General features: G+C 37.8%; 1 long non-coding RNA gene across 1 annotated transcript; it reads right to left on the minus strand.

Annotated features, from left to right (window-relative positions):
• Window positions 1-25,241: 25,241 nt before the first annotated feature.
• Window positions 25,242-33,462, minus strand: LOC124984858 (uncharacterized). The gene is made up of 2 exons (XR_007108756.1): window positions 32,912-33,462; window positions 25,242-29,336 (listed from the first exon to the last, which is right to left on the minus strand). It is a non-coding gene; the product is annotated as an uncharacterized LOC124984858 (long non-coding RNA).
• Window positions 33,463-72,089: the final 38,627 nt, after the last annotated feature.

Here is a 72,089-nt window from a genome sequence, read left to right on the forward strand (position 1 = left end):
CTGTAAATAACCTATTCATATTCTTTATTCATTTTCTTTTATATTGTTCATTTATTCTTCTTGATTTGTAAAAATATATACATATTGAAATTACTATATGTTTATCATGTGTTTATATTTTTTCTACTTTGTTATCTGAGGAGTCGGGTTATTTTTTTTACTTTGTTTACAGTATTATTATATTATAGTATTAAGTTTTTATTTTTAATGTAGCCCAACTCATTATTAGCCTGTACTTTATAAGTTCTGGATTTTGTATGAGGCCCCAAGGGCTTAGCTAATCCAAAATTATTTTCATAAACCACTGCTGTTTTCTTTTAGCACTTTCATGAGTTAATTCTTTAAATATAAATGTTTGAATTATTTAGAGTTTATTTTGGTATAAGACATGGTAAGGTTCTAGCTATATGTTCTTCCAAAATGTTCAGCTATCCAAATATAATGTATTAATAATCCAGTTTCATCTCATTGATTTCAAATACTATCCTGCATGTCAAATCCAAAACATATACAGGTTTATTTCTGCACTCTAATCTGTTTCTTTGATTTTTCTATTTCTGCTTCAGTTATCAACTGATTTAATTACTGTAACTTTCTTATGTTAATCTGTGAGGGTTAGTCTTTCCTTATAACTCTTCTTTAGTTTTATTTTCAAACTGGATAAGTTGCATGCAGTGTCTCTTTCCAAGAGTGGAAAGCTGGGTTTTCTTTGAAGAAGGGCTATGCTTTAGGTCTGTGAAAAGCCTCTTGTGTGGGTCCTCTGGGTTATGCAATACCCACACACAGCTCTGGGGAAGACCTCAATGCAAACCCAGATGCAATCTGTTCCATTTGAGCCCAAGAGTTCTGTTCAGAAATGTAAATTAGGCAGAACTTTTAGTAGATCTATGCTTCTGCACTTTATATAACCAATGGAAAAATGTTTCTTCCCTAGGGCACACTCATAATGTCTTATTCATTTGCATGAATGCATGTGGCAGTGTGTTCCTGTGTTAGAGTTTGTGTACAGGAGAAGGGGTGGAGAAGCCAGCAGAGTAGCCTGTGTGGAATCCTAATGCTTTCCTCAGCCTACACTGCAATAAAAAAAAAAAAAAAAAAAAAAAAATGAAGAACAAAAGAGAAAGAAAGAAAAGGAAAGAAAATAAACAGGTCTGCAGCCAGGAGTTGACTTCACTACACACAGTGTTTGATCTCACAAAGGAGCTTTGATAGTTACCCAACCTGGAATCCTTCTTGCATCCTCTTTGCTGTGTGCTTCTTTACTAAAACCTCCAAGTCTTCATAAAGCCATGGGCCATGTAATAGGCAATTACAGGGTGTTTTAAGGGACTTGACTATGCCTACCTTGGGGAAAGTGGTCAAGATGCATGAAGCTGCAGGGTTAGAAGTCTGGTCAGAGAAGATAGCCATGACCACAATTTCCCATTTTAGTAGCGTGAGAGCACTTATTGAAGGTTCCTAGAAATACTTAGGCAATTAAACCTGGCATACACTGGAATTTCTACACACAAGCAAATTTGGGTGTTAAGGAGAACTATGTATGGCCTCATATTTGCTGAAGAAATGTTCTTTCTGTAATGAATGCTTCACTTCCTATAAACTCTACCTTTGCTGCTTAAAATGAAGTATGCTTTCACTTGTTAAACTATTTCAGTTTTCCAAATAAGCCAGCTACTCTCTGGGCCTCACCTAAAGGACACAATTTTCACATGGTCCAGTAAACCCATCAAAGGCAGAAAGATTCCATATCTCAACAACAATTAAAATTCAAATTATTCCAGGTCGTTTCTTTAACTCTCCTCTCATTAAACTGAGGTTCCCAAGATCAATCTTGGGTTTGATCCATCAACCCCAAAATTGCAACCTTTGCTTTTGAGCAGGAAAAGCTCTCTATTAATGGATTATCCTGGCATTTCCTCAAAGAAATGGTCTGTGGGAAAGAAAATTGCTCCTTTGGGTATTGCTAAATTAAAATAATTAAAGAATTAAGACTCAGGCGAACCCCACTTCTTAACCTATCAGTGATATGTCCTCTACCTAGGTGGATAGAACTTACCTCTTACTCCTCTCTCACTGCCTGTGTAATACCTCCTGGGTCCTCTTCAGCAGAGGCCTCAATTCACATTCCTTTTAACTCAAACCAGACAAAGTTGGGAATTTGTGGCAACTTGTAACTCCCTATAGGCAACTTTGTGATATGGTTTTCACTTACCGTCCCTCAGTCTTTAAGCAGCTACGACACACCATTATTCAACTTGTGTACCATTATCCTGATGAGTTCATTCATCTACTTAGTATCCATCCAGCATGTGTTACTATAATCACAACCCTTTAACATAGATAACACAGACACCATTGATGATATGTCTTTATTTTTACAATATTTTTATTTTAAAAATAGCTTCCAAATGCATTATCTCATATAATTCTAAGTCAAAGAACTATCCATGATTTAAAAGAAATTTCAGATTCTTGGGAAACAATATGTCCTATGCTAATGTACAAAAACAATAAACTTCGTAATTACTGTAATGTTTTACACAATAAGAAAACTAATATGAAGTCAGCTCTAGCTGAAAAGAACTCTTGGATTAGATGACAGAACTTTTTTATTAACCTTGGGAATGAATATGAATGAATTTTAAGAAATTTTTAATACAACCACAGTTTGGAAATTTTGAGAAAAAAAACACTACTCATTGCTGCTCAATTCACCATAGCCAGATTGCGCAACCAACCTAGATGCCCTTCAGTTGATGAATGGATAAAGAAACTGTGGCATATATATACAATGGAATATTACTCCGCCATGAAGAATGATAAAATTATGGCATTTGCAGGCAAATGGATGAAATTGGAGAATATCATGCTAAGTGAGATAAGCCAATCTCAAAAAACTAAAGGACAAATGATCTCGCTGATAAGCGGATGAGGACATATAATGGGGGGGTGGGAGGGGTTATTTTTTTTTATAATGTATCAGGTAACCATTGCACTATCACTAGACAGAGTATTCCAAATTTTTAACATTTGTGCAAATAGTCTTTCCATATTGGCAGTGTTGTTTCTTTAGTGTAGTTACCTACAGTAAACCTATTTTAATAACTCATCTTCTTTTTGAGTTTGGGCTTTTTTGCCGATATTATGTTAAATCCTTACAAAATTAAGATGATTAATCTTAATGAAGGTTTTTGCTGCAATTTTCTCTTGTTTAAAACTATACACATTCTTGAATTACTAGTCCTCCACAATTATTTTTCTGACTACTTTCTTCCTCTTTAAAGTAAACAACCCATTTTTTTTTCTGTCAAATTTGGTGTACCGAAGTGGGCCCATTAGCATCAATAAAGTTCTAGTGTTTTTAAGAACTAAACATTAAAAAATGAATTAGTAATGAGCAATACTAAGTGTTTTCTCTGGGTTGAATTAAACAGAAAAATCTCTTGGGCCTCTAGAATACTCCTGTGTGTTGGGAAGATAGATTTAGTAACACATTTTCCAGAGTAATACAATGGATTTGCTTTGCTCCAATTTATTGTCCTTTTTCCTCTCCAAACCTGCTGGTATGAAAACAAGAATGTTCGTTGTTCCCCACCTACATAATGCCACCTTGCTACTGCTTTACATAATCAGTCCTGTTGAAATCACCTTTCATGTCTCCCACATTGTTTTAAATCTGTGGAGGTCCCATTGTTGGATCATTCACAGTGCTTGCTGGCATCCAATTCAAGGTGGACTTTATAAGAGAAAGTAAACCAAGGACTTCTGTTACTTGCAAGTTTCACACCCAGAAATATTTACTCCGGACTCCCAAAAATGATTCCCAAGCACGTTTTCTTTTCAGTGAATTTCAGTGCAGATTATTCAAACAGTGAAGAGATGTACAATTATTGTACAAACAAAAACCACATGATCACATTCCAATAACCAAAAAATTAAATGGTTCTACAAGATAAGTGCATTTTGAAAAGTGTGCATATAAATTTCAGGATGCTCAATAGAACTAGGAGCAGTTTAGAATATTGATTAGCTATTGAAACTATACAAAGAGGACTGGATAAGAAATCATAAAGAAAAATGTGAAGGTCTTTTTATGTTTAATGTTGTTAAAGAAATACATATCCACTAAAAAATTCAAAATTCACAAAAAAGCACAAAGGAAGAAAACAAAATAAAATCTATCAGTAATCCTTAAACCCTTTATGTAGAGAGAAACACAATATTAATGCTATGCATATTTTTAGTCATTTTCTGTTACAGTTTGGTTGTGGTTTTGGCTTTTACAAAATGAGAATCATGCTCTGTACATTTCACTCCTTGCTACTTTTCAGTAAATAAGATAGTATGAATAATTTCCTATGACATTACAGTCATAAAACAGGATTTTTGTCATATTCTACATAGGAATATACCACAAATTAATGAATTATTTTTATTAATAATTTGAATTTCTGCTGCTAGTAACTATAATTGTGACTTCACATAAATTTTTTTAGGAGTCATTTCTCAAAAAATTCCTGATTTTCCTGGCCAAAAAGTATGAGAAATTTTAAAGATTTTTAATGTTGCCCCATAAGAATATTTCAGGTTTTTAATTTGTGAAAAGTACATTAAGTTTCCATTTACTTTTTGCACATTTATTGAAGTGTTGTTGATAAATAACAATTGTACACATTAAGGTACACAGCTAGTTTTCTTGATATGCGTGTATACACTGTGAAATAGTTACCACAGTCAAGCTAACTAGCATATCTCTTCCTCAGCGTGTGTGTGTGTGTGTGTGTGTTAATTTCACCTATACCATACATCACACATCACTGTCCTAATTCATTTTTTGTTGCCAAAACAGACTGGGAAACCCTTTTTCCTAAAGCAAAAGGGTTTATTTTTGATTCACCCCTCTGGTGCAAGTTTGCTGGGCCACATCTGGCGATGGCCTTCTTGTTGGCAGAGTCCCAAAGGGATGCAGTGTATCACATGGCAAAAGAAAGGGAGTCGGTGTATGACTCTTCTGGGCTCGCTCCCTCTTCTTACTAAGCCATCACCAGTATTTATCATGGCGGTCCCATCCTGATGAACTTAACTAATCCTAATTACCTCTCAAAGGCTCTAGCTGTAAATTCCATGGTTGATTTCAGTTTCCACCTTGTTTATGCTTCACAACGGAGGCAAAATTTTATCATGAGTTTCAGAGGAGACAATTCAAACTATAGCAATTATTATTATCTATTGCCACCGTGCTGCAGAGTAAGTCTTGGGAACTTACTCATAACAGAAAATTTGTACCTTTGGACTAACATCTCCCCTTCTCCCCAACTCTGAATTCCTGGTTATCACAACTCTGCTCAGTTTCTAATAGCTCAGCTTTTTAGATTCTATGCTTGCTTTACTTCACTTAGCACACATGTCAACCACACTGTCACAAGTGACAGCATCTCCTTCTTTATAAGGTTGAATAACATTCTATTACACACACACACACACACACACACACACTCACACACACTCATTACCCATTCATTTCTCTTTTTTGTTTGTCTCTTTTCCCCTTGAAAATGTAAATCCTGTGATAAATTTTGTTCACTGCTGTATCTGAATCACTTAACACAGTGCCTGGTATGCACTAGATGTTTAAAAAATATTTGTTGCAGGAATCAATCACCTTCTCTTCTTTTTGCTCAAGATTATTTTGTCTATTCAGGTCTTTTGTGGTTCCACACAAATAAAGGATTTTTTTTTTTTTTTTGCTATTTGTCTTTAGAATTTTTATAAGTATTACATTGAATATGTAGATCACTTTGGATAATAGGGCCTGTTTAATTCTTCCAGTGTTTGAACATGGGACAATGTAGCATATATTTATGCCTTCTTCAAGTTCCCTCATCAATACATTATAGTTCAATGTTCAAATCTTTTATCTTCTTGGTTAAATCTATTCATACATGTTTAAAATTATCTTGCAAACAGGATTTTCTTTCTTTTACAGACTGCATTTTGATTCATTGTACACAAATGGGGTACATCATTTTGTTTCTATGGTTGTACACAATGAAGATTCATACCATTCATGTAATCATACATGTACATAGGGTAATGAAGGATTGTTTTCTTGATTTCTTTTTTGGATAAAATTACTGGTGTACAGAAATGCAACTGGTTTTTGTATGTTGGTTTTGTATCTTCCAATTTTACTGAGTTTATTAACTTTAGTGGTTTTGGGAGTCTAAAAGTTTTGGGGGCTGTCCATATAAATGATCATGTTGCCTGCAAACAAAGACAATTGATACCTCTCTTTCTGATTTGGGTGCATTCTCTTTCTTTCTCTTGCCTATTCGTTCTGACTAGGACTTCCAGTACTATGTTGAATAAAGGTGATGACAGTGGGCATCCTTGTTTTTGTTCTTTATAGAGGGAAAGTTTTCAACTTCTCCTACTGGGTATGGTGCTAGCTCTGTGTTTGTCGAATATGGCTTTATTGTGTTAAGATAATTTCTTCAATACCTAACTTGGTGATGGTTTTTATCATGAAGAAATATTAAATTTTGGCAATTTTTTTCTGTGCATTAATATGATAATATGATTTTTGTTCTTTATTCTGTTAATGTGTGTATCACATTCATTTATTTGTATATGTAGAAATGTCCTTACATCCCTGGGATAAATCCCATTTGATTGTGATATATGATCCTTTTCATGTCATTGAATTCAGTCTGTTGGTATTTTTTTTTTTTTTTGAGGATTTTTGCATGTCTTTTACCAGGGTTGGTGGCCTATCATTTTTCTTTTCTTGTAGTGTCTTTGCCTAACTTTAGTGTGTAGGTAATGCTGAACTCTTAAAATGAGTTTGAAAGTATTCTCTCTTCAATTTTTTGGAGGAACTTGATAAGTGGTGGTATTGTTTCTTTAAATGTTTGGTAGAATTCAGCAATGAAGATATTAGGTCCTTGGATTTGCTTTGATGGGAGGTTTTTTATTACTGATTCAAGCTCATTACTTGCTATTGTTCTGTTGAGATTTCCTATTCATTGTGGGTCTTGGTAGACTGTATGTGCCTGGGAATTCACCCATTTGTTCCAGGTTATCCAATTTGTTGGCTTATAATTGTTCATTGTAGTCTCTTGTGATCTTTTCTATTTCTGTGGTTTCACTTTGTAATGTTCCCTTTACATCTCTGATTTTGTCTTCCCTCTAATTTTCTAACTAAAGATTTGCCAATTTTATTTCTTTTCAAAAACCAACTATGTTTGTTCTATTTTGTTACACATGACAGCAGAATGCATTTTGATTCATTGTACACAAATGGAGCACAACTTTTCACTTCTCTGGTTGAACACGATGTAGAGTCACACCATTCGTGTAATCATATATATACACAGGGTAATGATGTTTGTCTCCTTCCACTGTCTTCCCCTCTCCTGCCCCCTGCTGTCCCTTCATTTCCCTCTATACAATCCAAAGTTCTTCCATTCTTCCCTTATTCCCCTCCTCCCTGTTATGTATCAGCATACACTTATCAGAGAAAACATTTGGCCATTAGTTTTTTGGGATTGACCTATCTTACTTAGCATGATATTCTTCAACTCTATCCATTTTCCTGCAAATGCCAGAATTTTGCTCTTCTTTATGGCTGAGTGATATTCCATTGTGTATATATACCATGGTTTCTTTATCCATTCATCTATTGAAGGGCATCTAGGTTGGTTCCAAAAAAAAAAAAAAAAAAAAAAAAAGAACCTACTCCTAATATCAAACTTAATGGTAAAAATCTAAATGTTTGCCACCTAAGAACAGGAGCAAGACAAGAATATCTGCTTTTGCCACTTCTATTTACCATTGTACTGAAGATTCCAGCCAGTGTAATAAGCAAGAATATGAAATAAAAGCCATCTTACCTGCAAAGATATAAAATTGCCTTCATTCACAGATGACATATCTCTAAGAATCTGATAGAATCTACAAAAGAAGCTATTAGAACTAATAAGTGAATCTACTAGCAATGCTGCAGTATGCAAGATAGATATACAAAAATATAGTTCTAAATATACTAGCAATGGGGAATCAGAATTAGAACTTTAAAATACCATTTACAATAGCAAAACAAATGAACTATTTTAAGGATAGATCTGACAAAAGTTATGGAAGGCTTACAATTTGAAAACCAGAAACACTATGAAAAAAAATAAGAAACAAATACGAAAAGATATACAAGACTCAATATTGTTAAAATGTGAATGAGTTTTCAGTGTCCTGTACAAGACTTTCTGTGAGTCATGTTTTTATTTCTCTTGGGTAAATGCCTTCATGCTAAATATCTGCATTATATGGTAGGTGAGTGATTCTTTTTATAAGATATCATCAGAACTTTTCCCAAGTGACTATCCTGCTTTTTATTCTCACCAGTGAAGTATGAAAGTTCCAGTCTGGGGTGAAGTGGAGGTAGAAATTGACTAAACACAATCATGGGCAACTTTTTGGAGTGCCAGAATTGTTTTATATCTTCACATGAATGTATTTGTCAAAACTCAGCAAATGTGCCTTAAAACTTGTGCACTTGAGTGTATGTAAACTTTATATCACAAGAAAAGTATATAAATATTGGATATTAGCTAATGATATGCATATTGAAATACCTAGTATGAATTGTACTGATGTTTGCAATTACTTTGTGATGTTAAAAAAAAGGAATAAAAATAAGATAGATTGGTGGGTAAATAAAAAACTATGTTCTGTTGTTCTTTTTACTATTTTTTAGTCTCTCTTTCTGCTCTGATCTATTATTTCTTTCCTTCTGCTGACTTTGGGATTGGTTTGTTCTTTTTCTAGTCCTTTGAGGTATAAAGTTGCTTATTTGTGATCTTTCTTCTGTTTGAATGGAGGTATCTATCTCTGTAAACTTCCCTCTTAGCACCGGTTTTGCTATATTGCATCCATTTTGGTATGTTGTATCATTTTTATTTGCCTTCAGGTATTTTCTGATTTCCCTTTTGAGTTCTTCTTTGACTCATTGGCTATTCAAGAGTGCATTTTTTAGTTTTCACATATTTGTGAATTTTCTAACTTTCCTCTCATTATTGACTTTTAGTTTTACATTACTGTGGTTGTGTTACTGACTGCACGGTGTTACACAGCTGCTGGGGGTCCTAGGTTTTTGTCTCTCCAGCAGGAGGATTCAGTAGAAACACTCAGACTTAAATATGCAGTTTAAGAAGCAGAGGTTTGTTGTTTATTAGCAAAGCAAGAGTACAGATTACAAAGTACACTCAAAGGAAGTAGAGTAGTCTGTGCTGAAAGGTGATGAGCACCTCTATCTGCATCTGACTATTCTAATGCCAGTGAGGATGTAAATTAGGTCCCTCCTTTTCCTGCTAGGGCATTTGATTGACATCTACATGTTAGGTAACTCTAAGCCCAAGTACCAGCACTTACCCATAACCATGTAAGCAGAGCCTGTAAGAGGGGACAAAACCATGATGTAAATGATATTATAATGAACCCCAGGTCATTTGGGGACACAATTTTTCAAGTACTGCATATGCCTAACATTTTTAATATAAGAGAAAGATGGTTTGTTCCTCTATTTTCCTCCTAATGGACAGTCAGTCCTACCAGTTAGGACCACAGGGACCTAAGGAATATACTTGCAGAAGCACAAGGGGTCATTCAGCACCCCTCTCATTTCTTCCTGTCCCTTCTAGCACTTAGAAAAGATACTTGATGCTTTAATCTTCTTAACTGTCTTAAGATATGCTAGGAACCAGATGGGATGACCTCGTTTGGTTCCAATGGGAGTACACTTCTGAGTCTACTGCAGCTCCATTAGCTCAGGTCAGTGATGCTGAAGATGGTCGGAACCTCAGTGGCTAAGGCTGCAAGTGTTTGCAGCAAGGTAGAGAGAGCTATTAAAGTTTTCCTGTCTGATTTTCTCCCACCAGGAAATTCTTAGCAGAAGGAATACCTCTTGGGTCCGACCTGGCTCACAGGTGTGCCTGTGGGAACAGCCCACCAGTGTCTGATACACATTGCTGTGAATTCTTTGGAGTGGCCATACAGCCCGATGCTTGTGGATGGACAGGGGTTGAGGTTTGGGGCAGCAGTGACAACGCTGCACAGAGACAGGTGCTCCCACAGCATGGATAACAACTTGGCATCCAGATAAGTCCCTGCTCGGCCGGGTTGGTGCACGAGTTGTTCCTTCTCTGGGGTGGGGGAATGAAGCAGTATTGCCCTCTAATAGGATCTATAGTAGCTGTTACTGTGGGTTACCTCAGTGACAAAAAAAGCTGATGACCTCTGCGGAACAGGCTGCTGGGGTCCATGTGGCTGCCTGGAAGGATTACTAAAGGAAACTCTGCTGAGAGTCTGCAGCTTCCTTTGGGCTACTGAGGTCTTCAGAGCAAAAGTGGTCAAAGTCCACAGAGCAGGCTGCTGGGGATGGCTATGGCATCTTCTGTGTGACTGATAGAAACAGTCCCTGTCCTTCTTTATTCCTGTCTCCAGAAGTCTCAGCTATGTCAGTCTCTCCAGGGAGTCTTTTTATGCAGTTATTCTTTTTATGCTTCACCATGTTGCTGCAGTTTGTTTTTGGGTTTTTTTTTAATAATTTATTTTTAAAGACTGCATTTTGATTCATTGTACACAAATGGGGTATATCTTTTCATTTCTATGATTGTACACAATGTAGATTCATACCATTCGTGTAATCATACATGTACAAAGTAATGATGTCTCATCCCACCATTTTTCATACTCCCCTCTCTATTTCCCTCTACATAATCTAAAGTTTTTAATTAAGAAAATTTCCCTACTTTCTTGGAGATTAGACACTGTTTGGAGGAGTTGGCCAAGCTAACCCAACTGGAGTTATATGCTAGGATTTTATACAGGCATACCTTGGCGATTACTGTAGGATCATTTCCTGACTACCACCATAAAGCAAATATTGCAGTAAAGGGAGTTGAATGAACATTTTGGTTTCCCAGTTCATATACAAATTGGATTCATACTGTACTGTAGTCTATTAAGTGGCAATAACACTATGTCTTTAAAAAAAACAATGTATATGCCTTCCTTAAAAATATTTGATTATGGGCTGAGGATATAGTTCAGTTGGTAGGGTGCTTGCCTTGCATGCACAAGGCCCTGGGTTCAATTCCCAGCACCACACACACACACAAATAAATTTGATTACTAAAACTGGTAAGGATCATCTGAGCCTTCTGTCAGTCTTAGTCTTTGTGTTGAAGAAGGGTCTTGCCTTGATATTTATGGCTGCTGACTGAAAGGATGGTGGTTGGTGAAGGTCAAGGTAGTCATGGCAATTTCTTAAAGTAGGACAATAATGAAGTCTAACACACCAATGGACCCTTCCTTTCATGAGAGTTCTCTTTTGCATGGCATGCTGCTGGCTAGCATTTTACCCACAGTAGAACTTTTTTAAATTTGGCATCAATACTTTCAAACCCTGTGGCTGCTCTGTCAGCGAAGTTTTTGTAATATTCTAAATCTTTCATTGTCATTTTAACAATGCTCACAGCATCTTCACCAGGAGGAGATTCTATCCCAAGGAACCATTTTCTTTGCTCATCCATAAAAAGAAACTCGTTATTCATTAGTTTTAGCATGAGTTTGCAACAATTCAGTCACATCTTCAAGTTCCATTTCAAATTCTAATTACCTTGTTATTTCTACTACTTTTGCAGTTACTGCCTCCACTGAGTCTTGAACCTCTCAAAGTCATCCATGAGGATTAAAACCAACTCCTTCCAAATTCCTGTTATTTTTGATAATTTGGCCTCCTCCCATGAATCGAAAATGTCCTTAATAATAAATAGCTAAAATAGTGTATACTTTCCAAAAAGATTTCAATTTACTTTGCTGAGATCCATCAGAAGAATCACTGTCTATGACAGTTATAGTCTTACAAAATATATTTCTTAAACAATAAGGCTTAAAAGTTGAAATTACCCTTTGATCTATGGGCTGCAGAAGGACACTGTTAGCAGGTATCAAAATAATGTTCATCTCACTCTATATCACCATCAAAGCTCATTGTCTATGAGCTATTTTGAAAGGGATTTTTTTCTAAAAAAAAGGTCTTAACAGTGGGCATAAACTAGTAAGCCTTGGTGTAAACAGATATGCTGCCATCCAGGTTTAGTTACATCAAAGAGCCCTGGAAGACTGAAGATTCAAGATGGTGGATTAGAGGAAGGCTGTACTTCCAGTGGCTCCATGACTAGGGATTCAAACAGTGGTAATACTGTTTCTCAGTAAGGTGGGTGAAAGAAGGAATTCTCTGAAACTCAGTATCAGATAGTCAGAGTCTCCTGGAGACTCAGAAATTTGGGTGCATTGAACAAAGAACAAGAGAGTAGGCTGGAGCCAAGCCAGTTGCAGCAGCAATATCAGTGCTGGTCTACTGAAGAGGAGGATTATATGAACATGGGGAGAAACACAACAAACTTGGCACAGAAAAATCTGTAGAGCAGAGAAGTAGCTTGAGCTCAGCTGATCCAGAGGCTACACAACAAACTAGTGTTTGAAAAGTACTCTATGCTTCTCAAGTGACAAGAGGAGAACTGGGGTGGGGAGCCATTGTGAGGAGGCCACATTACTGCTTGCTGCTGCATGAGCTCAGAAGATGACTGCAAACATTGCCATACTCCCTTGGAAAGTGCCTGTGATATGGCCTAGGATGTACCCAGCAGAATGGAAGTGAAACGTGCACAGAGAAGATTGTACCCAGGGGGATTCAATCAGAAATAAAGAGGGGAGTGCAACTCACTTCCCCTCTGAGACCGCCAGGTCATGGCTCACATGACCAGTTGAAGAGGATCAGGAAATCGAAAAGGAAGGTGTGAGTACTCTCAGGGATTGAGGCTGGGAAGACCACATTTGCAGGCAGTGGAATATAAGAGATCTGTGTAGGACTGGATCCCCTGTCCTGCGAGTGGAATTCTTGGGAGGCTCTTGAGATCCAGACTCCCAGCAGAGATCAGCATCTGTCAGGATTAGGGCTGTGTTTATTTAATCTCTCCAGAGCAGATACCACCCAGAAAAGTCCCTAAAACCTAATTAAACCTAAGCCTCTGCCACCAGAACTCCCTTCATAGAACTCTGCAGCAGCTCCACCCTGACAGTGCATTGATCTGATCTGTTTGAAAAAATTTCCAACCCATATTACCTTCTATCTGTCCTACCAGGAGAATATGAGGGTGAGAGACAATGGAATAGCTAATTAGCGGAGCAGACAGAACACACATGACATGAAGTTTGCATGGTTTTTGCCCCCTCCTACCAAATTATAATAATAGCATCAAAGATCACTGGTCACAGATCATCATAAGTTATATAATGATGAAAAATTTGACGTATTGTGAGAATTCCCCAAATTTTCCCCAAATGTAACACCAAGACATGAGTGAGCACATGCTGTTGGGAAAAAATGGCACCAATATACTTAACACAGGGTTGCCCTGAAACTTCCATTGATTAAAAAATAATAATGCAGTATATGAAGTGCAAAAAGTGAAGCACAATAAAATTAGGCCAGTATGCAGACAATAGGGAAAATACTCTTTCTCCTTGATAGAGAGCTATGATTATACTCTTTTAGAGCTCTCAGAGGCCATCTCCTCTGCCATTTGAAGGTACCAGAAAAAGGAGGCCAAGACATACCATAGAAGCTTAGAAAAAAAAAAGGCAGAGCTCACAAAGAGTCACATGATTAAGCTTCTTTATATTCCTAGACTCATCCCTGTGCTCCCAGCTATGAGGCAGTTATAGCTTACCTTCTCTTTTTGTCTTTAACTGTCTAACTCAAACTCTGGTCACACACTAGTAAGTACCTTACTTTCTTTCATTCTGTTTTAGAATCTTATATCTAGCAGGGGAGAGGCAAAACGCAAGAAAGCAGAGGCTAAGTTTATGTCTATGTTGGTATTGTTCTTCCCTCTAGTAATACTTTATGTAGAAGTTTATTAAGCTCATAGTTCTGGAGCTAGGAAGTTCAAGAGTATGATGCCAGCAACTGGCAAGGGCCCTTGTGCAGCATCACCCAATAATGAAAGTCAGAATGGCTAGAGAGCACATGCAAGATGGAACTCACTTAACTCACTCCTTGATAACAGCATTAATATAGTCATGAGGCTCAATCCTCATAATCTAGTTACCTCTTAAACGTTCCACCTTTTAACATAATGGTGGAACTGGATAGTGAGCCCATGGAGAGCGTTCATGAAAAGAATCATACTTCCTGATCAAGTGGAATTTATCCCTGGGATGCAAGGATGGTTCAATGTACACAATTCTATAAATGTTACATACTACAAAAAATGATTGTCTTATTAGATGCAGAAAGAGCAACTTGACAAATTCTAACATCCTTTTACTATTAAAAATACATTCAAAATTAGAAAGAGAAGAAACTTCAACACAATAAAGATTATATGTAATAAGTTCATAGCTAATCATGGTTTAAAAAGTGGAATCTTTTCTTCTAAGATCTGGAACAAGACAAGTATACCCACTATTGCCATTTCTATTCAACATAGTACCAGAAGTCCTTGCCAGGACAATAAGGCAAGAGAAAGAAATAAAAGACATCAAAATTAGAAATCAAGAAGTTAAACTGTTATTTGCTGATAATATGGTCTTATATATATAAAGATCTCTCTCACATACACACACACACTATTAGATATGATAAATGAATTCAATAAAGTTGCAGGAGTTGCAGGATACAAACTCAACACCCAACAATAAATGTAATGTATTTCTCTACACTAACAATGAACTTTAAAAAAAATAACAGAAATCCAGTGAACTGTCCTCTTTACAAAATCTACCAAAAGTACTTAGGAATAAATTTTACTAAAGAGGTAAAAGAACTACATACTGAAAACTACAAAACACTAATGACTGGGAGAAGATAATTGTAAAACATGAATCTGATAAAGGATCTGTATCTAAAAATGAGAAAAGATCTGAACAGATACCTCACCAAAGAGTATATACAAATTCCAAATAAGCATATGAAAAGATCTCAACATCATATGTGATCAAAAGAATTACAAATTAAAATAAGGAGCTACCACAATCCACTGATTAGAATAGCTCCAATCCCAAACACTGACAATAACAGTATGTTTTGCAAATATTGTCTCCCAATCTGTGGCTTGTCTTTTTATTCTTTCAACAATGTCTGTTAAGAGAAAAAAAAATTAAAGGGGAAAAAATCTAGTATATTTGAACATAAAAACTCAATATTTATTCAGGTTGAACAACTAATTAGACAACATAAAAGAGAGAATTAATGGCTTGAAATAAAAGTGACACACTCCGCAGAATGCATTACAAAGAAATTTTTTTTTAAATAAATAAGAATCAAGAAGGACAATGTGAGAATCAAAATGTTCATATTGTGTTTTTTGGGGGGTTGGTTTATATTTTTTAATTTGTTCTAATTAGTTATACATGACAGTAGAATGCATTGTGACACATCATATGTAACTTCTCATTCTTTTCATTATACATGAGGTAGAATTATACAGGTCATGTAATCATATATGCACATAGGGTAATAATGTCTGATTCATTCTACTATCATTTCTACCTCTACACCCTGTTCCCTTGTTTCACTCCCCTTTGTCTAATCCAAGTACCTCCATTCTTCCCTGGCCCTCCCCCTCCACTTATTGAGAATTAGCATCCGCATATCAGAGAAAATACTCAGCCTTTGGTTCTTTGAAACTGGCTTATTTCCCTTAGAATAATATTCTTCAGTTGCATCCACTTACCAGCAAATATCATAATTTCAGTCTTTTTTAAGACTAAAATTCCATTGTGTGTATTTCTCTATACTAACACAATTTCTTTATCCATTTATCTGTTGAAGGGCACCTAGGTTGGCTCCATAGCTTAACTATTATGAATTGAGCTGTTATAAATATTGATGTGGCCGCATCACTGAAATATACTGAATTTAATTCCTTTGGGTATAAACCGAGGAGTGGATAGCTGGATCAAATGGTGGTTCCATTCCAAGTTTTCTGAGGAATCTCCATACTGCTTCCCAGAGTGGTTGCACCACTTTACAGTTCCACCAGTAATGTATGAGTGAACTTTTCCCCAACATCCATGCCAATATTTATTGTTGCTTGTGTTCATAATAATTGTCATTCTAACTGAAGTGAGATAGAATCTCAGGGTAGTTTTCATTTTTTCATATATCTGTTAATGGATTGTTTTTCTTCTGTCAAGTGTCTGTTCAATTCCTTTGCCCATTTATTGATGGGGTTATTTGTTTTTTGGTGTTAAGTTTTTTTGAGTTCTTTATATATCCTGGAGATTAATGCTGTATCTGAGGTGTGTGTGGTAAAGATTTTTCTCCCGTTCTGTAGGCTCTCTTCACATTACTGATGGTTTCCACTGCTGTGAAGAAGCTTTTTAGTTTGATTTCATCCCATTTATTGATTCTTGATTTTACTTCTTGTGATTTAGAGCTCTTGTTAAGAATGTCAGTTTCTAAGCCAAAAAGGTACAGATTTGGGCCTACTTTTTCTTCTATTATGCTCAGGGTCTCTGTTCTAGTGTCTAAGTCTTTGATCCACTTTTTTTATTAATATATTTTTTTAGTTGTAGATGGACACAATATATTTATTTATTTATTTATTTTTATGTGGTGCTGAGGATCCAATCCAGTGTCTCACACATGCAAGGCAAGAACTCTACTATTGAGCTATAACCCCAGTCCCCAGATCCACTTTGAGTTCAGTTTTGTACAGGGTGAGAGAGAAGGGTTTAATTTCATTTTGCTACATATGGATTTCCAGTTTTCCCAGCACCATTTGTTGAAGAGGTTATCTTTCTCTGATGTATGTTTTTGGCGCCTTTGTCTAGTATAACTATTAATGTGGGTTTGTCTCTGTGTCTTCTATTCTGTACTTTTGGTCTACATGTCTGTTTTGGTGCCAATACCATGCCATTTGTGTTACTATGGTTGGGTAGTATAATTTAAGGTCTGGTATTGTGATGCTTCCTGCTTCACTTTTCTTGCTACGAATTGCTTTGGCTATTTGGGTCTCTTATTTTTCCAAATGAATGTCATGATTTCTTTTTCTATTTCTATGAAGAATGTCATTGGGATTTTAATAGGAATTGCATTAAATCTGTATAATGCTTTTGGTAGTATGGCCACAAAATGTCCATTTGGAATGCATAAAAGAGAGAAAGAGACAACATGGGAAGAATAACGTTTTATAGACACAATATTCAAAGATTTCCCCAAGGAAATGAAATATATGGATGGTCAGATTCAGAGCAAAGAGCACAAAAGACAACCTGGCATGACATGGACCAGCTGCAGTGTTCCAAAGCACAGAAAAGATCTTAACACCAGCAAGAGGAAAGGCAAAGTTGCCTCCAGAAAACCAAAATTCAGATTAACATTATTTTAGAAGAGCAGTAACGGGGGTAACATAACTGTAGAATATATTCAAAGTGCTAAAAAACATAATCTGGATTGTGAAACCCAAGAAAATTTTTTTCAGTAATGAAGGTGAGGCCAAGACATTTCTAGAAAACAAAAACAGACCTTTCCACTATTTTATGGCACACATTAAAATGTGGATAGTATGACAAGTAACTAAAACAAAATAATGACTTCATTGCACATTTTCTTATTGCTTAGGTCAACTCTATTTGAGATGGCATAATACTTTTAAATGGTCAGACTGAAATAAATATGCAACATATTTCAGGTCCTTCAAACCCCCAAATTTGTATTTGATTTTTGAAAGAGTTTCGATCCAATCTAAGAGCATTTGGCTTACTCTGCACTGAAAAATATTCAGGCACATAACCAGAACTGGGACTCAGGGTCGTCTGATCACATGCACAATAAACTGGTGGGTAATTTGTTTCCCTGCTTGCTTAATTTTGTAGGTGACCTGGTGATCTTTGTACAAGTGCCTAAGTGGAAAGGCCAGGGAAATGATCACAGTGTGAGACCAGTCTCACATCAGGTCCTCTTTTACCTAGCATCTGCACCTGGAATAGATGTTTGGCAGCCAATTCAAAGCATCTGTGAAGACTAGCTGCACAAAAACACTGGCAGTAGTAGTCCTGGGGAAATCCCCCTTGTGGGCTTCTTGGGCAACAAACCCTAATAAGAGTCCAGAACAGAAGAATAATGGGGGATGACTATAAACACATGTGAAATCTCAAAAATAACGGAAGGAGGACTTGACCAACAGCAGACTGAGATTCTGCATTAAACAAGGGGGCAGAAGTTCAGAAGTGAGTGAATAGTGGTAACACCTCTGCAATTGTACGTGCACACAATATGCAGCTGGGACATAAAGCACTGTCAGGGCATTTTTCCTACAGAGAATTCATTTGCCACTGCTCACTGCACCAGATCACAGTCTTCCTTCTTGATGCCCATGTCCTGTTGCTTCTACCAAAGATGTTTTCAATTATTTCTGGAAATCAGAATGGAGGAGGAATCAGGACACTGACATATAGTGGCATAGCCATCATTTCTGATCTTCCTGGATAAAATCAATTACAATTAAAATTTCAAACCAATTTAAAAAATTAAGAGTACAATGAATGACCACACCCCATGAATGAAAAAATAGGAGAGTGAGTCTACAAGGGAAAATTGAAGGTCAGTGCAAGAAAGTACAAGAGAGAGAGCAGAGAGGAGTGAGAAAAAGCAATGAGGGAAGAAGCAGAAAGAACATAAACACACAGAGGAAGAACACAGTGAGGGACCAGGAAAACAAAGGACCATGAAGCTGACATGACAATAGGCAGGAGTCCTCCTCCTGAGAGTAGGTCAGTGGCTCCTCCCAGACTCCAGCCTCAGGAGCAAGACACACAATGAGTCTTGAGAAAATGGTTCACAGAAATCAGCGGGGATGTGAAACAGATGAGCTACTGCACAGAGCAAAAGAACCCAAGACCCACTTCTTTGGTTTATAAGCTTTGCCAGCTCGCGGCCAGCATTTTGAAGTTCTACCTCTAGATATAATAGCACAACCTACTGAGGACTAATTTGGGGTAATTCGTTATTTGGAGAGTAGAAAAGAATGACTATTGTTTTTATAAAAATATACATTCTTATAAAACTCTTCTAGCAATATTGAATAGTGGACGAGTAGAAGAAAATAAAGATATAAAAAAGTACCCAAATCTTACCTACTGGAAATAGCATTACTAATACATGGTGGACATCATTCAGATCAGTCAGCTCAATCAATCTTGATATATATAGATTTAGGTGTGTGTATACATATATAGGTACACACATGTATATACATATATATACATACACATACCTATAAGCACACACCTCTGAATACAAACTCACATATTTACATATATATCATATACACAAAAGTATGAACAGATAGATGAACACAAGGATACATATCTAGAAACAGATAAACTGATTTTATAAATTACATTTATAGTGTATTTTTAATAAAATATTTCAGTGACAATGTTGAATAAAAATGGTGAAAGAGGGCATCCTGTCTTGTTGCAGTTTTTGAAGGAATGCTTTCCATTTTTTCTCCATTTAGAATGATGTTGGCCTTGAGTTTAGCATATCTAGCTTTTGTACTGTTGAGGTATGTTCCAACTATCCCTAGTTTTTCTAGTGTTTTGAATATGAAGGGGTACTGTATTTTGTCAAATGCTTTTTCTGCATCTATTGAGATGAACATATGATTTTTGTCTGTAAGTCTATTTATGTGATGAATTAGTTTTATTGAAACAACCTTGCTTCACTGGGATGAACTCCACTTGATCATGGTGTACTATCTTTTCTTGGGGGTGGGGTGGTACTGGGGATTGAACTCATGGGCACTCAAACACTGAGACACATCCCCAGACCTATTTTTGTATTTTATTTAGAGACTGGGTCTCATTGAGTTGACTGGTTCCTTGTTTTCGCTGATGCTGACTTTGAACTCTCAATCCGTCTGCATCAGCCTCCTGAGCTGCTGGGATTACAGGGGTGCACCACCACACCTGGCCTGCATATCTTTTTAACATGTTTTTGTATGAGATTCAACATTGTCCTTGAAACTCTAGTGAGAAGAAACAAATTAAAGGGACATGAATAGGAAAAGAACTCAAACTATCACTATTTGCAAATGACATGATTCCATATTTAGAAGATTCAAAAAATTCTACCAGAAAACATCCAGAACTAATAAATGAATCCTGCAGAGTAGCAGGATATAAAATTAACACCCATATATCAAATGTGTTCCTATAATCAGTGATGAATCCACTGAAAGAGAAATTAGGAAAACTACCCCATTCGCAATAGCCTAAAAAAAAAAAAAAAAAAAAAAAGTATTTGGGAATCAATCTAACAAAAGAGGTGAAAGACCTCTATGATAAAAACTACAGAACACTAAAGGAAACAGAAGAAGACCTTAGAAGATGGAAATATCTCCCATGCTCTCAGGCAGAATTAACATTGTCAAAATAGCCATACAATCCAAAGCATTATATTCAATGCAATTCCTATTAAAGTCCCAATGAAATTCTTCATAGAAATAGAAAAATGAATCATTACATTCATTTGGAAAATAAGAGAGACCCAAAATAACCAAAGCGATCCTTAGCAAGAAAAGTGAAGCGGGAAGCATCACAATACCAGGCCTTAAATTATACTATACAGCCATAGTAACAAAAATGTCATGGTATTGGCACCAAAATAGACACATACACCAAAGGAACAGAATAGAAGACACAGAGACAAACCCACATAAATACATATCTCATACTAGACAAAGGCGCCAAAACACACATTGGGGAAAAGATAGCCTTTTCAACAAATGGTGCTGGGAAAACTGGAAATCCATATGTAGCAAAATGAAATTAAACCTCTTCTCTCACCCTGCACAAAACTGAACTCAAAGTGGATCAAGGGGAACAGGGGTTATAGCTCAGTGGTAGAGCGCTTGCCTTGCAAGTGTGAGGCACTGGGTTGATCCTCAGCACCACATAAAAATAAATAAATAAAATAAAGATATTGTGTCCATCTATAACTGAAAAGAATATATTAATAAAAAAAAGTGGATCACAGACACTAGAACAGAGACCCTGAGTCTAAAAGAAGAAAAAGTAGATCCAAATCTCCACCATGTTGATTTAGGAACTAACTTCCTTACCAAGACTCCTAAAGCACAAGAAGTAAAATCAAGAATCAACAAATGGGATGGAATCAAACTAAAAAGCTTCCTCACAACAAAGGAAACCATCAATAATATGAAGAGAGAGACTACAGAACACCTCAGAGAGAGTATTAATCTCCAAGATACATAAAGAACTCAAAAAACTTAACACCAAAAAACCAAATAACCCCATCAATAAATGGGCTAAGGAACTGAACAGACACTTCACAGAATAGTCCATCAATGAATACATGAAAAAAATGTTCAACATTTCTAGTAATTACAGAAGTGCAAATGAAAACTACACTGAGATTCCATCTCACTCCAGTTAGAATGGCAATTATCAAGAATACAAGCAACAATAAATGTTGGCAAGGATGTGGGGAAAAAGGTACAGTCATACATTGCTGGTGGGATTGCAAATTGGTGCAACCACTCTTGAAAGCAGTATAGAGATTCCTCAGAAAACTTGGAATGGAACCACCATTTGACCTAGCTCTCCCATTCCTCAGTTTACACCCAAAGGAATTAAAATCAACATATTACAGTGATGAAGCCACATCAATATATATGACAGCTCAATTCACAATAGCTAATTTTGTGGAACCAATCTAGATGCCCTTCAATAGATGAATGGATATAGAAACTGGTATATATACAGGATGGAATAATATTCAGCCTTAAAGAAGAATGAAATTACGGCATTTGCTGGTAAATGGATGGAGTTGGATAGTAGTATGGTAGGCAAAATAAGCCAATCCCAAAGAACCCAAGGTCAAATCTTTTCTCTGATATGCAGATGCTAATTCACAATTAAGTGGCAGGGGCAGGTGCCTAGGGAAAAATAGAGGTACTTTGGATTAGACAGAGGGGAGTAAAAGGAGGCTAGAAGGTATGTGGATAGGAATGATAGTAGAATGAATTGGACATTATTATCCTGTATTCCTATATGCATATATGATTACACAAGTGGTGTAACTGTATCACGTACAATCAGAAGAATGAGAAATTATACTCCATTTATGTATGCTGTGTCAAAATGCATTCTACTGTCATGTATAACTAATTAGAACAAATTTTAAAAACTATTAAAACATTTCAGTGAATCACATTATTTAAGCATTTATCTAACTTACATATATAAGGGTAAATGCTAAGAGACAAAGAGAGGAAAAGGAAAAATGTATAAAGCCCAGACAATTCAACTTTGGTTCCCTGCACACAATGAGCATGAAGGAAGAGAATTCCTTCTTTTGTTCCTCATTAATTTTTAACAATGTGCCTTTTACAGTGCATTTCAAAGCACAAAATAGGGGCCTTGGTAGTCAAAGTGATTCTCTGCCTAATGTGGCCTCAAATATGAACTTACTACTTTGCCTACTCCCCAGCTGAGAAACTGGTCACCTCCTCCAAAGCTAGAGATTTTAAACTGGCTCTGTTGGACTCACTAAGCAGTGATTTTCAATGAATAATGTGACTAGATATAATGTTCACATCCTGGGACCATTTTAAAGCCTGTATCTTGAGTGCAAGGTTATTTTCCCTGTGGATTTTGTTGTAAATTTACTACAAGATACTGATGGGCAATTGAAAAATTACTAATTCTTACTTAAATCGAGATTTATATATAAGAGATTTTTATAAAAAGTCCCCAATACAAAGACATAGGTTTTTTTTTAAAAACTGCTTGGAATTCTTTTTTAATTGCCTGTTTCTTGTTATTATTTTTTACTAACCTGCTTTGAGAGATAGAAAATTAACACATACTTTCTTTCACCCTCATTCCCACTATTTATTAGTCATATAATGATTTTGTATTGTCAAGGTTTGTGTCATTACAGTGTGTTCTACAGTCGTAAATTCCTGTTTCCATGGGTTCTACTCCACACATCATGACATCCTCATTCATCTCTGGATGTCTGAATTTTGTCAAGCAGATATTTCAGGATTGGCTCATTGAGACCATGTAACTTAAAATCTGCTTCACATTCGCTTGAATGACCAAGCTACTGAGATACTGCTCCAGTGTCTTCAGGAAATGATTAGTACTATTAAGAAGACTGGGGCCAAATATATTTTTCCCCTGTATAAGATTTTCATTTTCTGACCATTGAATTTTTCTTCCTAAAATTCAGTAATTTAACCTAAATATATCTTAATGCCAATTATCCAACATCAAGCATTTTATTTTTTTCTAAGATGAATTTTTTATCTCCAATTTTGTTTTTATTTAGTTGAGAAAGTTGTTTTATATTTTTGTTCAATACTTTTTTCTATATCTAAGGGTACATAGATGTGCAACACTCTTTGAATGCAAATGTTTGAATACTTTCCTGTTTCATTTACTCTATTCTCTTCTTCACAAAATCTATCCCATATGTTGATTATGACTTTTGTCTTCACTTTGCCTGTTTTATAATCTCTTAAATATCTTTGTCCTTTCCATTTGGTTTTGATTCCTCAAAGTTGTCCAGCACTCTTACCTCTGGCTGCTTTCCAAATTTACACTGTTCCTGTTACTTACAGAATGTATTTCAACTCTATAATGTCTTTAATTTCCTGCAGTTCTTCCCTAAGTTCTATTAGCATACTATTCATTTCTTGCTTGATGTATTATATTTGTCAGAACCTTTTGAATTTTTAGAGAAAACATTGCAGTTTTTAGAAAGTACACAGATTTATTGTCTTCCTATATCTTAGGTAATTCTTTTTTAATCTACTTTTTGTTGTATGCTTTTTTAAATTTACAGCTTTTAAAGTAAAAATAGTGATTCATATTTTAATAGGGCCAAATATTAGCTAAGGAATAATGTGGAGGGGTAATGATTTGTGGCTATTACCATTGTATATTCAGTTTATTGTTGTGGGCACAATCACACCAAGTCTGCTACTACCCGCAAGGTGGGCTAGAGCTCTTGTATATGTTAAGCTAACAGTTTTAATTAAAATACAAGGAAAGGACCATTTGGACATCTTCATCTGCTGTACAAAGATGCTCATCACTAACATCCCTTACTGATAAAACATTAAAAAAGTGGGATATATATGTGCGTGTGTGTGTGGAGAGAGAGAGAATATGAATCTGTTCTGTGAACCTATCCCTCAGAAATAGATTCCCCCTTTTTCCAATCTTCCAGAGGAACAAGAGTTCTGGAGGTATTAATGCCTGCTCAGTGTTGTTCTGTATCACTGTGGAATATTTCTTTTTCCCCAGTGAGATAGTGAAATGGTAATGAAGACAGTTGGTGAATAATAAACCCAGGGATAAACAGGGGCAAAATTAGTTAGAACCAAAAAATTGTATTACTGAGAGGGATTTGGGGAGAGAAAGGGGATGACTCATACTCAAAATTATGCAGCAAGCAGAGTTAAGTATATAAGAAATTCTAATATTGGGATATGCAGTTTAAGTATGGCAGAATTTCAGAACTGATCTGTGCCACTAGGCAGACAATAAATTAAGCTCTGATTATACACAGTCATCCTCCCAACTTACATTTCCAGGACCTACACAGAAAAGGCAAAAGCAGATCAAGGATTCAAGTCACAGTCTTGACTGCTCTGCTCCTCCCCCAGAGTCTGCTAGTACTGTTTTTGTGAAGCTGGCAATTGGGAAGCCACAGTGCATTTGCAGCAGGAGCTGAGGATGGTGAGGCCAATGTGGAGGTTGGAGATCAGAGGTCAAGAGGGAGGACATGGCCAATACAGTTGGACAAAGGTCAAATTCATAGGTGGGAGACTTCATGCTTTGCCTTGGGGGTTTGATGCAGCTAACAGTGAAGTCCTTTCTATATTGTGAGTGTGTGAGCATAACTGCCCAGCTCTTCATTCTGCTAGTAGTCAAATGAATCTCAGACAGTTTGTCAGTGAGGGGTCTCTTTTAGAGAAGCTGCCCCTGCCACTGCAAACTACACTAGCTCCCCTGCCTCATTTCAAGAGTCTCAGTGATTGCCTGAAACCACAAATAGTCCAATCCTTATATATACAATGTTTTGCCTCTGAGAGTTTAATTTTAAAATTAGACATAGAGAATAACAAAAAAAATACATCATTGGAAGACATTTTAATAAAAGTTACTTAAAACTTATGAATCATTTATTTCTAGAATTTTCCATTCAATGTTTTTGGAGCTGAAACTGTGGAAAGTGAAACATTGTGAACTGTGGCCTGACAGGAATTATAGGAAAGGTCTACTTCATGAGGGCCTTTGTGGCTCCTGCTCTCAGGTTCCTTCCTCTGTGGGTGAGAATACAGTTTGAGGCAGGAATGACTTACAGATTGCAGACTGGAGTTGTGGCCATTTTGTAGTTTCCTTGAACATGACAGGTTTTTCTTCTTCTTGGTTTTCATTCTTTTATTGCTTTTGATGTGTTTTAAGGGAGGAAAGAGGATTAAAAATGCTTTTACAAAGACACATGCTCTGGTATAGATAAGAAACCCCAAAGGCACATGTGATACAGGTTTGTCCCCAGATTGTTGCTACTGGGGGGTTGTAGAACCTTCAAGAGGAGTGGCCTAGTCAGAGGTCTTCAGGTCACTGGAGCCGTGCCCTCAAAGAGGATAATGAAACCCAGCCCCTTCCTTTTCCTCTGTTTTGCTGCCAGTCATCAGGTGAACAGTTTGGCTCTGCCAAGTACCGTCATGCACTGCCACAGGCTCCAGACCATGGACTGAAACCTCTACAACTCTAACTCTATAATTAAGGTGATTATCTCAGGTATTTGTTATAGTGTCGGAAAATTTACTAATACAACATATTTAACCAGAAAGTCATAAGTTTGATTTACTGTTTAGCACATTTTTCTTATAATTTAGTGAATATGCAGAGGAAGTTTTACGGTTTAGAGCATGGAGTCTCAAGTAAGTTTAAATCCTGCCTCTATAGCTATGAACTCCTGGACCACTGATTTAATGTTTCTTATTCTTCAGTTTCCCCATATGAAAAATAGAGGTAATAGGATATCATTGATTAATTTATTATGTTCATTAAGTGAGCATAATGAGCCCATGACCTGGAGAATTTTCTTCTCTCTTTCTTTATCAGACTTTTAACTTTTTTGTGTATAAATTCTCTATTCCATAATATACATTATATGACTATTTAGTATGCATAGTTGAATATGTGAAACAATGTTTACCTCATGAGCAATCTAAAGAATTTTGAAGAGCAGTTCAAACTGGTAACAATTTTCATTTTTTATACTGACACTGAAAACTAACCCCTACAGTAATAGGACTCCGTCAACAAATGCATTCAAAGGATCCTCATGAAGATTAAATGCAGTAACACCCACAAAAAAACTAAGCACTGTGTCCAGTATTCAAATATTCTTTTCTCCACCCATCTCCCAAATCTCATATGTGGACTAACTTCTCTAACAAGTTCTTCTCTATCAATGGTAGTTGCAAGTCTGAGATCCAATGAATCAATAGAATTATAGAAGATGCTTTCTTTTCTATGATCACTTAGGGTACTACCAAATTTGAATGTTGTTTGAATGTGTCCCTCAAGTGTTCATGTGTTGGAGGTTTAGTCCTTAGTGTAGTGATGTTTGGAGGTAGTGTGGGCATTTTTTGGCAGTAGATGCTTTTGGAATGTCCCTGTGTCATTGAAGTCACTACTCTTAGAAGGGGTTAAAGTAGTTATACTAGAACGACGTGGTAGTTCTCAAAAGAAGGTGTTATAAATCAAGCAAGACTGACCCCTGTCCCAGTCTCTGGCATCCTGTGTCAAGATGTAATCTCTTCCCGTCACTCATGTTTTCACCATTGTGACACATCTGTCATGAGGTCCTCACCAGAGCTGAGCTGATGCCTACATCATGCCCCTCAGTTTCCAGGTCTGTGAGCTAAATAAACCTCTTTTCTTCAAAAGTTAGCCTGCCTCAGATATTTTGTCATATTAGCAAAATACAAACTAAGGCACCTAATGACATCTTTGCTGGAGACATCTCTAAAATCAACTAAGGAAATTAGCTAAAGACACTTTCCAATAACACTTAACTGGTCATATATTCTTTTAGTTGAACTTTCCTATTTTATCTTTAAACAATATCTCAAATAATTAGAACAGAAATCTAAACTTATGTCACTATAGACATTATGCATCTTCAAAGTTTCTGTTGGCAATTTGAAACAATGTCAAGACAATTCAGTTTCTTGATTTCTTCATATAGCAATCACTTAAATATGGAAACAATTTTTCTAAGTCTTACCCTCCTTATTAATTCATAATTATCCAATCAATTGAAGTGTTTCCCTGTACTTTTCAACCGTAATATAATAAGTGCTTTAATCAGATAAGTTTAAAGTTTAATCAACTAAGACTTCTACATCTATGGAAATGTTTTAATAATCTAAATTAAAATCACCTATGATGATTCACTCACTAGTCTCAATGATTTTTGGTATTTCCAGGAGGGGCACATGTCAGGGTTAGTCTTTCAAAGCTTGGTATTGTATTAAGCCAATATCATTTTTTTAAACACAACATAAATTGCATTTTAATATTTCTACAGATTTCCATATTGACAAGAAGAAAGCACAGCAAATTTAAACAAAATTGCCTAGTGTCGTTAACCATTTCATCTCCATATTTTAAGAATATAAATTTGCTTGTTTAAGAATCATCTGACAGAAATACTATTGCTTCTATTTTGAAGGTCAGGTGTGCTCCATGCCATTAGAACCTGTAGTGAACTAGTAAAGGTAAACACAAATTGTTTGCACTTTGGAAATGATCCATGCTGTTGTTAAAATTCAATTCGCGTGTGTGCACGTGTGTGTCTGTTACAGAAAAGCAAAAGAATATAAGTAGGTAGGCAGGAAATTACAAGTAGGTAAATTCAGGTCTACTGGATTATCAGAGGCAAAAATCTACTAAGCCAGGAATCTACCCCTCAGATGGTATTTGATATTACTGTGAACTGATACTTTTTTCCAATTATACATCCTATTAATATTTGGGAAATGTATAAAATAATAATAAAACTTTCACATCACTATTAAAAAATGTACTTACCTCTAAAATTTCAAAATATAGAAAAGTATAAAAAGGAAACAATAATCAATATCCTATAATATCAATATTCGAAAGTTGTCACTTTAACCTTTGGATGTACACACATATATATGTGCATATACATTCATGTACAAAGACATATGCATTTAAGTGTTTTCAAATTAGGATTGTACTACTGTATATGCAGTTTCTTACCTGTAGTTCTTCACTCAAAATGGTACCATTATTTTTCTTTCCATATTGTTGACTATATTTCCAAAACATATTTATTGATAACTACCGCTATTAGATAACGAACTCCATAAGCATTGGGAGTAAGTCTGCAGTGTTCGCATAACAGTAACAAACACACTATAACTTAACCATTTTTCTATAGTTTGACATTCAGGTGGTTTCTAAGTTACCACTGCTATAAATGTTACATTGTTATTAATGTATGAACTTTCCCAGACTCTCCTTTTCTCTGACAGCTGTTTAGATGCTCTCTCTCTTCCACCTTCAAAGAAAATTCTAGTTTCTAATAATTCTTTGAGCTTTCATGATGCAGAGTAAGAAAGGAAGAGGTGAAGTGAAAGTAGAAGATTAAGGGCTGTGTGGGCTACGACTAGAGGAGGAAATTGCTGAGATTTTTGGAGGATAAGATGTGATAATAGCTGTGTTACAGAATAAAATGGGATAAAAAATATTGAAGTAGTCTGTGTAACCTCTTCACTGAGTTTTTAAAATGCATGTACAGAAATTGAAGTGGAGTCAAGCTGTTTGCCTGCTGATATCTATGCCTGAGTATTAGGGTACTTTAACTTCTGAAATCTGAAATAAAGAAACCCCAAATCAGACGTAACACCATTAAAGTTGATTTTTTTTTCATCCCTGTCTCTGCAATGGGGTGTACATTGAGTGGACATTATGTGATAGTTAGGAAACTCAGATCCTTCTAGGTGGTGGACATCCCACAGGGTCTCTGAGTCCACCAAGGGTCCCTCCACATCCTGCCCATAGATGAGGAAGCAGAAGAGCACGGAAGAGTCTGTAGGAGGTGCAATGGGCCTCTGGAGGTGACAGACATCACTTTTTCCCCATTCCAGTGCCAAGAACTCAGTCATGTATTCCCCACCTAGCTGTAAAAGAAATAAAAAAATGTAGTTTGTTGTGTCACAGTGACAGCTAGTCTCTGCTATTATTCCCTGTGCCAGAAGGTCTTGACACAACTGTTACAAGGTGTCAGTGTGTTACCCTGGCCAAATGATAGACCCAGGACCTAGCAAGGCTATTGACATAGTCTTCCCAGGTATTTGAATCTTGCATAAAGAGAAAGAAGGATGGAAGTGAATTGGAGTTGATTCACCCTGATGATCATGCCCTGTCAATCTCTTGATTTTTTTTTTCTCCTGAATACCCACTTACGTACAAGCTAGATGTTCAGCTTTTCCTCCATATCCATCTACCCATATCCTTCAATAAAGTCTTTTTTTGCCTAACTTAGCCACAACTATTTTTTGTTACTTATAACCAAAGGACCCTAGCTAATATAGAACTTGATTATTTTGAAATTATGTTTGGTTGTTATCATAATTGATCTGTGTTTCTCTGCTTACTACATCTCTTTTAGATAGTGACTTTATATGCTTTGCACAAATAATGTTGAGATAAATTGATTTCTTCACAAATCTTCACTCTCCTTGATTATTTTCTTAGGCCAAATGCCTAGACCAAGTACGTTTTAATATACTGCAATGCTAATAATGTACATAAGGCATTTAATATCAACATAAAATCTTTTCATAAGATAAGAATTCCAGTTTAGCTTTAGAGGACAATGTTTTCAGCCAGGCCCCAGTGACAAGTCTCTAATCCCAGCTACTCAGAAGGTAGAAGCAGGAGGATCACAAGTTCAAGGCCAACCTGGGTGATGAAGTAAAATCCTGCTTCAAAATAAAATTTGAAAAAAGAATTGGAGTTACAGCTCAGTGGTACAGAGCACTTTCCTAGCATGTGCCAGGCCCTGGGTTCAATCCCTAGTGTTGAAAAAAAGAAAGAAAAAGAAAATTGTATATTCACATTATGAGTAATACAAACACAAGAACACACCATCTAAATGTTAATGCTAAAGTTAGATGAATGAAGCTAATCATGAGTTAACAAACTGCTGCACAAATTGCAGATGCAGTATAAGCTTTCCTAGAGAGGGATGTACTTAGTTGAAGAAGGGAGGGAAGAAGAGGAGACAGTGTCATTCATCAGTGCAACCTTCGCTGCGTATTCCGCTTTAGCTGCAGTTAGCTCAGGTCTGGGTTTCTGGGGAGCCCATTTCTCCCACCTGCCACCCCTCCCATCCTCATTTCTCTACCTATACACTGTGATGTCTCTGAGCCCCCACAAACCACCAGGGCATCGTAAGTTTTACCTACATGAATCAGTCATGTCTTTATGAAATTGCTCATGAGGTCTGGCTGTCACTCTCTTAGCTGCCCCAAACATTAGTTTAATTCTAAATCTATTCCTGATTTAAAGAAAACAAATTGTGAAATTGATTTGGATGGTTACTACCTACATATTATTGAAAAATACATTCGCAAATCTAAAGCCACTATTTTACTTAGTGGAAAAATAATGGAAGTCTTTCCATTTAAGTCAGAAATAAGATAAGGATGTCTTAGATCAACACAATTATGTCATATTGTTCTGAACATCCAAACCAATGCAATTAATTAAGAAAACGAAAGGAGGAATACAAAATGGAAGATACAAAAGTATCGTTGCAGCTAATATAACTTTATATAATTTATAATTTTCTGTGACCATCAGGGGGAAAAAAATGAACATTTCTGAAACTATTAAGAATCAATAAGGTAACTATTTTCAAAATAAGTACGTAAGAATGCAACTGTTCTTTTCACATAGCAATGATCACCAGTAAGAAAACCACCACATTTGCAACAGCAACAAACAACAAAAATACCACATAAGAAAAAAGTAAAAAGAAATATACAGTACTACAAATTATAAAATTCTACCAAGAAATATGAAATAATGATTGAATAAGTGAAAAGACATACCTTATTTCTGGACAGGAATATTTGGTGTTGTAAAGATGTCAATTCTCTTGAAAAATTGACTATAAATTATATGTAATCCTACTCAAAATCCCAACAGGGCTATTTTAGAATTTAATAAAAATGATTTAAAAACTCACCCATGAAGACCTAACAAAAATTATGAAAGGGGTAGGAGATAGGGACACGCTTGCCTTTTTGGATAACACCTTGCATTTAGCAATAATAGTAAAAATGGCAACACCGATGGTATAGGCATAGGAAAAATCAAACAGAGAAGAAAATACCAGAAGCACCCTCAAGTATTAGCAGAATTTAGTGTATAATGAATGCGACATTTCTAATCACAGGGAAATGGTGATTATCCATTAAATAATTTGGGGCGACCTCGTTAGGGGAAAAATTCACAAATTAAATTCAAAAATTAAATTTCACAAATTAAATTCCAGTTAGAATCAAATTTGCAACAAATATAAAAAATGAAACAAAAACTTAGTAAACTTTTAATAGTAATATTGTAGAACAAGTTTTTCTGAACTTGTCACCAAAGGCAGAAACTATAAAGGAGATAAATTTATGTAAACTTTTAAGATATTTCTGCAGAACAAAAATAAAATACCACAATTACAGATGTGTGAAAAACATAGAAAAAAACTAGTAAACTATACAAAAAAGCTCTTCCAAATTCATTGTAAAAAGAAAAATCGTTCTTAAGTCAATTCACAGAAGACATTAAAATGGAAAAAAATAGAGGTTATGTTTCATTATTTTCTAAAAAACAAATAGAAAAGAAATATTTTAAAAACACAAAGCTGACATCATATGAGTAAAAATATAGAAACTGGCAAAGGAAGAAGAAAGTATTCCATCAACCATAGCCTATTTTCTAATTATTGTATGTGTATGCTCCTTTTGAAGTTGATTTTCTCTATATGTAAACATCTTATACTTGTTTTTAGATCTTTGCTTAGCTTATCTCTATTGCATTTAGAAGAAGAATATTTTGATTTTTCCAAAAGTTTGTATGTTTATGATTAACTATCAAATATGGGACTGTATTTAAAATAAAAAGAACTATTTTAAGAGCAAAAAAAGTATAAATTACATCTCAAATACAAAAAAAAAAAACTGTTGATGATATGAATCGATACAACCTTTGTAGGAGGCAGTTTTGTCAATCACAATTACAATAAATGGTGCGATTTTTTAAATAATCAATCATAAATAAATCCTATTTGATCCAACAATCTCATCTCTAGAAATTTTCCACAAAGAGGTAATAACACAATAGGGAAAACATAGCTTACATATGCCTACTGTTTTGTTTTTAAAAACTAAATTAAAAGTACAATACAAAATATCCCTCATTAAATAGTTGGTTAAGTAAATGAGCTAGAATGCTACCATTAAAAAAATAGGTATATAGCTTTTTATCTATCAAGATAAAATCACAAGGAGGGCTCAAGAAGGCAGAACAGAGACGGTTACTTTTCACACTGCCCCCAGCCCAGGACCAGGAAAGAAGACAAACAACTTCTCTTTAAAGTCAATTAAAAAAAAAATCCTACTGAACTCTTAGAATGGCCTAGGTACACACAAGGATTGATAGAATAAAATAAGGAAAGCACAAAAAAACCCACCGAGCACCATCAGCGACTGCCGATGGGGATCCACTGCGGCCAGGTCCGAAGAGACTGAGAGAGCCCACATTTTGGGTGGCACTAGGGTGTGTCTTGAAGTGAGGAGGATGGCAGCCGTGGACACTCAGTTAATCCAGTGGGTCAGTTACTCGCTGCTTTCGCATGAGAGGGATGCTGCGCGTGACTGCGCAGAATAGCGTCAGCGCCATCTTTGTGCTACGGCGGCCGGCAGGTGTCCTTCGGGTGAGGTCGTAGTTACCCATGACCAATGAAATGCAGGCAAGGTCACAAGTGTTCTTTAAATTACTTTGGGGGGGTCTTCATTATGTTCGGGTAACTGGCGCAAATATTCATGAGAGACACGGCTCTGAGTTCAAGCAAAGGTTTATCGACAAAGTCTGCCAAGCTGCCCCTCTGCAAGGGGCAGCATCCAGCAGAAAAAACAAAAAAAATTTTTTTTGTGGTGTTCACTTGGAGGAGTTAAAAAAAATAACCTGTCTGGCCCAGTGATTGTTATTTGGCATGGTACTGGCACCAGAATAGACAGGTAGACCAATGGTACAGAATAGAAGACACAGAGACAAACCCACATAAATACAGTCACCTCATATTAGACAAAGGTGCCAAAAACATACAATGGAGAAAAGATAGCCTCTTCAACAAATGGTGCTGGGAAAACTGGAAATCCATTGTTGAGAACATGAAATGGACATTTAAAAGGAAAAACAATGGTTTTCAAAATGTAGCTTCAGATGTGCACTTGTGTCAGACCTACCTGTCGCGTTCCTTCTGCCCGCAGAGAGAGACACAACAATCCAGTTGTTCATCAGAGCTCTTTATTGTCCTTATTGTTCTTCTTGTTCTCCTTCCTCCCTTTTACAAGGAAGTCATGGTCATTATATATGGATCATGAGCCAATCAGGTTACAGAGCATGTGGGGAGAGCATGATAACAATGTAATACAATAAGCATGATAACAGTGTAATACAATAAGGGCACAGCGAGCATGAGTCACCTTGTCCAATCAGAGCAGTCCATTCTGGCACTGGCTTAGTGCCGGGGCAACTTCCTTAAGCAGTGTCAGCTGTTTGTTGCAAACCAGGTTGCCCCGGCTTAGTGCCAGGTTCCGCACTGAAGTCCTTGATGTTGCAACCAGGTTGCCCCGGCTTAGTGCCAGGCTAGGGTGGGGTCCGCGGTACCCCAACACCTACCAAAGGTAAGTAAAACTAGAGGCTTATAAAGGAAGTGTTCTTGTTGTGCCAAAGGCTCGAGACCCCACAAGGACCACCAGAGACCACGATCAATGCAAGCAGCAAAGAGTCATTTATTAGCAAGTTCGAACCTGGTCCTCTGCGTCCTTAACCAGTGACGCTAAGAGAGGCCCCGAGCCCTCGTTAGCAGGGTTTTTATAATGAAAGGCAAGCAGTTTTACAGTGTTCTTTTAATTGGTTAACATTTGAACAGCTAAACATTAGTCCTCCTCTGGTTGGGTCCAGCCAATCTATTTGATTCTCATTGGGTCCTGCCAGAACTGAACGGTCCTAGTGGAAGAAGGGAGGAGGGAAGGGGTGAACTATGTAGGAGATGAGTCGGGGCTAAGCCCCGCTCCTGTCCTTGACAGATAAAGTCTCCAGGCAACCGCACATTCCTCGAACAAATATCTCTTAACAACCTTGGTAAGCACAGGGGCCCAGCAGTCCTGTTTGTCCTTGAGACAGTTAGCAGCACAGATACCACCTGCTCTCAACATCTCAACATTCTTATGTGGAGTAATGATAATAATGATCACAAAAACTCTGGAGTCACAAATTTGTCCTGAGTTAATTTCAGTCTGATATCATAGACCTACAAATATTCCTAACCTCCTACATTGATAAACTTGTTCTGTTTTTCACTGATAAGATTATGAGTTACTGTCATGGTTTTCAGAGAATGGCTGAAAAACTAATTGTTTTTGTGCTAATTGTTTACAAAAAAAAGTAATGCTTTTCTGTCTTGTTTATTGTTGTCTTCACGTGATTCCTGCCCTATGTATGCCTTGTTCACTCACCTGTCATCTGCCACTATGAACTCTAACTTCTCTGAAGCTGAATACCCTTAACTATTCACACCCCACAGGGTAGAGAACAAGAACTTTGGGTTACTTTCCCCACCTTCAGCCCCTTGCAGTAGGAGGCAGTTTGGAGATGTTGTCACCCATTTTTGTGAGAGCGGTGTGTTAGAGTCACCCAGAATTATTGTGTTGTGGTCTATTTGATTACTGGCATTGAGAAGGATTTGTTTGATGTACATGGATGCACCACTGTTTGGGGTATAAATATTTACAGTCGTTATGTCTTCCTGATTTATGTTTCCCTTAAGCAGTAAGATATGTCCTTCTTTATCCCTTCTGACTAACTTTGGCTTGAAGTCTACTTTGTCTGAAATAAGGATGGAAACCCCTGCTTTTTTACTGAGTCCGTGTGCGTGGTAGGTTTTTTCCCATCCTTTCACCTTTAGTCTGTGGATGTCTTTTTCTTTGAAATGAGTCTCTTGAAGGCAGCATATTGTTGGGTCTTTCTTTTTAACCCATTCTGCCAGTTTATGTCTTTTGATTGATGAGTTTAAGCCATTAACATTCAGGGTTATTATTGTGATATGATTTGTATTCCCAGTCATTTGGGCTTATTTCTGGTTTTTAATTTGACTTGTTGACTTGGGACCAGACTTCCTTAACAAGACCCCCATAGCACAAGAAATAAAAGCAAGAATCAATAAATGGGATAGAGTCTAACTAAAAAATTTTTTCTCAGCACAGGAAACAAACAACAAGGTGAAAAGAGAGCCTACAGAGCGGTAGAAAATCTTTTCCACACACACTTTAGACAGAGCACTCATCTCCAAAGTTTATAAAGAACTTAAAAAACTTTACACCCAAAATACAAAGAACCCAATCAATAAGTGGGCTAAGGAAATGGGCAGACACTTCACAGAAAAAGATATACAGGTGATCAACAAATATATGAAAAAGTGGTCATCATTCCTAGTAATTAGAGAAATGCAAATTAAAACCACCCTAAGACTTCATCTAACTCCAATTAGAATGACTGTTATCAAGAACACAAGCAATAATAAGTGTTGGCATGGATGTGGGGAAAAAGGCACAGTCATACATTGCTGGTGGAGTTGCAAATTGGTGTAGCCACTCTGGAAAGCAGTATGGATCAAAATGGAGTCGTAAAAATAAAAAATATTTTAATAAAAAAAAAGAAATTGACAGTGGGGAAATGTAACAGTTGGCCCTCTTTATGCTTTGAATATAACCCTTGCTGCTCTGCCAACAAACAAACAAAAAACAGACTTTTCTTTTAATTTTTGTGCTGAATCGTCCATGGACATTTGAACGTATACATATTTGTCTCACTTTTATTGTTTCAAGCATTTCTTGAAGGTAGTTAATTTCTTGACTCTCTCTTTTGAAGACAAGTGTTTTTGATTAATACACTTTCATTTTATTTTATATTATTTTTGTTTGTTTTATATTGTTTGTCTCTGATTTCCCTTCTCTTCCTCTCTTCTCTATTTCACTCTTCAACTCCTTAATTCTACTCTCTCTCATCTGCCTCTCAATTATTACATCCTACATCTTTGCATTCTCCCTTTTCACCTTTCTGAAGTAGCAAACACACAGTAAACATAATATCTCTACTATTAGCAATTGCCTACCATGCCATTTCTGTTTATATGGCAAATTAACATTGTAGATACCAAAATAGGAACTAAGTATTTATTTTAGTGCTGAATATTGATTACATGGGTTGTTGTTATTATTTTTCTTCCAATAAACTATGACATACTAGAAACCTTCAGGAACACTACAAATTCATAGGTTAGAACCTCTGCCACCTCAGATTCTCACTGATAAATGGGTAGACAAACAAATAGTATGAAAAAGCAAGGAAACAAACTATCCTAAACAAGTCCAAATATCTCATTAACAGACTCCAATGATACCACGGTAGAGAAAATGTCAGAAGGAACTGAGAAAGTTTACAGTTAAACTAATCTCCTAGGTTAAAGATGTAATAAGTGAAATCAGAAAGAACACAGGAAGTGAAAGATAACTTTAATAAAGAGATAGAGGGGGCTTTTGAATGGTGGAATAGAAGAGGTCACTTTCCTGGCTACTCCGTGGTGTGAAACCAAGAAAGCAGACCGACAGCTTCTCCACAAGGAAGAGAAACAAAAAAAGGGGGGAGGGGGAGATTTTAGTCAGCTTTTTCACTGCTGTGACTAAAAGACCCAATCAGAACAACTGTAGAGGAGGAAAAGTTAATTCAAGAACTCACAGTTTCAGAGATCTCAGTTCATAAACAGCAGCTTCTCAGGGTTCAAGGTGAGGCAGGACAGCATGGTGGAAGAGTGTGGCAAAGGAAGTGGTTCACATGATGACCAGGAAGCAGAAAGAAAGACTCCACTTGCCAGATACAAATATATACCCCATAGCCACGCCCCCAATGAACCATCCACACCCCACCACTTCAGTTTCCACTCAGTTAATCCCTATCAGGGGATTAATTCGATGATTGGATTAAGACTCTCACAACCAAATTATTTCTCCTCTAAAACTTCTTGAATTATCTCACACATGAGCTTTTGGGGGATACCTCACATCCAAATGATAACAGAGGACTTTACTAGAATTTAAAACTGGATATTCAAAGCAGATCAGGGAGACAGGAGGTTGAATATAATAAAATTAGAAATCCCCAGTGGCACAGCTGGCTGGGCTGGGAGCTCCAGCAAGAACAGTCCCTCCAACGGACAAGGGAATTAAAGAAACCTGCGTTTTGGGGCGGCTGGAGGCATGTCTGGGTACAGAATTTTAGAGGTCAATGACACTACCTGACAATCCTAAAAGGTGCACTCACAATATCTTTGTGTGGGAAAGAAGCTGCCATCTTGCCAGATGATGTGCTGAAGACAAAGAAATATACCATTTTGCAGTCACAGCATGGGGGCCAGAAGCTAAGAGCGCTGATTCCTGACAAAGCGTCTGGCCAAAAATACAGGCCCAGTAAACACACATTGCATGACAGAATGTGCTTTAATGACCAGGAAAAAATCAAATATGGAGAGAGGTTTACACAGGGGAAAACTGGTTGTGGAAACCCACCAGGCTCTTTCTACCTCCCCCAATCCAGCTGCTTGCAAGACTTGCAGCAGAGACATGTCTGGCCAGGAATTGGAAAGGGTGGGGGCATGGAGAGGTTTTTGTTTTTTGTTTTTATCAAAATCATTTTTATTTTTACAGACTGCATTTTGATTCATTGTACACAAATGGGGTACAACTTTTCATTTCTATGGTTGTACACAATGTAGATTCATACCATTCATGTAATCATATATATACATAGGGTAATACTGTCTGTTTCATTCTACTATCTTTCCATCCCCCACCCCCTCCCACCCCATTTTCCTCTACACCATCCAAAGTTCCTTCATTCTTCTCTACCCCTGCCACCCCCCCCATTATATATTGTCATGCACTTATCAGAGAAAACATTCAGCCTTTGGTGTTTTGGGCTTGGCCTATTTCAACTAGCATGATATTTTCCAACTTCATCCATTTACCAGCAAATGCCATAATTTTATTCTTCTTTATGGCTGAGTAATATTTTATTGTATATATATACCACAGTTTCTCTATCCATTTGTCAATTGAAGGGGATCTATGTTGGTTCCACAATCTAGCTATTGTGAATTGAGCTGTTTTGAACATTGATGTGGCTGTATCACTGTAGTGTGCTGATTTTAAGTCCTTTGGGTATAAGGAGTGGAATAGCTGGGTCAAATGGTGGGTCCATTCCAAGTTTTCTGAGGAATCTCCATACTGCTTTCCAGAGTGGCTGTACCAATTTGCAACTCCACCAGCAATGTATAACTGTGCCTTTTTCCCCACATCCATGCCAACACTTATTATTGCTTGTGTTCTTGATAACAGTCATTCTAATTGGAGTTAGATGAAATCTTAGGGTGGTTTTAATTTGCATTTCTCTAATTACTAGGGATGATGAACACTTTTTCATATATTTGTTCTGAGGTGAGTCTCTTGAAGGCAGCATATTTTTGGGTCTTTCTTTTTAATTCAATCTGCCAGTCTATGTCTTTGATTGGTTAATGTTCAGCGTTATTATTGAGATATAATTTGTATTCCCAGTCATTTGGGCTTATTTTTGGTTTTTACCTTGACTTGGTTTCTCCCTTGATTGGTTTTTCCTTTAAGGTAGTTCCTCCCTTTGCTGACCTACATTGTTGTTTTTCATTTCCTCCTCTCGGAATACTTTGTTGAGAATATTCTGTAGTGCAGGTTTTCTATTTGTAAATTCTTTTAACTTTTGTTTATCATGGAAGGATTTTATTTCATCTTCAAATCTGAAGGTTAGTTTTGCTGGGTATAGGATTCTTGGTTGGCAACCATGTTCTTTCAGGGCTTGAAATATGTTGCTCCAGGTCCTTCTACTTTAGAGTCTGGGCTGAGAAATCTGCTGATATCCATATTGGTTTCCCCCTATATGTAATCTGATGCTTTTCTCCCACAGTCTTCAAAATCCTATCTTTATTTTGTATGTTAGGCATTTTCATTATAATGTGCCTTGGTGTGGATCTGTTGTGATTTTGTGCATTTGGTGTTCTGTAAGCCTCTTGTATTTGATTTTCCATTTCATTCTTCAGGTTTGGGAAATTTTCTGATATTATTTCATTGAATAGGTTGTTCATTCCTTTGGTTTGTATCTCTGTGCCTTCCTCAATCATGGTAATTCTTAAATTTGGTCTTTTCATGATATTCGTTAGTTCTTGGAGGTTCTGTTCATGATTTCTTACCATCTTCTCTGTTTGGGCAACTTTATTTTCAATATTAAATAATTTGTCTTCATTGTCTGAGGTTCTGTCTTCCAAGTGGTCTAGTCTGTGGGTGATGCTTTCCTTTGAGTTTTTTATTTGGTTTATTTTTTCCTTCATTTCAAGGATTTCCTTTTTTTTTTTAATCTCTTTCTCTTTGTTGAAATGATGTTTTGCTTCCTGCAGTTGCTCTTTCAATTGCTTATTAGTATGATCATTCATTGCCTGCATTTGCTCTTATCTCAACCTTTACTTCATGAATCATTTTAATTATATATATTCTGAACACCTTTTCTGACATTTCTTCTACCATACCGTCACTGGATTCTATTAATATAGAATCTAGGTTTGTTTGGATCATTTTCTTCCCTTGTTTTTTCATATTGTTCTAGCAGTGCAGATCTGGGGTATTGCAGTTTACCCCCTACAGGTTTATAGTGACCCTATAGGTTTCCAAATCCTTTTCTTTAAGGGGGAGATCAATATTAGCAGTACCCAGTACAGACCATATGCAATCCTAAACCAAATAATCCCTATGAGGATATTAACAATATTGTCATAATAAACAGAATGAGTTTATTATCTACAGTATAACAAATAGATATGCAATAAAGTCTGCAGTTTCTAATGGAGGACAAAGAGGATGGGAAGGGGTGTAGGATGTAGCTGTTAATGGGATAAGAAAAGAATATATAAAAGTTCTAGTTTGTAAAAAGAGTGAAAGTATAATCAAAAGAAGTTGGTTTTTAGCATGGAAAAAGAGAGAAAGAGACTCTGAGGGAACAGGTAAACAAAAGGAAAATAGAGCAAGAAAAGTAAAGAAATAAAAACCTAAAATTTTTTAATAAGAAGAAAAAAAAATCTACACTATAACAGTCATATAGTATTCAAGTCTCAAACCTCCCAGTCTTCAGTAGCCTGATGTATGAGAGGTACCTGACAATGAGCTTCCAGTCTCCAGCAGGGGTCTCTGAATGATATTTGCCCCACCTAAAGATGGGAGATACAGCTTCCAGGATTATCCAAGATGGCTGCTCTGGCTTCCAAATATGTTGGCAAATGGGGAGTTGCAGCACAGGGTGTGGGCATGGTTGGCTGGAGGTCCTGGAGATGGGTTCAGTTAGTAGGGCAGGGATCCTGGAGGCAGGGTGTGGTCAGTCTGGTTGCAGGATTCTGCAGGTGGGGCACAGTCAGTCGATCTGGGGGTCCTGGTGGTAGGACACAGTCAGTCAGTCTGGGGGTCCTGGCAGCGGGGAGCAGTCAGTTGGTCTGAGGGCCCGGAGTCAGGGAGTGGTCAGTTAGCCTGAGGGATCCTGGAGACGGGGCTCAGTGAGTCCGGCCAGGGGTCCTAAAGATCCTAGCTGTTTTCTCAAAATGGCAGCAGCCACGTGTAACCAAACCTGCAAGTACTGTGATAGTGAACTTCCAGACAACAGCAGGCAGCTGGCGTTCCACTGGCAGTCTGTGGTCAGTCTTCTGGCAGCTGTCGGATGATCAGAAGGTGAACCTTGGGAGGTGGGTAATGGGTAGGTGAAAGGCAAGCAATGGACAGGCAAGAGGCAGGCAAATGGTGGATGGTAGGTGCCAGACAGTGAGCAATCTGCACCCAAAAAGTAGTCAATATGCTGGCAGACTGCAGGTGATCACAGTAGACAAATGGAGTAAACAGCAGAGGATCAATAAGCAGCAAATACTGCCTCACCAAGAAACAGATATCCTCTGCTTGAAACCTGAGTTATGGATCGACAAGGAATGCAGCCTCCCTCTAGTCCACCATCTTGGATCCAGAGATTCTTTGGAGACTAAAAATGAGATCTAGAAATGTGACATCTGTAGGTGACATAGGGAACTAAGAATTGGCTCCCCCATCACATGAGTGAACTTAGGGGAGATCCCCGGGGTACACTCTTCCAGCATGGACTGGAAATTACTGGGCCCAATCTCCAGACCAATTTGCATTCAGCAAAGAGCCTGGAACCCACCTAAGCCTAAACCCTGCCTCCAGGAATTCTGCCTATGGGAGTACATCTCTCACTCCAGAATCCAGAAGGTGGAGCATCACGCTTCAGATGACCCCACCCAAAACTGCTGAGAAGAGAGGCTGAGAATCTCTTGAACTCCAATGAAAAGAATTTTTAAACTTTTCCTCAAGATTTTTTTTCTTTTTTCTTCTTCCTCTTTTTTTTCCAATCTTCTCTGTTTAATTGTGACCTAAGTGGTACATAGACATTTATATATATTCATATGTTTTTATGTTTTTTTCTCATTTCTAGCATTTTTGAAGTCAGTTATTTTTCATGGATTAGTTTTTTGAGGACTAGGATATTTGGTATATTTTAGTCTTGTTTTATATTCTTTTATTTTTATTTTCAATTTTTAAAAATTTTACTTTATATATTTATATATATATATATTTTTACATAATATATGTATTTATCTTTTACCTGTATCCCTTGATTCTCTTTTCTTCTGCTCACAGTCAGTCTCTATTTTTCTCTTTCACTCTTCAACTTTTTACTTCTATCTTCCCTCTAACCTCCTTCATGAGCACCACATCCTACATCACTTTCATTCTCTCCCTGTCCACCATTTGAAGTTGTAAACTCTTTTGCAAACTTATTGTCTTTACTGTAGGCAATAATTGATCATATCATTTCTGCTTACTGTGATAATTAACATTGTAGGCATCATAGTAGAAATTATTTGGTTTAATGTTGTATATTGTTTGCATTAATTATTGGTATTACTTGTCTGCCTCTAACAGTGAGATACAGGAAACCTTCAGGGACACTATAAGTCCACAGGGTAGAAACTCTTCTGCCTCATATTCATACTATTAGATGGGTAAACACACAGCTTGAAAAACCAAGGAAACAAATCACCCCAAGATACTCCAATAGCAGAATCCATCAACACCACAGTGAAAACTGTTGGAGAAGGAGAATAGAATATACATAGTTAAGCTGATCTGTGAAGAAAAGGACCACATAAGAAGTACAATCTGAGAGAAAATATAGGAAGTGAAAGATCACTTCAATAAAAAGATAGAGAATCTAAAAAGAAATCAAGCAGAAATCCTTAAAATGAAGGAATCAAGAAACCAAATTAAAAATTCAGTTGAAAGCATCACCAACAAACTAGATCACTTGGAAGACAGTTTCAGGCAATGAAGACAAAATATATAATCTTGAAAACAAAGTTGAGCATGGAGAAAAAAGGTTCAGAGACCATGAAGAGAACTTGAAAGAAATATGGGATAACCTGAAAAGACCAAATTTAAGAATTGTTGGGGTAGATGAAGGCTTGGAGATTCAAACAAAAGGAATGCACAAACTTTTCAATAAAATAATATCAAAAAAATTCCCAAACCTAAAGAATGAAATGGAAACTCAAATACAAGAAGCGTACAGGACCCTAAATATACAAAATTACAACAGACCCACATCAAGATACATTATTATGAAAATGCGTAACATACAATGTGAGGAGTGGTTATGAGAATCATGGTGTCTGATGGTCTTGTGATTGTGGTGTACTTGTACTTGGATTTCCCCGTGCAAAATGGTACAGGGTTAACATTACCCTGTGCAAAAGTATGGGGTTAATATCTCCCAGTTGCTATGGTGACGATGGCCCTTGGTACTTCTGGAGAAACGTCCAGAGATATCACTTTTAACCTTGATTCTCAAACACTGGCTCCTAGGCATATCAAGGTAACTACAATGTTTCACCAATGCTATATCTTTCAAGCCTGCCCACTTAGTAGACACTTTGGACAATGGGCTTCCTGGCAGAGGAAGCTCCTAGCATTGCAACAGTGAAATAGCTACAAGAATGTTTCTAGCCCTGTAAATTTCTAGGACACAAGAATAATGCCTCTATAGTCTTTAACTTCCTGATTATGAGACCCTATATAAAAAACTTGCTGAGCCAGCTCTGTCACTGTTTCTCTATCAGAATTCAGTGTTCTACCTAACCCCAAGTTTTTCTCAATATTTGTGTGTTTTTCTTAATCCCCAATCACCCATTACCAGTTTCTCCATTTCAGTGATGCAGGTCACAGCAATACAGAAAAAGCACAGAAATTTAAAGACTGACAAAGAAAAACAACAGGTAACCTTTAGAGGGAAATCAATTCAGATTTCAGCTGATCTCTCAAAGCTAAGAGGTGTTGGAATAACATATACCAAGCTCTCAAAGAAAATGGAGACCAGCCTAGAATACCATACCCAGCAAAATTAAACTTCAGAATTGATGATGAAATCAAACCTTCCAAGATAAACAAAAGTTAAAAGAATTCACAACTAGAAAGCCTGCACTACAAAACATACTCAATATGATATTTCATGAAGAAGAAATAAAAAAGTGAAAAGCAGAAAAGGTAGGAACTACACTAAAAGAACAGTGAATTAATAGAGAAACTAATTCAAAATTTAAAAACAGAAATAAATCAAAATGACAAGTAATAAAAGCTTTTTCTCAAAAATAACATTGAATAAAAATGGCCTAAACTTATCAATTAAATGATACAGACCAGCAGATTGGATTGAAAAACAAAACCCACCAATATGCTCACTTCATAGGCAAAGACATTCACAGACTGAAGTTAAAAGAATGGTAAAAAAACATATCATTCACATGAATCTCAAAAACAAGCAGGAATTTCTATCCTCATATCAAATAAAGTAGAATTCAAGACAAAGTTGATCAGAAGGGAAAAGAAGGGTATTTCATACTGCTTAAGGGAATTATACATCAACAAGACATAGCAATCATAAATATTTATGTCCCAAACAATGGAGCATCTACATATACCAAACAAACCCTTCTCAATTTCAAGAATCAAATAGACCACAACACAATAATACTGGGTGACAAGAACATACCTCTCTCACTACTGTATAGATCTTTCAAACAAAAACTAAACTAAACAAAGAAGCTGTATTAGTCAGTGTTCTCTAGAGGAACAGAATCAATTTGAAGTATGATATCGAAAGGGAATTTATTAGATTGGCCTTCATGACCAGAAGCTGGATAGTCCACAATAGCTGTCTGCAGGCTGGAGAGTTGGAAGAACTAGTAGCTGTGCAGTCCAAGAGTCTGAAGCCCCAGAACAAGGGGGACCAAAGGTGCTACTCTAGTCTGAGACTTAAGGCTTCTGGAAACTCCCTGGAAAATCACTGACAGAGTCCACTTTGGAAGAGTTAAGAAGGGAGAGTCTGATATCCTCAGTGGATAGCGGCAGCAATAAAAAACCCATTCAAGAAGAATGGAACTTACACCTGCTGCTGCTTCCTTCTTCTTCCAACTTTTATTCCATTCAAGTCACCATCCTGCTGCTTCCTTCTTCTTCCAACTTTTACTACATTCAAGCCACCATCCTATTGGGTGGTGCTGCTCATGTTTAGGGAGGGTCTCCACTTCAGTTCACTATCCCACATGCCAATTATTCCTAGACACACCTTCACTGACACACTGAGAAATCTCTTAATCATCATCTCTTAATCCAATCAAGTTGACAATTCAAATTAACCATTAAAAGTCCACCCATTGTCAACTTGATAACCAAATGACTCTTTACATCATACTTAATCTCCAAATAAACACAAAAAACAAGGTCATAATTCCACCTAACCTTCATACAACTGAAAACGTACTAGTTCTTTCCCCAGAATAGAAGAAAAAATAAAAACATTACTGATGTTAAGTCAATCAATATTGTATTACAAGATGAGTAACAGGAAAGTAAGAAACATTTCCTCATAATGCATGTGTAAGTATGCACAAAAATATGCTTAACAGAATAGGTAGGAAATATCAATGGCAATTACAATCCTCATTTCTGTTAAGTGCTTATGTGGCTGTAGTTGGTATTTATGACTACCTTCTTCAACTACCCATTCCGTATTCCCTCTACCTTCAGCAAGCACCTTAGCAGGTCTTGGCTCTTTACCTGGAGATGTGACCCACACCTTCATTCCTGAAGAAGCTGAAACATTTGTTGTACTGGCCAGATTGGGTTGTTGTAGTTTCCCACTGACCTTAATAACAGGTCATGGTAATAACAAGAGATGCCCTAAGGGATCTCCTGCACTCCAGGAGTATGCTTCCTTATCTCCATTGTGGACTAAAAGTCCAATCTCCCCTTAGTAATCTGGGTCAATTACCCCCGCCATCACAGTAACTTCCTTCATAGCCTGTTGACTCAGAGGCATGAGGTGCCCAAAGTGGCCAGGGGAAGTCTTAACTACCAGTTTAATAAAATCATTGTTGTATCTCCTGGACAACACATTCTTCCTTCTAGAACTAAGACTTCCAGGCCTGCAGAGCATAAGTTTGCAAGGACAGGAAGCAAAATCTTTCCTAGTGGGTCACTAGGGGTAGTGGTGAGTGGTACCATTCATGTCACCACCCCTTGATTTCTGGGCCCATGAATTCTAGCAATAGGAGAGAGAGTTCCATATAGTGGACACTGATTCACAGTACAGACAGCCTTCTGAAGAACCTTGCCCCAGTCCTGCAAGGTATGGCCACCTAGCAGGTGCTATAACTGCATCTTCGAGAGTCCATTCCATTATTCTATCAAACAAGCTGCTTCAGGATGGTGGGGAACCTGGTAAGACCAGTGAATCCCATGAGCAAGAGCCCATTGCCTCACTTGTTTGTGAAGTGAGTTCCTTGGTCCAAAGCAATGCTATGCAGAATACCACGATGATGGATGAGGCATTTTATAAGTCCACAGATGGTGGTTTGGGCTGAAGCACTACATGCAGGGAAGGCAAGTCCATACTCAGAATAAGTGTCTATTCCAGTAAGGACAAACTACTGCCCCTTCCATTATGGAAGTGATCCAATATAATCAATCTTCCACCAGTTTGCTGGCTGATCTCCCTGGGGAATGACGTCATTTCAGGGGTTTAGCATTGGTCTCTACTGCTGGCAAATTGGGCACACAGTAGTAGCTGTAGACAAATCAGCCTTGATGATTGGAAGTCCATGCTGCTGAGCCCATGCATAACCACTATCCCTACTACCATGACCACTTTGTTCATGAGCTCATTGAGCAATGACAGGGGTGGCTGGAGAAAGAGGTTGACTACTATCTACAGATCAGGTCATTCTATCTACCTGATTATTAAAATCCTCCTTTGCTGAGGTCACCTTTTGGTGGGCATTTACATGATACATGAATATCTTCACACCATTTGCCAATTTAGAGAGGTCTATCCACACATCTCTTTCCCAATGTCCTTGTCACCAATTTTCCAATTATGTTCTTTCCAGTACCCTGATCAGCTAGCCAAACCATTGGCTATGGTCCATGAGTCAGTGAAAATCACACAACTGGCCATTTTTCCTTCCAGGAAAAATGCACAACCAGATGCACTGCCTGAAGTTCTGTCTGTTGTGAAGATTTACCTTCATCACTGTCCTTCAGGGTTGTTCCAGAAAGGGGTAGGGAGCAGTGCTGCAGCTGTCTACTTCCGGTGGTACCTGCATATCTTGTAGAACCATCTGCAAACCAGGCCCTAGTCTTCTCTTCCTCCGTTAATTGATCATAAGGTACACCCCATGAGGCCATAGGCTCATGTTGAGGGACAGAAGGTACTGCAGTGGTAGAAGAACCATGGGCATTCGGGTCACTTCGTCATGCAAACTACTTGTACCTTTGGGTCCTGCCCATGCCTAATAAATGTACCACTTCCACCTGATGATAGAGTGCTGTTGTGCACATCCAACTTTATAACTTGGTAGGTCAGATAACACCCAGTTCATGATGGGCAGCTCAGGTTGCATAGTAACCTGGCAGCCATGGTCAAGCACTCAGTTTCCACTAAGGTCCAGGAGCAGGCCAAGAGTTGTTTCTCAAAGGAAGAGTAGTTGTCTGAAGATGATGGCAGGGCCTTGCTCCAAAATCCCAATGGCCTCCTTTTTGATTCACCTATGGAGGCCTACTAAAGACTCCAGACAGTATCCCTATCTGTGACTGACACTTCAAGTAGCATTGGGTCTGCCAAGTCACATGGCCTGCACAGCAGCCTGGAACCATTGTATCTGGACCCCACTCAAAACCAGAAGCATTTCTAGTCACTCAGTAGATAGGCCAAAGTAACACACCCAAGTGAGGAATGTGCTGCCTCCAAAATCCAAAAAGTCCCACCAGGCGTTGTGCGATCGAGGGCTGTCACTCTCTTATTTGTAGGAGGGGCCAGATGCAACAACTTATCCTTTACCTTAGAAGGAATATCTCGGCAGGCCCCACATCACTGGACTCCTAGAAAATTTACTGAGGCTAAAGGCCCCTGAATTTTAATGAGATTTGTTTCCCATCCTCTGATACACAAATGTTCCACTAGCAAGTTCAAAGTGGTTGCTACCTCCTTCCCAGTTGGTCCAATCAACACAATGTCATCGATATAATGGACCAGTGTAATACCTTATGGAAGAGAAAGACGATCAAGATCTCTGCGAACTAAGCTGTGACACAGTGCTTGAGAGTTGACATATCCCTGAGGAAGGACAGTGAAGGTATGTTGCTGGCCTTACCAGCTGAAAGCAAATTGTTTCTGGTGGTCCTTATGCACTGGGATGGAGAAAAAAGCATTTGACAAATCAACAGCTGCATACTGGATTCCAGGAGATATATTAATCGGTTCAAGCTAAGAAACCATATCTGACACAGCAGCTGCAATTACAGTCACCACCTGATTAAGTTTACCACAATCAACTTGTCATTCTCCAAGACCCATCTGTCTTCTGCACAGGCCAAGTAGGAGAGTTAAATGGAGATGTTCTGGGAATCACCATCCCTGCATCCTTCAAATCCTTCATGGTGACACTAATCTCTGCAATCCCTTCAAGGATGCAGTATTGCTTTTGATTCACTATTTTCTCAGGTATAGGCAACTAACCACTTCACAGGTTAGAGAACCAGTGTGGGAGTTTTGCCAAGTGCTAAGTATATCTATCCCAATTATACATTCCGGGACTGGGGAAATAATCACAGGATGAGTTTGGGGGCCCACTGGACCCACTGTGAGTCGGACCTTGGCCAAAACTCCATGGATCAGCTGACCTCCATAGCCCTTACTTTTCCTGGAGGGCCACAATGACATTTTGGGTCTCTCAGAATCAATGTCAATTCAGAACCTGTGTCTAGTAGTCCCCAAAAGTTCTGAACATTGCCCTTTCCCCGATGTAGTTACCATGGTGAAAGGCCTTAAGTCCCTTTGGGGAAGGATGGGAGAAAGATTTACAGTAAAGATTTTTCAATGCTGTACCAGAGTCCTTCCTCAAGGGGATCTGGCCTCCCCTTAACTGGAGGGGCTCTGGATTAGTAAACTGACTCAAAGTGGTTGAGGGGCCATGATTCTCTGCTATTATGATCTAGGGCAGACTTTTGTACATTTGCCCTGGAATTTTTCTGCTTATATAAGTCAAGTAAGAATTTGGTGGGCTCCCCATTTATTTGGCTTCCAGAAACACCATGATTAATTAGCCAATGCCAGAGATCTACACGAATCAGAACATTGCATCCATTCCTTCCCTTTTGCGTCCATTATAGTAACTATGACCACCCTGCCTTTGGCAATTGAGGGCTGCCACTTGGACCCTTCCACCTTGAGATCCAGTCATTCCCATCACATTTAAAGTCTTCCAATTGATTGACCGCAGCTCCCACAGTAAGGTCTGGCAAATAAAGAAGAGCAACAACAGAGCTCCTCACGGATGCTTGTACTCCCCTCACAAATTTGTTTCTTATAGTTCTGGTGAAGTACACATCTTCTGGACCCCCCAAGTATGGAGGAGAAGGTCATACATGACAGAAACACTCCAGCATCCCAATCTCTCTGAGCCTCTGAATTCCCTCATCAACAGTAAACCAAGGGATGTCAGGCATTTCCAGCTCATTTATGGTAGGTCATTTTTGGACCATACTTCAGTCAACTAGTCAAACAAACTATTAGTACCTTTTTGAACACTGCAAGTCATTACATTAAATTTAGAATCTCTGCTTAATGGGTCAAAATCAATAAATTCAACCTGATCTAAGTGTATGTTCCTTCCACCATTATCCCACACCCTTAAAATCCATTCCCACACATGTTCTCTAGATCTCTGCTTTTATGAATTAGAAAACTCAAGAAGTGACTCCTCATGGGTCACACTTTCTACCTCACCTCTAGGGGTCTGCTTAGGTTTGGATCTAGTTTTAGGCCTGGAGGCAAAAGTGGGTGATGAGGGTGGGTCCTGGGGAGTACCAACATTTTCATGCTGAGCAACTTAAACAGGGAAAGGTTTTACTGTTTCCAAAAGCAAAGCAGGATTAGTTCCCTCCATGGAGGATGAGAAGCCAATGCCACAGAGGGTGGGGGTAGGGGTGCTTCAGTCATGGGTAAGGGCGAGGACTCAACAACGTCTGGCAAAAATGAACTCATCAGAATAAGGGAGTTCAACACCCCCAGCTCCTTCAGGCTCCTCCATACATCACCATTCCAACTTGTAGGATTCCATTCTTTTCCAAGCGGTGCTCTCACTTTAACCACAGATACCTTCTGAGGCTGAGAGTTAAAATTTTGTCTTAATTCAGTCAATTGCAGAATAAGGATTTGTGTTTGGTTTTCAGCAACCTCAGCCCTATGACTATAAGTGTGTTCCTTCAGATCAGTTATGCATGTCTGCAGCTGAGTAACTGAATTTTTGAGCTCATCATTCTCCTTTATTACTTTGTCCACTGAAGCCAGAAGCAACCAACCAACATCACCATATTTCTTAGTTTTCCAGAGACGTTCAAAGGTATCATGTATAGAGTCACTAAATGCCTTGCTTTTTATAAGCAGTGAATTGGGAGCATCAAATGCATTTACTTTACAGATCTCCTTAAACAGTTAACAGCATGGATTATCAGTGCTCTCCACCATACCAGTAGGAGAGACTTTAGTAACTTTAGGTCTAACCAATTTAGACAGCGGACTCCAAAACCCACAAAACCAACTAAGGAAACTCATCCTTACAATTTCGTTTCTCCCGAGCCACTTCTGGTACCAATTTCTGTGGTAGGGTTCTCTAGTGGAACAGAATCAACAGGAAGTATGATTATAAAAAGGGAATTTATTAGATTGGCTTACACTACCAGAAGCTGGATAGTCCACAATGGCCATCTGCAACTGGAGAGCTGGAAGAACCAGCAGCTACACAGTCCAAGATGCAGAAGTCCCAGAACAAGAAGGATTAACAGCGCTACTCTAGTCTAAGACCAAGGCTTCTGGAAACTACCTGGAGAATCACTGGCAGAGTCCACTTTGGGAGAGTGAAGAAGCAAGAGTCCAATATCCTCAGATGATTGAAGCAGCAATCAAGAGCCAGTTCAAGAAGAGCCAAGCTTTTATCTGCATCTGCTTCCTTGTTCTTCAGCTTTTATTCCATCCTATTGGGCAGTGCTGCTCATGCTAAGGGAGGGTCTCCACTTCAGTTCGCTACCCCACATGCCAATCATTCCTAGACACACCCTCACTGACACACTCAGAAGCCTCTTAGTCATTAGCATTTCTTAATCCAATCAAGTAGACAATTCAAATTAACCATTACAGAAGCTATAGACCTAAATAACATAATCAATAATTTATACTTAATGGACATATATATAATATTTCATCCATCGATGAGTAAATACACTTTATTCTCAGCAGCACATGGATCCTTCTCTAAAATAGATCACATATTATGCCACAAAGCAACTCTTAGCAAGTACAAAAAATGGAGATACTACTCTGTATTATATAATATCATAATGAAATAAAATTAGACATCAATGATAAAATAAAAATAGAAGCTATTCTAACAGCTGGAGGCTAAATAATATGTTATTGAATGATGAGTGGATAGCAGAAGAAAGCAGGGATGAAATAAAAAAATAGAGGTAAATGAGAACACTGATACAACATATCAAGATCTCTGGGACACTATGAAGGTAGTGCTAAGAGGAAAGCTCATTGCACTGAGCTCATTCATTAAAATAACAGAAAGTCAACAAGTAAATAACCTAAAATTATATCAAAAAGTCCTAGAAAAAGAAGAACAAAACACCAAAAGCAGTAGAAGACAGGAAATAATAAAAATCAAAGCCCAAATCAATGAAATTAAACAAAAGAAACAATCCAAAAATTTGACAAAACAAAAAATTGAAAAAATAAATGAAATTGATAAATCCTTAGCCAAGCTAACTAAGAGAAAGAGAGAGACAACTCAAATTACTAAAATTTGTGACACAAAAGGAAATATCACCATGGACACTACTGAAATACAGACAATAATCAGAACCTATTTTGAAAATTTTATACTCAAATAAGATAGAAAATCTTGAAGACATTAACAAAACTGTACAGACATATTACCTACACAAATTGAATCAGAAGGACAAAGAAAATTTAAACACATCAATTTCAAGCAATGAAATAGAAGATGCCATCAAAAGATTACCAATCAAGAAAGGCCCAGGATCAGATGTATTTTTACTCCAGTTCTAAAAGACCTTCAAAAAACTAGTAACAATTCTCCTCAAATTATTCCATGAAATAGAAAAGGAGGGAACCCTTCCAAACTCATTCTATGAGGCTAGTATTAACCTGATACCAAAACCAGTCAGCTACATCAAGGAAAAAAATTTTAGACCAATATCCCTGATGAACATAGATGCAAATAGTCTCAATAAAATACTGGCACATTGCATATAAAAATACATTAAAAAGAAAGTGCACCATGATCAGGTGGGTTTCATCCCAGGGTTGCAAGTTTGGTTCAACACACAGAAATCAATAAACTTAATTCATCACATCAATAGACTTAAAGACAAGAATCACATGATCATCTCAATAGATGCAGAAACAGCATTTGAAAAAAATACAGCATCCAATAATGTTCAAAACACTGGAAAAACTAGGGACAGTAGGAACATAACCTCAAAATGATAAAAACTACATATGATAAACTCAAGGCCAACATCATTCTAAATGGAGAAAAACTGAAAGCATTCACTCTAAAAACTGGAACAAGACAGTGATGCCCTCTTTCACCACTTCTGTTCAACACAGTCCTTGAAACTCCAGCCAAAGCAATTAGTCAAAAGAAAGAAATTAAAGGGATATGAAGAGGTAAAGAAGAACAAAAACTATCACTATTTGCTGGGGACATGATTCTACATTTAGAAGATCAAAAAAATTCCACCAGAAAACTTCTTGAACTCATAAACCAATTCATCAAAGTAGCAGGATTCAAAATTAACACCCATAAATCAATTGCATTGCTATACAACAGTGATGAATCTACTGAAAGAGAAATCAGGAAAACTACCCCATTCACAGTAGCCTCAAAGAAAATAAAATGTTTGGGAATTGATCTAACAAAAGAGGTGAAAGACCTCTACAATGAAAACTACAGAACACTAAAGAAAGAAATTGAAGAAGACTTTTGAAGATGGAAAAACTCTCCCATGCTCTTGGATAGGCAGAATTAATATTAATACTACCAAAAGTGTTATACAGATTTAATGCAATTTCTATTAAGGTTCTGATGTCATTCTTAATAGAAACAGAAAAAGCAGTCATGAAATTCACTTGGAAAATATGAGACCCAGAATAGCCAAAGCAATCCTTAGCAAGAAAAATGAAGCAGGAGGCATCACACTACCAAGACCTTAAATTATACTGCAGAGCTATAGTAACAAAAATGGTATGGTATTGGCACCAAAACAGACATGAAGACTATGATACAGAATAGAAGACACAGACAAACCCACATAAATACAGTTATCTCATACTAGACAAAGGCACCAAAAACATACATTAGAAAAAAGGTAGTCTCTTCATCAAATGGTACTGGGAAAACTGGAAATCCACATATAGCAGAATGAAATTTAATCCTTTTGTCTTACCCTGCACAAAACTCAACTCAAAGTGGATCAAGGATTTAGACATCAGACCAGAGACCTGGTTCTTAATAGAAGAAATAGTAGGCCCAAATCTCCACAATGTTGGTTTTGGAACTAAATTCCTCAACAAGACTCCAAAAACTCAAAAAGTAGACTCAATGAATGGAATTGTATCAAACTAAAAAGTTTCTTCTCAGCAAAGGAAACAATCAAAAATGTGAAGAAAGAGCCTACAGGATGGGAGAAAATTCTTGACACCTGTACTTCAGAGAGAGCACTGAGCTCCAAGATATATTAAGAACTCAAAAAACTTGACACCAAAATACAAATAGCCCAATCAGTAAACGGGCAAAGGAACTGAACAGACACTTCACAGAAGAAGAAATGCAAAAAGTCAACAAATATATGAAAAAATGTTCAACATCTCATCTATCAATGAGAAAAATGCAAATTAAAATTACACTGAGCATGGGGCCATCCAAGATGGTGGACTAGAGGGTGACTGCATCTCCAGTCGCTTCAGAACCCAGGATTCAAGAAGGGGAGGCACTGAGAGACTCGGACTAAAATAGAGCCCCGGGTGAGTCTCCTCCACCGGGTAAAGCTCGGCCTGGGTGGGAGGCCCAGATAGAGGTGGCTTACCAGAGTAGAGCAGGGCAGCTAGAGTCTTCCCCAGGCAGCCCGGCGCATTCCAGCGGTGGGCTCCTCCCACACGGCCAGCTTCTCCAGCTTCTCAGACAGGCCCCCCAGTGACAGCCTTTCTCAACAGAAACAGCTCCAAGTCCCGGAGCCAGCCTGGCGAGCTCCGGCCCGCAAGCAGCTTCAGGGACCAGGAAAGGGCAGCCAGGGACTTCCCCAAGCAGCCCAGCCTCCTCCGGCAGGAGGCAACTTTCAAGGCTAGCTTCTTGGAGCAGACTGCCCAGTGAGAGCCTTTCTACACAAAGCCAGCCACAAGTCCCTGAGCCAACGGAGAGCTCTGACCGGCAAGCAGCCTCTGGGATCAGGGCAGGGCAGCCAGAGACTTCTCCAGGTGACCCTGCCCCCTCCGGCCGCAGGCTCTTTCCACGGGGCGATCCAAGATGGCGAACTAGAGGGTGACTGCATCTCCACTCGCTCCAGAAACCAGGATTCAAGAAGGGGAGGCATTGAGAGACTCGGACTAAAATAGAGCCACGGGTTAGTCTCCCCGACTGGGTGAAGCTTGGCCTGGGTGGCAGGCCAGGATAGAGGTGGCTTATCAGAGCAGGGCAGGGCAGCTAGAGTCTTCCCCAGGCAGCCCTGCGCACTCCAGCAGTGGGCTCCTCCCACACGGTCAACTTCTCCAGCTTCTCGGAGCAGGCTACCCAGTGAGAGACTTTCCACACAGAGCCAGCTCCAAGCCCTGGAACCAGTAGCGGGCTAGGGGCAGCTTTCTTCGGAAGCACTGCATTATCAAGTTCCTCCAAGACTTCAGGCTACTGAAAGCTGGGAGGTGATATACTGGAAATCTACAGGGACACTATAAGCTAATAGAGGAAATCTGCAATATCTCAGAGTCCCACTGACATCTGACCAATATGAGAAAACAAGGGAAGAAAATGTCCCAAACAAACCTAGATACTGTATCAATAAAACCCAATGACAGCACAGCAGAGGAAATGTCAGAAAGGGAATTCAGAATGTACATAATTAAAACAATCAGGGAAGCAAAGAAGGAGATGAAAGAGAAAATGCAGGCATTGAAGGAAGAGATGAAAGAGCAAATGCAGGCATTAAATGATCACACCAATCAACAGTTAAAAGAGCAAATACAGGAAGCAAGAGATCATTTCAATAAAGAGTTAGAGATATGGAAAAAAAACAAACAGAAATCCTTGAAATGAAGGAAACAATAAACCAAGTTAAAAACGCCATAGAAAGCATAACCAGGGGGATTTCAAGATGGCGGACTAGAGGACGGCTGCATTTCATGTTGCTACAGGATGCAGGATTCAAAAGAGGAGATATTGAGAGACTTGGGACCAACTCAAAGTCGCCGGGTGAGTCTCTCCTGTTGGGGAGGCGTCCCGGATAGGGCGGTAGTCCCGGAACGCAGGGAACTTTGCAAAGTAGAGTTGCCTGGCGAGAAGCCCCTCCCCCTGCTGAAGCGGTAAACACGGACAACTGGGAACATCATAGAGGTGGCTGCTCAGCACAGCGCATGGACTGGGAGCAACCACTAGGGCTCCGGGCAGCTGCATGAGGAGGAACTGCGTGGCGAGCTGTTTGGACTCAGAGCGACCGCTTCTGAACACTGGGGGGCTGTCTGGAGGAAGAGGAGGAATGTGGCTGTTTGCTTGGTCTAGGAGTGACTGCATCAGAGCTACAGGCGGTTGCCAGAGGAGGAGGCAAGTGGTGAGTTGTTTGGACTCAAAGCGACCGCTCCTGAACACCGGTGGCCTGCCGGGAGGAGGAGTGCAGTGGGTCGCTTGGTCTCCAAGCCACCACTCCTGAACACCCGGGGGGCTACCCCGAGGAGGAGGAGGAACAGGGCGGGTCACTTGGACTCGGAGTGACTGCCTAGGGCTACGGGCGGTTGGTGGGAGGAGGAGACGCGAAGTGAGTTGCTTGGACTCCTAGTGACTGCATCGGAACACCGGGCGGCTGTCCGGAGGAAGAGGTGTGTGGTGGGTCTCTGGGTCTTGGAGCTATTGTACGGGGCTCCAGGTGGCGGCACAGAGGAGGGGCTGCATAGGCAGGCGATTAGGTGCAGAGCAGGGTCCCAACACCTAGGCGGCTTCTTGGTGAAAGAGCAGCACAGAGACACGCTTAGGGGCAGAGCGAAGGTTCCAGGACTGCGGGCAGATTCTCTGAGGAGAGGCATCCTAAGGAGACTCGTCTGCGAAGGGTGAGGCTCCCAGGCCCAGGAGGTAGGTCCGGGTCCCTGGGAACGTTGCAGAGGAAGGCAGCCCAGCCCAGGCGGTAGTTGTAGATTGAGGGGAACCTCTAGGAGGAGAACTGACCAGCAAGACCTCCCCACTGGGTAAGTCTTCCCTGCCGGGTGAGGTTTTCCCACAAGGTCGGTAAAACCAGAGACACAGGCACAAACGGGCCTTGCCTCAGCCCGCAGGTTAGTTCCCCTTTAGATGACCATTGGTCAACAAGTGGAGGCACCTCTGCCCACTATCAGGGAATATACCCCACCTGAGGGTCACCAACCCTAGAGAGGCAGCTTCCTTGTGGAGCACCGCATTATCAACTTCCTCCAAGACTGCAGGCTACTGAAGGATAAGAGGGGATATACTAGCAATCTTCAGGGACATTATAAGTCAATAGAGGAAATCTGCAATATCTTAAAGATCCACTGATTCCAGAACAATATGACAAAACAAGAGAAGAAAATACCCCAAACAAATCTAGATGTTACATCAATAAAATCCAATGACAGCATGGCAGAAGAAATGACAGAAAGGGAGTTCAGAATGTACATAATTAAAATGATCAGAGAAGCAAACGATGAGATGAAAGAGCAAATGCAGGCATTGAATGATGAGATGAAAAAGCAAATGCAGGCATTGAATGATCACACCAATTGACAGTTAAAAGAGCATATGCAGGAAGGAAAAGATCACTTCAATAAAGAGTTAGAGATATTGAAAAAAAAAAAACAAACAGAAATCCTTGAAATGAAGGAATCAATAAACCAAATTAAGAACTCCATAGAAAGCATAACCAATAGGAAAGAACACATGGAAGACAGAACCTCAGATATTGAAGACAAAATATTTAACCTTGAAAACAAAGTTGAACAAACAGAGAAGATGGTAAGAAATCATGAACAGAATCTGCAAGAACTATGGGATATCATGAAAAGGCCAAATCTGAGAATTATTGGGATTGAGGAAGGCTTAGAGAAACAAACCAAAAGAATGAACAATCTATTCAATGAAATAATTTCAGAAAATTTCCCAAATCTGAAGAATGAAATGGAAAATCAAGTTCAAGAGGCTTATAGGACTCCAAAAACACAAAATTACAACAGACCCACACCAAGGCACATTATAATGAAAATACCGAACATACAAAATAAAGACAGAATTTTAAAAGCTGTGAGAGAAAAGAACCAAATTACATTCAGGGGGAAACCAATACAGATATCAGCAGATTCTTCAATCCAGACCCTAAAAGCTAGAAGGGCCTGGAACAACATTTTTCAAGCTCTAAAAGAAAATGGATGCCAACCAAGAATCTTATACCCAGCAAAACTTACCTTCAAATTTGACGATGAAGTAAAATCATTCCATGATAAACAAAAGCTAAAAGAATTTACAAAAAGAAAGCCAGCATTACAGAACATTCTCAGCAAAATATTCCATGAGGAAGAAATAAAACACAAAGAAGCAAATCAGCAAAGGGAGGAATTATCCTAAAGGAACTGTCAAATAAAGGAGGAACTGAGTTGTGTCCAAAAAATAAAAAAATAAATAAAATTTAAAAAATGAACCAAATGACCAGGAATACAAATCATATCTCAATAATAACCCTGAATGTTAACGGCCTGAATTCATCAATCAAAAGACATAGACTGGCAGATTGGATTAAAAAGAAAGATCCACCAATATGTTGCCTGCAAGAGACTCACTTCATAGAAAGAGATACCCATAGACTAAAGGTGAAAGGATGGGGAAAAACATACCATACACATGAACTCAGCAAAAAAACTGGAGTATCCATCCTCATTTCAGATAATGTGGACTTCAAGCCAAAGTTAGTCAGAAGGGATAAAGAAGGACATTTCATACTGCTTAAGGGAAGCATAAATCAGCAAGATATAACAATCATAAACATCTATGCCCCAAACAGTGGCTCATCCATGTATGTTAAACAAATCCTTCTCAATTTTAGAAACCAAATAGACCATAACACAATAATACTAGGTGATTTTAACACGCCTCTCTCACCACTGGACAGATCTTCCAAACAAAAATTGAACAAAGAAACCATAGACCTCAATAACACAATCAATAATTTAGACTTAACAGACATTTATAGAATATACCATCCAACCAAGAGCGAATACACTTTCTTCTCAGCAGCACATGGATCCTTCTCTAAAATAGACCATATATTATGCCACAAAGCTAATGTCAGCAAATAAAAGAAGATAGAGACACTACCTTGTATTCTATCAGATCATAATGGATTGAAGTTACAAATTAATGAAAGAGTAAAAAACAGAAACTACTCCAACACGTGGAGATTAAACAATATGCTACTATATGATGAATGGATAACAGAAGATATTAGGAAGGAAATTAAAAAATTCTTAGAGGTAAACGAGAACAAAGAAACATCATATCAAAATCTCTGGGACACTATGAAAGCGGTACGTAGAGGAAGATTTATTTCATGGAGCGCATTTAATAAAAGAAGTAAAACTCAAAAAAATAAATGACCTAAAACTACAGCTCAAAGCCCTAGAAAAACAAGAACAGACCAACACCAAAAGTAGTAGAAGACAGGAAATAGTTAAACTGAGAGCTGAAATCAACGAAATTGAAACGAAAGAAACAATACAAAAAATTGACAAAATAAATAGTTGGTTCTTCGAAAAAATAAACAAAATTGAAAAACCTTTAGCCACACTAACAAAGAAAAGACGAGAGAAAACCCAAATCACTAAAATTCGGAATGAACAAGGAAATATCACAACAGACACGACTGAAATACAAAACATAATTAGAAGCTATTTTGAAAATCTATACTCCAACAAAACAGAAAATTTCGAAGATATCAACAGGTTTCCAGAGACATATGAATTGCCTAAACTGAACGAGGAGGACATACACAATTTAAATAGACCAAATTCAAGTAATGAAATAGAAGAAGTCATCAAAAGCCTACCAACAAAGAAAGGTCCAGTACCAGATGGGTTCTCAGCCAAGTTCTACAAAACCTTTAAAGAAGAGCTCATTCCAATACTTCTCAAAGTATTCCATAAAATAGAAGAGGAGGGAACCCTCCCAAACTCATTCTATGAAGCCAACATTACCCTGATACCTAAACCAGACAGAGACACATCGAGGAAAGAAAATTTCAGACCAATATCCTTAATGAACATTGACACAAATATTCTAAATAAAGTTTTAGCAAATCTCATACAAAAACATATTAAAAAGATAGTGTACCATGATCAAGTGGGTTTCATGCAAGGGATGCAAGGTTGGTTCAACATCAGGAAATCAATAAATGTCATTCACCATATCAATAGACTTAAAGTCAAGAATCACATGATTATTTCAATAAATGCGGAAAAAGCATTTGATAAAATACAGCACCCCTTCATGCTCAAAACACTAGAAAAAATAGGCATAGTGGGAACATTCCTTAACATTGTAAAGGCCATCTATGCTAAGCCCATGGCTAATATCATTCTAAATGGTGAAAAACTGAAAGCATTCCCCCTAAAAACTGGAACAAGGCAGGGATGCCCTCTTTCACCACTTGACTTTTCAATATTGTCCTTGAAACTCTAGCCAGAGCAATTAGATAGACCAAAGAAATTAAAGGGATACGAATTGGAAAAGAAGAACTCAAACTATTCCTGTTTGCTGATGATATGATTATATAATTAGAGGAACCTGGAAATTCCACCAGAAAACTTTTAGAACTCATAAGTGAATTCAGTAAAGTAGCAGGATATAAGATCAATGCACATAAATCTAAGGCATTTTTATACATAAGTGATGAATCTTCAGAAAGAGAAATTAGGAAAACTACCCCATTCACAATAGCATCAAAAAAATAAAATACTTGGAAATCAATCTCACAAAAGAGGTGAAAGACCTCTACAATGAGAACTACAGAACACTAAAGAAAGAAATTCAAGAAAACCTTAGAAGATGGAAAGATCTCCCATGTTCTTGGATAGGCAGAATATTGTCAAAATGGTTATACTACCAAAAGTTCTATACAGATTCAATGCAATTCCAATTAAAATCCCAATGATGTACCTTACAGAAATAGAGCAAGCAATTATGAAATTCATCTGGAAGAATAAAAAACCCAGAATAGCTAAAGCAATCCTTGGCAGAAAGAGTGAAGCAGGGGGTATCGCAATACCAGATCTTCAACTTTACTACAAAGCAATAGTAACAAAAACGGCATGGCATTGGTACCAAAATAGAAAGGTGGAACAATGGTACAGAATAGAGGACATGGACACAAACCCAAATAAATACAATTTTCTCATACTAGACAAAGGGGCCACAAATATGCAATGAAGAAAAGATAGCCTCTTCAACAAATGGTGCTGGGAAAATTGGAAATCCATATGCAACAAAATGAAAGTAAACCCCTATCTCTCATCCTACACAAAACTAAACTCAAAATGGATTAAAGACCTCAGAAGCAGACCAGAGACCTTGCATCTTACAGAAGAAAAAGCAGGTCCAGAGCTTCAACATTTAGCCTTAGGACCAGACTTCCTTAACAGGACTCCCAAAGCACAAGAAATAAAAACAAGAATGAATAACTGGGATAGATTCAAACTAAAAAGCTTTCTCTCAGCAAAGGAAACTATCAGCAATGCGAAGAAAGAGCCTACAGAGTGGGAGAAAATCTTTGCCAATCATACTTCAGATAGAGCACTAATCTCCAGAATCTATAAAGAACTCAAAAAACTCTACACCAAGAATGAAAATAATGCAATTGACAAATGGGCTAAGGAAATGAATAGACACTTCACAGAAGAAGATCTACAAGCAATCAACAAACATTTGGAAAAAAGTTCAACATATCTAGTAGTAAGAGAAATGCACATCAAAACCACCCTAAGATTCCATCTCACCACAATTAGAATGGTGATTATCAGAGAACAAGCAACAACAGGTGTTGGCGAGGATGTGGGGAGAAAGGTACACTCATACATTGCTGGTGGGGCTGCAAATTAGTGCAGCCACTCTGGAAAGCATTGTGGAGACTCCTTAGGAATCTTGGAATAGAACCACCATTTGACCCAGCTATCCCACTCCTTGGCCTATACCCAAAGGACTTAAAATCAGCATATTACAGAGATACAGCCACATCAATGTTCATAGCTGCTCAGTTCACAATAGCCAGATTGTGGAACCAACCTAGATGTCCTTCAATTGATGAGTGGATAAAGAAACCGTTGTATATATATACAATGGAATATTACTCAGTAATAAAGAATAATAACATCATGGCATTTGCAGGCAAATGGATGAAATTGGAGAATATCATGCTAAGTGAGATAAGCCAATCTCAAAAAAACAAAGGACAATGATATTGCTAATAAGTGAATGATGACACATAATCGGAGGTGGCAGGGGTTAGTGTTAGGGTTAGAGTTAGGGTGAGGGAGGGGGCAAGAATGGAGGAAGGAAGGACTGTATAAAGGGAAAAGAGGGGTGGGAGGGGTGGGCGGGAAGGGAAAAAATAATAGAATTAATCAAACAACATTACCCTATGTAAATTTATGATTACACAAATGGTATGCCTTTACGCCATGTACAAACAGAGAAACAACATGTATTCCATTTGTTTATAATAAAAAAAAAAAAGAAAGCATAACCAATAGGATAGAACACCTGGAAAACAGAACCTCAGACATTGAAGACAAAATATTTAATCTTGAAAACAAAGTTGACCAAACAGAGAATATGGGAAGAAATCATGAACACAATCCACAAGAATTATGGGATATCATGAAAGGCCAAATTTAAGAATTATTGGGATTGAGGAAGGCTTAGAGAAACAAACCAAAGGAATGAACAATCTATTCAATGAAATTAATAATATCAGAAAATTTCCCAAATCTGAAGAATGAAATGGAAAACCAAGTACAAGAGGCTTATAGGACTCCAAATATACAAAATTACAACAGACCCACACCAAGGCACATTATTATCAAAATACCTAACATACAAAATAAAGACAAAATTTTAAAGGCTGTGAGAGAAAAGAACCAAATTACATTCAGGGGGAAACCAATACGAATATCAGCAGATTTTTCAATCCAACCCTAAAAGCTAGAAGGGCCTGGAACAATATTTACCAAACCCTGAAAGAAAATGGATGCCAACCAAGAATCTTATACCCAGCAAAACTTACTTTCAGATTTGACGTCGAAATAAGATCCTTCCATGATAAACAAAAGCTAAAGGAATTTACAAAAAGAAAGCCAGCATTACAGAACATTCTCAGCAAAATATTCCATGAGGAAGAGATGAAAAACAACGATGCAAATCAGCAACGGGAGGAACTAGCCTAAAGGAATAACCAAATAAAGGAGAAACCAAATCATGTCAAAAAACAAAAATGCGTCAAATGACTGGGAACACAAATCATATCACAATAATAACCCTGAATGTTAATCGCCGGAACTCATCAATCAAAAGACATAGACTGGCAGATTGAATTAAAAAGAAAAATTCAACAATATGCTGCCTGCAAGAGACTCATCTCATAGAAAGAGATACCCATAGACTAAAGGTGAAAGGATGGGAAAAAACATACCATGCAGATGGACACAGCAAAAAAGCTGGAGTATCCATCCTCATTTCAGATAATGTGGACTTCAAGCCAAAGTTAGTCAGAAGGGAAAAAGAAGGACATTACATACTGCTTAAGGGAAGCATAAATCAGCAAGACATAACAATCATAAATATCTATGCCCCGAATATTGGCTCATCCATGTATGTCAAACAAATCCTTCTCAATTCCAGAAATCAAATAGACCACAACACAATAATACTAGGCGATTTTAACACACCTCTCTCACTACTGGATAGATCTTCCAAACAAAAATTGAATAACGAAACCACAGATCTCAATAACACAATCAACAATTTAGACTTAATGGACATATATAGAATATACCATCCAACAAAGAACGAATACACTGTCTACTCAGCAACACATGGATCCTTCTCTAAAATAGACCATATTTTGTGCCACAAAACTACTGTTAGCAAATACAAGAAGATAGAGATACTACCTTGTACTCTGTCGGATTATAATGGTTTGAAATTAGAAATAAATGACAGAATAAAAAACAGAAACTTCTCCAATACCTGGAGATTAAATAATACACTATTATATGATGAATGGATAACAGAAGACATCAGGAGGGAAATAAAAAAATTCTTAGAAGTAAACGAGAACAAAGACACATCATATCAAAATCTCTGGGACACTATGAAGCAGTACTTAGAGGAAGATTTATTTCATGGGGCACATTCAACAAAAGAAGTAAAAATCAACAAATAAACGTCTTAACACTACAGCTCAAAGCCCTAGAAAAAGAAGAGCAGACCAACACCAAAAGTAGTAGAAGACAGGAAATAGTTAAAATGAGGGCCGAACTCAACGAAATTGAAACAAAAGAAACAATAGGAAAAATTAACAAAATAAAGAGTTGGTTCTTTGAAAAAATAAAATTGATGAACCCTTAGCCACAGTAACAAAGAGAAAGAGGGAGAAAACTCAAATTTCTAAAATTCAGTACGAACAAGGAAATATTACAACAGACACGAGTGAAATACAAAACATAATTAGAAGTTATTTTGAAAATCTATACTCCAACAAAACAGAAAACCTCGAAGACATCAACAAGTTTCTAGAGACATATGAATTACCTAAACTGAACGAGGAGGACATACACAACTTAAATAAATCAATTTCAAGCAATGAAATAGAAGAGGTCATCAAAAGCCTACCAACAAAGAAAAGTCCACAACCAGATGGGTTCTCAGTTGAGTTCTACAAAACCTTTAAAGAAGAGCTCATTCCAATACTCCTCAAACTATTCCATGAAATAGAAGAGGAGGGAACCCTCCCAAACTCATTCTATGAAGCCAATATCACCCTGATACCTAAACCAGACAGAGACACATCGAGGAAAGAAAATTTCAGACCAATATCCTTAATGAACATTGACACAAAAATTCTTAACAAAATTTTATCAAATCGCATACAAAAATATATTAAAAAGATAGTGCACCACGATCAAGTGGGTTTTATCCCAGGGATGCAAGGCTGGTTCAACATCAGGAAATCAATAAATGTCATTCACCATGTCAACAGACTTAAAGTCAAGAATCACATGATTATTTCAATAGATGCAGAAAAAGCATTCTATAAAATACAGCATCCCTTCATGCTCAAAACACTAGAAAAAATAGGCATAGTGGGAACATTCCTTAACATTGTAAAGGCCATCTACGCTAAGCCAATGGCCAATATCATTCAAAATGGTGAAAAACTGAAAGCATTCCCCCTAAAAACTGGAACAAGGCAGGGATGCCCTCTTTCACCACTTCTATTCAACATTGTCCTTGAGACTCTAGCCAGAGCAATTAGACAAACCAAGGAAATTAAAGGGATATGAATTGGAAAAGTAGAACTCAAACTATCCCTGTTCGCTGTTGACATGATTATATATTTAGAGGAACCTGGAAATTCCTCCAGAAAACTTTTAGAACTCATAAGTGAATTCAGTAAAGTATCAGGTTACAAGATCAATGCTCATAAATCCAATGCATTTTTATACATAAGTGATGAATCTTCAGAAAGAGAAATTAAGAAAACTACCCCATTCACAATAGCATCAAAAAAATAAAATAGTTTGGAATCATCTCACAAAAGAGGTGAAAGACCTCTATAATAAGAACTACAGAACACTAAAGAAAGAAATTAAAGAAAACCTTAGAAGATGGAAAAATCTCCCATGTTCTTGGATAGGCAGAATTAATATTGTCAAAATGGCCATACTTCCTAAAGTGCTATACAGATTCAATGCAATTCCAATTAAAATCCCAATGATGTGCTTTACAGAAATAGAGCAAGCAATTATGAAATTCATCTGGAAGAATGAAAAACCCAGAATAGCTAAAGCAATCCTCAGTAGAAAGAGTGAAGCAGGGGGTATCGCAATACCAGATCTTCAACTCTACTACAAAGCAATAGTAACAAAAACGGCATGGTATTGGTACCAAAATAGACAGGTAGATCAATGGTACAGAATAGAGGACGTGGACACAAACCCAAATAAATACAATTTTCTCATACTAGACAAAGGTTACAAAAATATGCAATGGAGAAAAGATAGCCTCTTCAACAAATGGTGCTGGGAAAACTGGAAAACCATATGCAACAGAATGAAAGTAAACCCCTATCTCTCATCCTACACAAAACTCAACTCAAAATGGATCAAGGACCTCAGAATCAGACCAGAGACCCTGCATCTTACAGAAGAAAAAGCAGGTCCAAACCTTCAACTTGTTGGCTTAGGATCAGACTTCCTTAACAGGACTTCCATAGCACAAGAAATAAAAGGAAGAATCAATAACTGGGATAGATTCAAACTAAAAAAACTTTCTCTCAGCAAAGGAAACTATCAGTAATGTGAAGAGAGAACCTACAGTGGGAGAAAATCTTTGTCACTCATACTTCAGATAGAGCACTAATTTGCAGAATATTATATAAAGAGCTCAAAAAACTCTACACCAAGAATACAAATAATGCAATCAACAAATGGGCTAAGGAAATGAATAGACACTTCACAGAAGATGTACAAACAATCAACAGATATATGAAAAAATGTTCAACATCTCTAGTAATAAGAGAAATGCAAATCAAAACTACACTAAGATTCCATCTCACCCCAATTAGAATGGCGATTATCAAGAACACAAGCAACAACAGGTGTTGGCAAGGATGTGGGGAAAAAGGTACACTCATACATTGCTGGTGGGGCTGCAAATTAGTGCAGCCACTCTGGAAAGCAGTATGGTGATTCCTCAGAAAGCTTGGAATGGAACCACCATTTGACCCTGCTATCCCACTCCTTGGCCTATACCCAAAGGACTTAAAATCAGCATATTACAGAGATACAGCCACATCAATGTTCATAGCTGCTCAGTTCACAATAGCCAGATTGTGGAACCAACCTAGATGTCCTTCAATTGATGAATGGATAAAGAAACAGTGGTATATACATACAATGGAATATTACTCAGCCATAAAGAATGATAAAATTATGGCATTTGCAGGCAAATGGATGAAATTGGAGAATATCATGCTAAGTGAGATAAGCCAATCTCAAAAAAACAAAGGACGAATGATATCGCTAATAAGTGGATGATGACACATAATGGGGGGTGGGAGGCGTTAGTGATTGGGTTAGAGTTAGGGTGAGGGAGGGGGCAAGAATGGAGGAAGGAAGGACTGTATAGATGGAAAGGATGGGTGGGAGGGGTGGGCGGGAATGGAAAAAATAACAGAATGAATCAAACAACATTACCCTACGTAAATTTATGTTTACACAAATGGTATGCCTTTACGCCATGTACAAACAGCAGAGAAACAACATGTATCCCATTGGTTTACAATTAAAAAAAAAAGAACTAAAAAAAAAAGATTTAAAGTTTATGCAAGTAAAATATACTTTTGGTGAGTGAAAGAATTATTTTAGTTGATATATAATTCATATACTATCATGGAGTTATTATTTTAAAAAGAATGAAGATTAATTAAAACATCAAAATGATTATGATCTGAAAAAGAAAGTGTAGCATATATATATACAATGGACTATTACTCCGCCATGAAGAATGATAAAATTATGGCATTTGCAGGCAAATGGATGAAATTGGAGAATATCATGCTAAGTGAGATAAGCCAATCTCAAAAAACTAAAGGACGAATGATCTCGCTGATAAGCAGATGAGAACATATAATGGGGGGTGGGAGGCGTTAGCGTTAGGGTTAGCGTTAGGTTTAGGTTTAGGGATAAGGAGGGTGGTAAGAATGGAGGAAGGAAGGACTGTATGTAGGGAAAAGAGGGGTGGGAGGGGTGGGGGTAAGGGAAAAAAAATAACAGAATGAATCAAACAACATTGCCCTATGTAAATTTATGATTACACAAACGGTATGCCTTGACTCCATGTACAAATAGAGAAACAACATGTATCCCATTTCTTTACAATAATAAAAAATAAAAAAAATAAAAAATCCCATTTTAAATTTGAAAAATAAAAATTACACTGAAATTTCATCTCACTCCGGTCAGAACTGCGACAATCAATACAAGTAATAATAAATGTTGGCAAGGATGTGGGTAAAAGGGTACACTCATACATTGCAAATTGGTGCAACCAGTCTGGAAAGCAGTATTGAGATTCCTCAGAAAACTCGGAATGGAACCACCATTTGACCCAGCAATCCCACTCCTTGGTTTAGACCCAAAGGACTTAAAATTAGCATACCACAGTGATGAAGCCACATCAATGTTAATAGCAGTTCAATGCACAATAATTAAGTCACGGAAACAACCTAGTTGCCCTTCAAAAGATGGATGGATAAAGCAAATGTGGCATATATACACAATGGAATATTATTCAGTCATAACAAAGATTGACTTCATGACATTTGTCAGTAAATGGATGTATCTATATACTACCGTACTAAATAAGTCAATCCCAAAAAACCAAAGTTCAAATATTCTCTCTGATATGTGGATGCTAACACACAATAAGGGAGGGAGGGGAAGTTTAATTCAGTAGATTAGATAAAGGAGCATTAAGGGAAGTAGTGGGAGAAGGAATATGAAAGCAGGGTGATTTTGACATAACTTTCTTATATACAGATATAAATGCAGCACATTGAATCTCACAAGTACAACTCCCAGAGTGGGATCCTAACTAGAATAAGATATACTCCATGTTTGTATAAATAAGTCAAAATAGACTCTACTATTATGTATAACTAAAAAGAACAAAAATAAAATAGCAAATAAATTTTTAAAAAGAATCATGATCTTAGCATATTTCTGAGTAGGGGAATAAACAGTGTGGGACAAACTCATTTACAAAGTGTTATGTTCACATATATCTATGTGTATCCATAAACACTTAGCAATCTGGAAGTTTATGTCTGGTGGTGATATTTTGGTGATTTTATTGTCTTTTTAGTAGTGATTTTTTGTTTTAATTTTTTTTCAGTAAACATACATCATCTTTACTGCAAAATATTAAGTTTTTTCCAGAAAATTTACTGACCCTATTCATTATCTCTGTCCCTATCTCTACTTCAGTACTAGCCACATTTCATCTATTTTAAGTGGCACATCTTTCCCACATTTTCTTACACTAGAATGGATCTTAAAATAAGTAGCTTCTCACAGTTGCTGTTGGCCAGGAGGTTGTTGTGACTTAGTGTAAGCACATGTGCATATGCCAACTTGGTCATGGTTATCCATATTACATCATTTCAATGAATTACGTGCACTATTGTACTATATTTGTTAAATATAATTGTCATTTAAAATCACGTGGGGTTGCTATGGCTACAAAGTCAATCACCTTCAAACCTTGGTGGTTTAAAATAACAGTAATCATTTTCTTATCTCTCACAGTTTCTGTGGACCAGGCCAGGTGGTTCTGGTTAAGAAATCTCTCATGTGGTCTCAGTCTTCAGTCCCATAGTAACTGGCACAGACACAAATAACAGGTGGAGACAGCATCTTGCTTCAAATGGTCTCAAGGGTTTCTACACGTGATTCTTCTGTAGCAGGGCAGTCTGGGCTACCTCACAGCATGATAGCCACAGGGCACTCAAACTGCTAAACAGAAGGTTCAGGGCTCCAGCAAGTGTTGCAGCTAGTAAGGTGAAAAGTTGCACCATCTTTTGACACCAGTTTCAGAAATCATGCAGCACCTGTCTGCTGCATTCTCTTGGTTACAAGTAGTCAGCAGTTACCCCCGATGCAAATGGAGAGAAAGTAGACTTCTCATCTTAATGTGGAAGTAGTTAGGTTCTAGAAGTATGTATGGGACAAATGCTACACTGCAGTTGTCTTTGGGGAAAAATTTTTGAAAAATAAAAAATAATACCATTGTTTAGAACTGAAATGTAAAGCTATTTTAAATCCAGAAATACACTCATGATAAAAATAATCTATTTGTATCTCTTTACTAGAACTCTTTTAATTAGTTTAAAATAGAAGTTCTAAATGATAAGAGAGTGTAGTCTCATGGTTTCATCAGCAGAATCATTCCTTCTTAGTAGCTGTACCAGGGATGCCTTCATTTGCCCTCCCAGGCCCACTTACTGCTTCTCCTTGTGAGGCGGACCTTTAGGCCATCTGGACAAGCTTCTGTGCCCCCTGGCTTCAGCTTGGGTTGGGCCAGTGGGGAAGCCTGGCAGGAGATGAGAGAAGAGGATGGGAAGGACACTGGCTCCCCTCTTCCCTCCCTGGGAGCTTACCTGGCCCAGGTGGCCTGCTGTCTCCCTTCCCAGATCTCTGACGTCTCCTTCCCCGTGTTCTTTTGGGGTGACATAACAACAGCTTCTCAGAGGCTAGCCCACTTTCTTCTGTGGGTCCCCTACACCTTTGCAGAAAAATCCCTGACTGGTGAGGAGGTACAGAGAATGATGAAACGGCCTACCACCAATGGCATTTTAGAACATACAAGTAGGTTTAGAGCTGACTCTCTTGCCTTCACTTTACAAGTTAGCAGGATGAACTGAGAAGGCTTGTCAAAGACGTTCCCACTGTTCCCACTTGGGGAATTAGGATGCCAGCAACTGGGACAGGCATCAGGAAAATCCCTGTTGTATAGGGGCATGGCACTGGACCCTAGGGGTCAGTGACATCTGCAATGTTTTCTATTTGCATTTCCCTGTGCTACAAAACACACCTTCAGTGATGTTTCCTCAGTACTACAGCCTGATCTTGTCTGACTTAAGCAGGGCCCAGACCTACCCGTATGCAGCAGAAATGGGGTAGCAGCTCGAAGGAGAAACTGGTTACCAGACAGCACGGAGTGACCTATAAAGAGTAGAGAATGGCTATACAGAAGTAGTTGACAGAAGTGGTAACTGGAATGGAATTAGGTCATGGGTGATTCCACTGTGGTATCTCAGACACTCAGGGAGGAAGATTATAAAAGACAGACTATCCTTCTGCCACATGTGAAGCATTGTGTCAAAAGACAGGTGATCCTGAATAGTGGCACACCAGTACAGGTTTCATACAGTTTTAAACTATTTAGGTGAATTTATTTCTTGAACACATCTAAGCCCAATCCTAGCCACATCTATACGTTTTAATGTGGTGAATAAGTAAGATCTTCCAAAATCATCTTGTAATCGTTAACAGTCTTATCAATTTCAATATTACCAGTTATACCAGACCTATGTTGCATTGAAAACTAGGCATATTTTTTTTTCAAGTACAAATGGGTAAAGGGACATTTTCTTGTTTTCATGTGATAAATAACTGATTCTTTTGCAAAGTAACCAAAAAAAAAAAAAAAAAAGTAGTGCACAAACTGGTTGTGGAAAATAGCTTTATAAAAATTCAGTTGACATTTTTCTAAATAAAATCATTATTTAAAATGACTGTGAAATTAATTTCATCAAAAATGAATTCTATTTTTCCAATAATTCTAATTATTGAAGTGTTGCTAGGAAAAAAATAGATTGGATTACCAGAAGTTAAAAATAAGGGGTTTAAAAGGATCACAAGGACAGCCTGAGCTTTGGCACAGCATGTCCCCTTCATACTGGGAGAGCTCATGCAACTCTCTCCTCTCTTCTTTCCCCTCTTCTTATCCAGATTATAAGAATTTCTTCTACATGCAAAGATTCTCTACTCCACAATTATAGTACCTGCTACTCACCTTCTCTCACCTGGGTATCTGAAGTATCTCCTAAAGATCAGTTATAAATGTGACAACTTGCCAAAGGTGCTCTCCTTCCTTTAACATGAACTTCTACAGCACAATAATTCTTTAATGTTTCAGACACAAGAATACAATGTGTTTAAAATGAGGGTTACCTGAAAAATAATCCCATTTATAGAATGTTCTACTTTCATTTGTTAATGGAGTAATAAACTTAGTGGTGGAAAATAAGAGACAGATTTATCTTTATAGTTTTTACACCCCCACCTAAAATCATGCAGGTCTAGAAAGCCCCCATCTTACCATAGCAGTAACACTGAACAAATATTCCCAGGAATTCCAACTGTCCACATTTAGAATGTGTGATGCACATACTTTGTGTCATAATTAGCATGTAAAGAAGTATAAAATGTTATGCAATATGGTTGTAAAGCAAAATGTCTGCTCTTTAAAACATAAACAAGATATTTGAAATAGAAAGGCTAGGAGAGCCTTTGAAATGTTCCTGGTTAGGCAGGATTCTCTTGGTTGCTGGTGTCAGAAACCTAATTCCAACTAACAAGTCAAACTGAAATTTATTAGCTCCTTCAGTTGGCAAAGGTCAGGGTGAAGTGGGATTCAGACCCCACAGTACTCGTGGATAAGTGTTGCTATTAATTCTTTCTCCTCCTGACTCTGCTCCTCTCTGCCTGGACAGCTG

This window comes from Sciurus carolinensis, chromosome 5 (assembly GCF_902686445.1).
Source record: "Sciurus carolinensis chromosome 5, mSciCar1.2, whole genome shotgun sequence".
Lineage (NCBI taxonomy): Eukaryota > Metazoa > Chordata > Mammalia > Rodentia > Sciuridae > Sciurus > Sciurus carolinensis.